The sequence below is a fragment of the Lytechinus pictus genome, chromosome 17 (assembly GCF_037042905.1).
Source record: "Lytechinus pictus isolate F3 Inbred chromosome 17, Lp3.0, whole genome shotgun sequence".
Lineage (NCBI taxonomy): Eukaryota > Metazoa > Echinodermata > Echinoidea > Temnopleuroida > Toxopneustidae > Lytechinus > Lytechinus pictus.
The window spans coordinates 1762976-1835064 of NC_087261.1; the positions used below are offsets into that span (position 1 = coordinate 1762976).

Below are 72089 nucleotides of genomic sequence, written 5' to 3' on the forward strand. Positions count from 1 at the left end.
CCCCCCCTCCCCCCAAAAAATGAGAGAAAACAAAAGTAAGTGAAAGGGAAAGAGTGAAGTATCATATCATTATCTGTATGTTATATCCCAACAGTGGCGTAACTACGGGGGGCCCGAGGGGGGCACATGCCCCCCCCCCCCCCCCCATCGGCTGGCCCAAAAAACCGGGGAAAAGGAGAAAAAGAGGGAGAAAGGAAAAAAAACGTAGTGGGAAAGAAGAAATTATCGTTCATTATAATTATCATTATAATTATGTTGTGTTATATTACATAAGAAACTTTTTTCATAACTTTATGAAACATAATTCGCTCAGGGCCTATGCCTATGCATATTGTTCCGGGGGCTCGCATTGTCTGTTTAACGAGGTTATGATCCTGTTGTACTAAAACCGCCCGTTTTCAGGTCAATATACACCAAATATATTTCCTCGCACTTCGAGTTATTGTTTTATGTAGTGACATATGAGTGAATGCCCCATTTAAGGTCTTAAAATGTCCCTTTTTCTAATCTGAATATCAACAATTTTCAGCTCGCGCGTCGCGCTCGCATCATTCGGTTAGTGAAATACGTAGGGTCTTAGTGAATTCCTACAAACAAGCCTTAGAATGCCCCTCTTCAGTTCTGAATTTCCCAAGTATTCAGCTCACGCTTCGCGCTCGCAATATTTGATTAGTGAGATGCGTATGATAATCATGATTACAATGACTACAAAAAGTGCTTCATGCATGTGTTTAGATGTAATTCTAACAAAATCAGCAAGCGCTTGGCACTCGCATTAGATGACTATGGTGAGATATATATATATACTCTTAATGGATTCCTTGAAAAATATTCCTTAAATATCCCTGTTTGGGGTCAATATATACAAAAATTTCAGCTCACGCTTCGCGCTCGCATTGTTTGTTTAGCGAGACTGGTACGTATCATGATTAGAAAATTTGTTTATAATGTCCCTTTTTAGGTCTGAATATCAAAAATGTTCAGCTCGCGCTTCGCGCTCGCATTATTTGATCAGTGACATACATATCCGTTTAATGGCACTGTCCTTAAAATGTCTGAGGTCAGTATACTTAGCAACTGAGCGCGCCTCGCGCGCTCACTAAGTGACTCAAAATTTTTGCTGGTGCCCCACGGTACGCCACTGTATCCCAACATTTTTCTTTTATTGCTCGCTCGCTCTCTTTTTTACAGAACTATTGCTTCATCCGCCGTATCTCGCCTCTCAAGTTTTCCCCTCATTGCGCCATGGACAAAATATCGGGACAAGATAGATGAATATAGAAAGAATTAGCTTGGTCATGTAACTCGAAATACTCTTTTCTTATTTAATCGATAACAATTGTCAGTTTTAGGCCTTCCTGCACCCCCCCCCCCCCTCCCTCCTTCACCGTAATCCTTTGCTCCAACCGTGCATGGTTTCGAATATATTAGACTCATCATTTGCGGCTTATAAGTGGATTTCTAAGTTTAGTTTTCACCAACATATTTGAACTGTTTCGATTTCGACTTAATTTCACATGTCATTGCATTTAATTAAAAAAACCCAGAGTAATATCGAGAAAAAAAGTCCCAATCAGGAAACTTCAATTTAAAGGTAAAGAATTGTTATAGCTAGGCTATAATCCTTTTTTTATACAGCCCTAGTCGTCATAATTCATCAAAAGCGTTCACTTGTAAATATTTTTTCCTGACAAAAAGTTTTTTGTAAAGATATCAGAAGAAAAATTTGTGAAGGTTTGAGGAATATCCAATAAAGATTAAGAAAGCTATTTTTTTATTATTTGTGATGTTACCGAACAGCTGCCCCATACTTTATGTAATATAACACTCATGCATAAATTTCACATTTTTAATGGTCCGTAATGACTCTTTTATTTATTTTTTTGAACAGGAGGAGTTTTCCCTTTCATGTCATGAAAAAAAAGCCCATGACTGATTGTAAAATGTCTCCCCCCCCCCCCATATTGACTCCACTAACTGTTTCACATTTTGGTATAAGCGAGAGAGCGAAGCGACCATCAAACATTATGCAATTACTAAAATTGACCGGTAGAGATTATTTTTAAAAAAAAGATGTTTTGCTAAAACGGTTATAGATATTGGGAATAAAATCAACGTAATTCTTAACAAAATGCTCAAGCTCGGCTTGACTTTCAGCAACGGTAACAATTGTCTCTGATTGTTTAACCTGTACGTACACTATATGTAAAATCTTCCTGAAATGACGTATTTTTGTGATGGGCCGAATCAACCTAATTTTGGGGACATTTAGGTTCTGTTTGATAAAGATTTCTGATTTTCTTTATATATATTTTGATTTATTTTTGATTTTTTTTTTGTAACTCTTATAGTGGAATTTGATGTAAATGATTTGTATGTTGAAGATTTATCAATAAAAACATTTAAAAAAAAAATATTTCTGATTTTTTCTTCGTCTGTGCATGGGCCTTTCTTTTTTTTTTCTCGCAAGCTTAACAAAATGCCCTTCTCCTAGCTGCAAGTAAGAACATGATGCCCTCACAGTGTGGCACACATCATATTCATGGTTAAATTGAGCATTTGACAGTATGAATCACATCGTCATGTAGCAGTTCCGGATCTACTGGATGGGGGGGGGCTACAGTGTAAAAAATAACCTATTTTGAGTGAACCCCAAAACACCTTCATTTTATAATGAATCCTTACATACATACATAACAGGTACTTATATAGCGATTTACCAAAAATATGATCAAAGCGCTTTACAATGAATAACTAATAATACTAACAATGACATTACATTAAACAGCACTTAAAAAATATCTACGGGGACTGGTGCCTTATTTTAATGCCCTGTTCACCCGCAGTTTAAGAAACTTGCACAGAAGGCAATCCGGCAGGTTCATAACTCACAAGGGCTATAAAAACACCAGGCCTAAGCTAAACCCTAACAAAAAAAACAACTTAAAAAAAGAGAACTAAACGTGAATATTTAAACCAATAGTTACACCAACAAATCATATAAGGAGAAAAAATCAACGAGCCCTTTTCTTCTTTTTTTTACTTGTCAAATTCCTCGGTCAAACCCCCTCCTTGAAAAAAAAAGCCTCTGTAGTCCTCAATGTGTGAGTATGCATATAATTATGTGCGTCAAAGAGATGTATATATAATACATCTCTACGGTGTGTGTTTAGATGGAATGAAATGCCTGAAAAATATACTTTTATACCAAAAAATATAAAATAAAGTGAGCCCCGACACTCTATGTAACGTAATAATATAGTAATTAATATTCACTGAATGGCAGAAAAAAATCAACATATCATTGCATGTTAATTTTATCACTGCATGACATTAAGAGCTCGGGTGCCATTAAGCCCCACCCCTCGCCCTAGCTCTATTACCCACCTCGTGCACCTGATATTTTTTCCCTTCATACATCCACCTGCCTCACACCATCGAATTTTCAACACTTTCTCATCAAGGATTTCATTCAAATGATAAAATCAGGGTAAATAATTACATCAGATGCCCCCCCCCCCCCCACACACACACCCTCACACACTTTTTTAAAACAAATTTTTGGATTTCACACAAAGGATTTGTATAAACTCAAGATAAATACATCAACATTTACAAATCTTCATTCTATATCAATAGGAATATAAAAAAACAACACACCCTCACACGCACACTCCAACCTACCACCCACCTTACACATACACACTCCCATGTTCGCATGCGCTACTCCACCGTAGATGGCGGAAGACTCAAAGCAGATTGGGTTGTGAGTCGCCAGTCTGCTGGGCGTGTTATTTCTTTCGATTTTCGTGTAAGTTGATTAAATTTTACTTTTAAATAGCTGTAGATGACTGAATTAGTTAGTATTAACCACTGCTATCTTATTGTGATTCAAACTGACATAAGTAATGGCATATTTACCGAGAGGATTTAAAAAAAAAGTTGGACTAGGCTAGGGGCGCGCGCTGGGTTGGGAACCGGTTCGGTCAGCTCAGTTTAGCGGACTGGATCACTTCTTGCACGCCGGGCCTTGCCCGGGGCCTTTCCTAGAATGTCCAGCTGGCTCTCGATGCTGTGTGGGCTCGGCTGTGCCTGTGATTCGACTTTATGCGTGAGCCGTGATTGTGATCTCTTGTTCACTGCAAACACCCTGCTGTACTGAATCTAGCAGGGGCTACGGAACCGGGGGGGGGGGGGGCTTCAGCCCACCCCCCCCCCCACTTTTTCCCAAAACCGTGTACAAACTACAAAAACGTAAAATTGACCATATGATTGTGATTTTTAGCATACTAACTTACTCTAAGTAATACTAACCTCGCATGTTGTGTGAGTGAGCATGGTCAGCCCTCCCACTTTTGGCTCGGCCCCCCCACTTTGAAAACCGTTCCGCGGCCCCTGTCTAGTAGTAGTACATGTGTATATGCATCATACGACTAACATTTAAAAAATCATTCAAAATTTTCTGGTAAGGTCTACATGTACCTCGAGGCTCACCTGCACTCAGGCGATGTTCGTGCAGGCTCCACTCTAGTCTCTACTTCACTACCGCTACACTACGCTCCACCTACCCGAACATCGGGACAGTGAACTAGATCGGTTATTCCGAGTCATAAAAGCTGGGATGGCAATCATGGTAATCGTAAAAATTAAAGAAAAAAAATATAACGAGGGATATGAATGACTTAATATCTTACTCTACACCCGTATTTCACTCCTTGTCCATCCTCCGGATCCGGTTATCCTCAAAATTGGTGATTTTTGGCCAGTATCATTTTCCTCACACGTATTATTCACGGACGATTTCAAAACATCGCATGCGATCGGTCGCTGATCGATCGCGTCAAGTTTTTGGTCAACTTGCTGTCATTTCTTTGATTGTGTTCTTGAGTCATCAAGGGGTCCAGTCAGAGCTCATATTGCATATTCTATTGATCGAGAAATCAAGCGAGACTTGTATAACCACCTTGTATTTTTCATTTTAAATTGAACAGTAACAAGACTGGCATTATCACTGAACCCCCTCCCCCCCCCCCCCCCCCACTCCCTGCTCCTCTCCAAATTTAGGGACAGTGATTTTCCGTTTAAAAAAATTGCCTTTTCCGTTTCAGAAAATCTCAAATTCCGTTTCAGCATGTCAGAAAACGGAAATTCCGTTTCCCCATAGACTTTGTACACACGGAAAACTGACAATTCCGTTTACACATTGAATAGCAAAATCACAACACGCACACTCGCACTGGTCAAAATTAGTATCTGCTACTGTGCCAACAACGCAATAAAATCCGTTCTAATCCGATCTATGCGGGTGCATAAAATATTTTTACACACCCATTTTGCATGTATACATCCTCACCTTTCATATTATTAGCATTATTTCACGATGAAATGATATTTCATCGATAATTTGGGGGGTTTTTGGACATCGCTATCATCAGTCAACGGCTTTTGCCAATCCGCCATCTTGGATTTTAAGACCACGATATCGTGCTGTTACATCTTCAAACGTAGAGGGCAGCAACACACGACCGTGTACATGTAGTTGAACGATATGTGTGCATGTGAAGCCCAACCCGGCCGGCCGGGTACGGGTACGGTGCGGGGTACAATCGATTGTGCTGATGTCGAGTGCAGTCACGATGTGTGAATTGTCATGATAGTAGCGAAGTGAGATCATGTTTTCTGGGGTTTTTTGGCCATTTAATATTCTCATTTTGTTGTGATTTTGGAGTAATTTCTGTTGCTATTCTGTGTATTTTGAGGGAAAATACGTTTTCCGTGATTTTCCGTTTGAAATGCCACTTTCCGTTTCAAAAGGCCCTTTCCGTGAATTCCGTCCGTTTTCCGCGATCGCGGAAAATCACTGTCCCTACAAATTCCAGAGTACTTGTGATTGGCATTAAAATGACTTTGACATCATTTCACTTAAATCAGGTAAATTTCATGAGAGTAACAGAGTGCAGTAACTCCCAATGTTTCGGGTGGCAAGGATGTCGTCGGAGCTTCAGTCCGTGCGAAGGCTTCGACAGCTGCACAGCCTTCTACAGGGACACCAACAGCAAGGGGCCCTAGTCATACCTAATCTCCGCTGTAGAGCTGTCTACTCTACTGGTGAGATATTTCATTTCATTTATTTCCACAAAATAAAAATATATACAAAGCAATAAACGAATACATTTTTAAATAATGGTGGACCAAATGAAAGCTCATGAGGCTTGTTTGGATGGCTCAAAAGAACATTCATAAGCGCACATAGTACGCAATACATAATACATGAATAACATACATAATCATAAAAATACATCCATATGGCATAAGACAGGACAGGAAAGAAAGAGGAAAGAAAGAGCACTTGAGGCTATGATTGTTTGTCAAGAGAAAGGTGTTGCTGAGTATAAAGTAAATGTCATTTGTAATTAAAGTTGAAAAGTTTACTCGTCTTTGCTGTTCGCAGTTTAACAGAGAGAATGAATAAAGGAGAAAATCCAGGGAATAAATCTCCCCCCCCCCCCAACTCACATAAACACTTGTTTCTATAAGGGAGCAACAAGACATTTGTATAATGGTATGGCTTCATAGCAATAACACGTTTCAGAAAGTTCTTACATGTGCTGAAATAATCAAACCACATGAACCCTCTAATGTGTTTTTTATTTGCTTCAAAAGAGATATTTAGTGCTGTTTAACAGATAGAATAAATAAACAGTACCCATGTTTACTTTTTCTTTACCTCTTCCAGATGGGGAGTCTGTCCGCCCTTTCACATGGTAAAAAAAAATCGTACTTTGAATGATGATTCCAGTGAAAAATCAGGCTAATGAAAATTTTTTAGCACGTGTGAAACCAAATTAGAATTACGAACGCTAATCACAAATTTAAATTCTACTCCGGAGGTGAATTCCAGTTAAGTTTCACTCAAATTACAGTACGAATTTTCCATGAGAAAGGTCCAATGATTCTAAAGACAAATTGCAATCATTACAATGATGATTCAAGATTCATGTGTGAAAAGGCCATATATCACTTTAAATTTGCTTCAAAATAGGTCGCAGTGATCATTTAGAACAGAAAAAAATATGCCTTTACCTAGTTGATTTTTTCTCTCTATTTCAGATGGAAAATCTGTATCACTAGGAGGGGTGACTAAAACAATCAAGGAGCCAGCAAGAAAAGAATTAGTACCCATCAAATACTGTAAGTATTTCAAGGTTTTCCCCAGACACTTAATTTTGTAGTCTGAGTTTGAGTTGGAGTCCTCCAGTGGCATTGCTATTACAGCTTCTCAAAGTTTTGTCAAACCCCCCAAGAGTGCATGTAACCACTCAAATTCATCTAGGATGTTTTTGCCCTTTTAAGCAGTTATGTTGTGAAGCATGTAAAAATCTAAAAGTCTGTTTTACATTATCACTTTTGCAATTTTACATGACAATTTATTTTGATCCGTTCCAGATGCCTGACTGGTAGAATGTCAATGGAACACAGAAAGAGAGATTTCTGACTTGACTTAATACCGGTAATAGCCCTAATGTATATGAAAAATGAATTGAATATGATATTTAGAGATTATTTTGCATGAACTTGACTTGTTGATCTGCATTGACAGATTAAATATTTAAATCTTCATTTCTTTTTGTTTTCCAGTGCCAGAAAATGTACCTCAGTCCGTCCTTAGGCATTTACGATGGATCATGCAAAAGGTAAAATATCCACAAGAATTATCTCTAGACTTTAAAGCCAAGCTAACTTAGGTAGTTGCAACAGACATTGATGCCACGAGTAATGCTTTCAAATCAAGGCCAACATTTCCTCCATATCATCTTGAGTTGAATTTGAAATTGTAATTTGATCTAGAACTTGTGCATTTACTATTAAACAATCTTTGTTTTATTGTTGAATGTAAGAGAGGGAAAAAGTCACACCGAAGATCACCAACACAGATTAGCACATGTGGGATAGTGAAACACTATTACTTTGAAAAAACATGGCTTGATTACTGAACTTTCATTTCTTCTGCTCGTTTCTCAGCAATTGTACATGTACATTTTCTACAAGGTTATTTGGCACATTGTTTATACATCAGGGAATAATTCTCCTGGTATTGCATCACAATATGTCAAAAAGTAAAATGAAGTAGAAATTGTTGCTGACCAGTAAGGCAGGAAGGATCTGTGAAAATGAAATCATGCATCTTTTTAATTTTTGAAGTTGTATCAGTGTAAGAAATTCATGTGAATATCTGTCTACAAGCTACAGATCTTGTGATCCCCTCTGTATTCATTTTAAACAAACTCAACTTTTTATCTGAAATTTTACCCTAACCTTCCAACCTTTGGTTAAATGAAGAAGTCAATGAATATTAAATTCAAGTATGTTGTGTCTGTGTATTTTTTGTCTTTAATTTTCTTTTACATCCATACACATCTCCAAATGTTTCATATATTTTGGCATATATTTCCTTGTTTCAGGATTCCCTTGGTCAAGATGTGTTTCTAATAGGAGCACCGGGCCCATTAAGGAGAGCTATAGCCATGCAGTATTTGGTAAGCCCATGGCCTTCAATCTCAGTATTTTAGACCAAGCCACCGATTGGCTACCACCGTGGGGTGTTTGGCAGTACAGCCAAAGAAGAATAAAAAGAAAACCACTGACTGATCAACATATGTCACAGTTCTTTATTAGAACAAAAATGGAGGACGTAAAAAGGCCACAACGTATCTCCAAGGCCATTAGGCCAATTACAAGGGCATCCTTAGCAAGGGATGGGTTCAGGATTTTCCAGGGGGGGGGGGACCTTTTGTTAAAAAAATTAACAACCCCCCCTCCCCCCCCCCCAAAAAAAAAAAAAAAAAAAATGACTTCAATCCTAATTAATGGTGATTTTATGTCAAGAAAAATTTGACTAGCAAAAAAAAAGTCCTCACGACAAGTTCCCTTAACAAATATTTGTCATGGTTCTCAAGGGGAGGGGGGATGGGCACGGGCCCGGATGTGCCCCCCACCTGGATCCAACACTGTCCGTGGCCATGTCCTTCAATGGTCGTGCACTAATTTCAACCCTGAATAAAAATGTGAAGGCACTGACTAATCCTTAATTCCAATGAGAGATTATTATTGGGACGAATGATAAGGGCGTCCTTCTATGGCCTTGGATCAATATGAGGCTGTTCTCACTACGTTCCTAAAACTAGTTTACTGGAAACTAGTTTAGTGGAAACTAGTCTTGGAAGCGATCTTCCAAACCAGTTTGGAAAACCACCTCGCGATGTAGATTTCAAGATCGCTTTGCCTCGTTAAAGTGGTTTTAGCGTAAGTGAGGACACAACCGTTCTTCGGGAAATGATCTTCGCACATTTTGAGCGCGCTACTCCACACGACAGGTGTAGAATGCCTATGCTGCGTTTTTGAATTTCGCGCGAAACGTGTCACCCCACTGAGAGCGTTTCCATAGCAACAAGAGCACTTTACGTGAAGTGATTTTGAAAACCACTTTCGTGTGATCAAGTGAGAACGCTAGCAAAGCGATCTTCCAAAGTGGTTTCCTGAATCGGTTTCCAGTAAACTAGTTTTAGAAAGCGTAATGAGAACGGCCTCAAAGAGCCATGCTAAATAAAAAAAAGACCACAACTAATCCAACATGGCAAATCAGAATGTCATCCATGGTCTTGGTCTTCAGTGACCTTGAATTAATGTAAGCCCTTTATGTCGATATCTCTTTCTGATTTTAAACGTCTGAAAATTCTTAGAAGAAATGCTGATTCATCCTGCTACCTTTCCCTCATATTTAAGCAGCATATTTTGGTTATGTTAACCTGTCTAAGAAAAGTTCACCATTTGGCTTTTGAAAGGAATCTCAGTACACTTCAAAGTCCAAAGGTCAATTGTATTCCAATTGATAAAGGAGTACAATCAACAATGCAAGCTATGTTTCTTAAACACAGCAAAGTATGGCAATGCACAGGAAAGAAATTTGTGTAGGTCATTCAAGGAATTGTTTGTGTTTCTAGCATGTACATATATGTTGATGAATGAATTATCTTTATATTGACTTCTAAATATACCCCCACCTTGTTTTAGATCATGTACATGTAATATTGGCATGAATTGAAATCAATAAATGTGTCTGTGTTTTCATGTATGTTATCGATAGCATACATGCACAATAATCAATATACAAGTCTGTACATTTGCTAATTGTTATGAATTTTATTATAAAATGATGATTCACATTGTCGTTATACATTGAAAAAAATTGTAATGTGTAATTTGTGTGTAATCAAACACAGATGCAATTCCATACGATGAGATTTTGGTTGAAGCATGTGAACTGAAGGGGGGTTCACCTTTAAAAAAAAAATAGTAAGTTTTGAGAAGAGCCCCTGTACATGTATGTGTGAAATATTATTTTAATCGCCTGGTAGAGATTGCTCTCTTATTTTCATGTATCAGGGGTGAGAGAGTTCAGATTTTTATCTGATTTCAGATTTTTTTGTTTTGATTTTCAGCTTAATTTTCGCCTTCCTCTGTACAAAAAGTATGGGAGCTCTTTCTATTTCAGACTTTTTCAACACTCTTCAGCTTTTTTCAGATCTTTTTATTTGTGACCACTCACACCCCTGATGTATGTGTGTTTGTGAGAATGTACCACATTTGATGATTGTGATAATAAAGTAATAGATGTATATATAGTGCATGTATTCATTCGTAGACTGAGTGCTCTAGGCAATTTTATCACCTGTTTCATCATTACCCTGATTTTAGCCTAGCTGACTATTCCATAGCACACAAGCAGTTATGCTGTAGGATGAATCATTGGGTGCTAGCAATAAACACATAATTATTATTTCTTTTTTTTCTGGCTTTTAGGAACTAACAAAGCGAGAAGTTGAGTACATGGCTCTGTCCAGAGACACAACAGAATCAGATTTAAAACAAAGAAGAGAAATCAAGTCTAGTACAGCATTTTATATTGATCAGGTTAGGTTCATATATTCATTACTAGGATTGTAGGATTATTCTATTAAACAGTGTTTATTTAATGTTTTAAATTGTTGTAGAAATCTTTAAATCATGTTTTGAAATACATATAAAAACCAAAGATTTATAATATGTCAGGTTTATATTATTTTTTGTCCACAATTACAAAGAGCATGCATGCCCTGTTCACAATAAATTAGTAGCATGTCTGTCTTTTGATATTTTCACCCCCCCCCCCCTCCCACGCACACACAAATATATGCCATATTTTGTTCAAATGTCACAGGATTTTATTAGCACTGTCTTAATTTATTTGTAATTAGTATTTGATGTATAATCTATTAATGTATTCACAAATTAAATATTTCAATCAAACAGGTTTACCCCATAATTGATTTGTATATGTTATAATACAGACCAAAATCTTATTGAATATCCTCAAACATGTGGCTTGACAAACATTCTCACTATCACTTCTCAGTGTGCAGTCAGAGCAGCCACAGAAGGCAGGGTACTTGTTTTAGAAGGTATAGAGAAGGCAGAAAGGAACGTGTTACCAGTCTTAAACAACCTTTTAGAGAACAGAGAAATGCAGCTTGAAGATGGTCGGTTTCTTGTTGCCAGTCAACGATATGACAAATTATTAAAGGTATCTATTTACCCTACTCTGCAGTGGAATGAATATAAAATTTCTGAATTCTTTTTTACTTTATATCAATTTTAATGATTTGTATCGCTTGTTTTAGACAGTGTAACCTGAAAGTTTTTCTAACCTTCATGGAAAGCCACACATTTAACTTTGATTTTTCTTTTTTTTTATTGGTGAGTTTATATGATTTTATATCATCTTGCGAAATATTTTAATTTTAATTAAATTGAATTAAACAAAGCTGCAACAAGTGTATGGGAATTAAAATTATTTAGAATCTGATATAGCACCAAAACGTACATGTATGTTCCTTTCATTTATAATTCAAACCTCTACACCATTTTGTGTACAAGTCAAAGGGATACAAAGCATTAAAAAATATTGTCTGCGAATTACATGTATAATATGTTCATATTATACATTTTCTTCTCTGAGTCGTTTGTAAATTGACCTTTTCAGCTTGTAATGCTGGTCAATCTCCATTTATATATACCAATAAATACCTGCAATTACAATTAATAATTTGGCATCTTTATTTGTATCTCTTGTTGCACAAATTAAATGATAAAACCAAGTTAAAAATAAAATACCTGTAACTTGGTAATACAGTAAAATAATAGAATTACATATTCATTGATTCATCTTGTAATAATTTTCACTCTTTGTTTCAATCTTTAGGACCACACAAAGGAAGAACTAGAAAGATGGAAGTTAGTAAGAGTGAATGAGGATTTCAGAGTTATTGCTTTAGGCTTGCCAGTACCTAAATACAGGGGGAATCCCCTAGACCCGCCCCTTCGATCTCGCTTCCAAGCAAGGGACGTCAATCCATTAGCATTCAGGGTAAGACAATGTTCTCAAATTCATGCTTTTTCTTTCTATATTTGTTTCTAAATAATAATAATAATATAGCTACAGCATTTCCATTTATTTCAGTGAGTTAAGAAGAGGGAGAATTCGAGGTAAGACAGTGTTATCACATTCATATTTCTTTAAATCTTCTTTTTCGAAACTTTCACTTATTGGTACCAATAATGCATACAGTATTTCCATTTATTTCAGTGAAGAATAATAGAGCACTGTTGGTTGATGGCCTTGCTCAAGTGATTAAATATTCCTCAAATGATTCGTGTCCACTCTGCTTTCTGCTTTAGTTTGTATGAATAGTTGTCATGCTTTCAAATTAATCCTGAAATGATTGGTTTCATTTTTTAGTTCATCTGGAATGTCATTAAACTCTGAAATTATCATGTCTTGAGCAGTTCACGAAGTGAAATGATAATGAAAGTGACAGTTTTATGCACGAAAAGGTTGATTTTTTCATGGAATTGCTCTAAAATTGTTTTCCCCCTAGAGTACTTCTCCCTCTTCTTAACTCTCATGTTTGTTGCTATGCATCTCTTTGCTTTTCATCAATCTGGTAATTTTGTACTTTATTACTGGTTTCTGATTGGCTTTCAAAATGAATAATCTCTATTTAACATTACCTGATTATCAAATCACTTCTTACAAGATTCTTTTCATAGGTTTTCTTAATGTAGCACATCGTATATTTCTCAACAGGATCACTTACAAGTATTATCAGAAGAGGGGAGTGCTGTTCCTTCAGAAAGGTAGATATTAATTAAAGGGGAAGAAACATTTGGGATTGTGTGGAAACAGAAAAATCAAAGAATAAGATCAAAGAAAGTTTGAGAAAACTTATTACAATTAATGAGAAAATTATGAGCATTTGAATGTGCGATCACTAATGATATAGTGATCCTGCCATTGGCAATGCAACAAAGATTTGTGATGTCACATGTGAACAACTTTCCCTTTGATGGACTAAAATACCCCTAAAATGTCTCTTTTTGCTCTTTCTTTATTATAGAAACTCTTCATCCATAATGTATTCTTTGAAAATCTACATTACATGTCCTCTTGTAGAAAGAATACATAGTCTACTGATGTAGATGTGATGAAAGAGGCAGATTAAGTGAAATATCTACAGAAGTAATTGGAAAGTTGTTTACATGTGATATCACACATCTTTGTCGCATTGCCAATGGGAGGATCTACATTACAATAATGATCTAAACTTCAAATGCTCATAACTTTCTTATTATCAATTCAATTCTTCTCAAACTGTTGATCTGTTTCTTTGATTTCTCTGTGTTTGCGCAAGCTATTTCGTCCCAAAGGCTTCCTTTTCACTTTACTTTCACTTTAATGTTATGTTCATTCCCAGTGCAGATTTTTTTCCCATCATTTTCAATTCATAATTCAATCATGAATGTATGTTGATAATTTCAATTATGGAGGGTTCAAATCCTAGCCATGGCGTAATATCCTTCTTCAGTATATTGACACACTTTGTTCTAGACGCAGCCTAGTTGAAGTGAATGGGTACCCAGTAGGGTGTATTCCTTGAACGCTAGATAAGAGTATACGATAGGGGTGATATGGAAGAAGGGCAGACAGTATTAACCTGTTGTCTACTGAATTCTGCTGTTCTCATAGGCTTTGTACAGGGATGAATCGGTTGCAGTGTCAAATGGGTTGATCTGGCTAGATCAGAATAAAATATTGGTATGAAAAGCAAGATGTGAGAGTAGAGTGTTGTAAGAAAGGGAAGAGGTGTCGGTTATGACCTTATCCACCTGCGATAATTCTTAATTGCACTTAATATGTTAAGTAAGGGTTAATTTTCAGTAGCAAATGTCTGTTGCCTGATAAGGATTGAAAGACATACAGTACCCTTGTTGCGCATCCATTAACCCTAAATCTCCCGAGGTATTTTGATTCTTGTCATTCCTGGGGGGGGCCATTATGGCCCCCCCTTAAGATCTCAACCGCGGATTGCGTGATCACGACGAAAATTTGCATGATGGTAGAGAATGACGTATTCTACGCAGTTGCATTGGTAAATTTCACTGAATTCATATATATTTCTATTTTATATGAATTAATTATGCCAATTTATTCATGAAATCATACTTTTTGCTCTGATTCACTAAATAAAGCTCCTAGAATGCTTTTTTTTTGGTGGAAATATTCTTTATAGCATTCCTAACAATTGTGAATGAAAAAAATTCTGGTACCAAGACTGATTTCTTATGTATTTTATTGTCTTTTTAATTTCTTATGTATTTCTTTTTTTTTTACTTTTTTTTTCATTGTTTTTTCGATGGAAATCGTTCCAGACTTAATTCTGATCATACACAAGGCAAAATTAATTAAGTTTAATCAGTAAAAGTAGAAATAATGATACATTTATGAATTTTGGCTAAATACACAATTTGCATTGGATTTGTACATGAAATCACGTTTATGAGCAATTTTGGGTCTGACATGCACTTACACAATGTTGCGTTATGTCGTAACCGCGTACCCGGGCGTCACATATTTGGTCTCAAAATTTCCGCGAGACTTGAAAGTAAAAAGTCAATGAGCGGCGAGGTCAAAAAATTTTGCGCAGCAGATATATCGCGAAAATTGTCGAGGGGGGGGGCCATTATGGCCCCCCCCCCCCCCCCGGGAGAATTAGGGTTAACCTGTGAGAGACTGGTATGCTTTTACACCTATTTTATATAGACACCTGCTTGCATACGTAGTCGTGCTTGCAGTATCCGTGTGTATTTGTGCTTGCAGTATATGGGGGCGTTGTGGTCTGGTGGTTAAGATTCTTGTCTTTAAATCTGAAGGATATGGGTTCGATTCCAAGCCATTGCGTGTTTTCCTTCAGCAAGAAATTTATTCACATTGTGCTGCACTCAACCCAGGTGAGGTAAATGGGTACCGGCAGGAAGTAATTCCTCAAAAAGCTGTGCGGCTGGAATCGGTAGCCTAGCAGGGGTCATATAGGAGTGCCTTGAGCACCTAGCAAGGCGGATACGTGCGCTACATGTATACAAGTCCTATATTATTTTATTATCCCAAAGGATTAGCACTATTCTATCTCAGCAATTCGTATTCTTTACATATTGAATTGAATAATGTACTTCCTTTTATTTTGCAGACTTTCTCAGTTATTATCGTTTGCAACAACGTTAAGATCAGAGGAGATATCATCCCTAGGTTTACCAGACTTCCCTCTTGATAATCTATCGAACATTGTCCAAATTCTGGTGAGTCTATTATGATTTTGATGACTGTTAATTTGATCACCCTTACCCGCTCCCCATCTGCTGATTCAGTGTATCCTCAACCCAACCCTCGTACTCTCATCTTTCTCTTGCTTCTTCCATGTCTTCTTTGTCAGTCCCCACCTTGAACCATTAACCATAAACCTACCTGTCATCCCTCCTAAGCACATTCCCCAAAACCAACAACGTTTATTGTACCTTAATCGTCAACACCAATAGTATAAGGACATTGCATTGAGTGAATCTGTAATATGTATGCAACCAGATTGAGATTATTTAAGCTAAATTACTCCAGGAAGAACTACATGTAATACCCATTTTTTAGTTAACTTTCCCTTTATTTTTATCCTCCTTTTTTGTCATTTACCCTACAGAATAAGGTACCTTCCGCATCTGTACATGGTTTGATCCACCAACTCTACCCCTATGAGGTCTTCCTGAACAAAGAGGGCCAGGAATCCGTCCTAGATGCTTTACAGGTAAGTACTTACCAACCGTCAGAGCCACATCTTTCCTGCAAGATTCCGCAAACATCCATTCATCGCTGATATCACGTTCATCATAGACACAACAGTGGGGAAAATGGGAAATCCAAAACAACCAGAGCACTGTAAAAGGGGGATTCCTCTTTAAAGATGCTTAGATGCTTGGTAAAATGTCTTTAAAGATGAATTATATCAGTTGGATGAGAGTGATTTGACAAAGTACATGTATCGCAAATAAAGTATACTCAAGGGAGAAAAAGATGGCTGAAAAGTGCAAGTGGTCTTTATGGACAGATGTCTTCAGTACATTCACCAAAAAGAGGATTCTAATATATTTTCAAGTCGTGTGAGAAAGTTTATTTTTTCATTTTTTGCAATGATAGCTATTTCCTCAGTCCCTGCAACTTTTGGCTAAGTCAAAGTTTGCCCGTTTGATAGAAACTGTAAAATAATTTCATTCATATCCTTTGAATAATTTACAGTGGTTCAAGTAACCCAAGACAAGATGGATATGGTCTTGGCTGCCCTATTAATTTGCTTCAATGCTCCTCCTTTAGACTTTGGATATATCTTGTGATTTTTTTTCCACATTTCCCCATTTAGTGCTGTAGTATAGGAATATGCTCTATAGAAACATGGCTTTGCCCCCCCCCCTAAAAAAATAAAATAAAAGATAAAGAAATAAAGAAATAAATGAATAAATGAATGAATGAATGAATAAATAAATAAAATTTAAAAAATAAGATAATAGTAATGATAATGAATAATAAATGAAAATAAATCAATAAATTTAAAGGATTTTTGTAAAATTCAAACTGTATTTGAATTTTTGACCTTAAGCCCTGAAAATGTCAGAATTGAAGGCCTGTAATAGGAAAATCAAAATTTTACTTGAATTTCTACCAGAAATTTGAGCTAAAGCCGGAGAAGTTTGAGAAGCCGCCAAAGCAGAGGATTTCAGATGTCATCCAACGAACCAATCAGAATGGTGGATTCACTGCAGCTGTTAATGTGGAGGTCGAAGGTCAAATTAGTCAAATACAGGTAAACAATGCCTTCCAGCACACAGGGATTTCAAGAGTGCTGTTTGATTTGAACATGGGGGGGGGTGTTTCACAAAGTTGTGCTCGACAGTCGACGCACGCATGATATAAAATATTCCTTTGAAAACCAATATAGTGACCATGTTACATAACCCACAAAACTGCATATTTAGGAGTGATTTTTATTCACTCCCCTCTTTGCAAAATACCACTTTGTTGTTGATGTTTGGCCAGCACCTACCATGGCTCTTAACTTAAAATCTGGCATTCATCCTTGCATCTGCTTCCAATATAAACATTCCTTTGAAATTCTTTAAAATGTTTGGGGTTTTCAGCAGTCACTAAAGCTTGAAGTGCGTTTGGCTCGTTTTCATGAAATTGGTGTCAAAAGATTTTCCATACGTTCATGGAATAACCTTGTTTAAACATGAATTTCTTGCAGAGGGGTCAAATTGATTTTGTGAAATTTTAGGATGTCAAAACTTTCTTAGTTCATATCCGATTTTGATTAAGATTTCATTGCTATGCTTGTTTGATTTGTGTCTTTTTATTGAAATCAACTCTTTATTTTGGGTGTACTTGATCCTTATGCTATCTCTCCCTGTAGGTTCCAACTGGTGTAAATGCTGAGAAGCAACATGATGTGTTACATAAATACATCTCAACATCAACTCATGATGGTCTATTGGCTGATATGGTGATGTCACATTCTGTTGGAGATTTCTGCTTAGTGGGACCAAAGGTAATTCATCCCATCTATCTGTCTGACTGTCTGTCTGTCTAGCTAGTTAGCTAGCTGGCTATCTACATATCTACAATGTGGGTGCGTCATGGTCTAGTGGTTCTGACTCTCGCCTTTGAAACAGAGGGTCGTGTGTTCGAATCGTAGCCATGGCGTATTTTCCTTCAGCAAGAAATTTATCCACACTGTGCTGCACTCGACCCAGGTGAGGTGAATGGGTACCGGACAGGAGTAATTCCTTGCATGCACTGAGCGCCGGTGATGGTAGCTCGAGCTAAAGCCGGGGTAATAATAGCAGCGCTTTGTATCCTCTGGCAAAAAGCGCTTTATAAATCCAACTATTATTATTATTATTATTATATATCTATCTGTCTATCAATGGTATATTAGTTGATATGATCATGTCACATTCTGTTGGAGATTTCTGCTTAATGGGGCCAAAGCTAATTCTTGGAAGGTTTCATTGATGTATGTGTATCTAGATGTAGCTGTCGATAGACCTTTCGAGCTGTCTATCTATATGTTTGTCAGTTGGTGTATCTGTTCATCAATATATCAGTATGAATCTTTATGTCTGTCTATTCGTCTGTCTATGTATCTATCTGTTTGTCTGTCTATCTGCCCATCTGTCTATGCATCCATTTCTATTTCAATCCTGTACACTTACATGTAGTTAAGTGTTTTTATTGGTGTACCGAGTATGGTATTTGTTTTCATATGTTTATGATGTCATCTGAAATGATAGTAGTTCTGTATTTTTTCCTCAGTGCTAAAATTAACAAATGAATAGCCCTATAACCGTGATAATCTATTGATTAATTGAGCCACAAAGCAATTTTCCATACCTCTATACATGATTGTATGCATTGACTGTCATCTTATTCTTATTTGTATATCTTATACATGTACCTTTGAATTTCACTCTATTGGACAATGCATCAAATCAAATCACTTCCATTTTGTGTAGGGATGCGGGAAGAGTGTTTTAGCAAGAGAGTTTGCAGAGAAGCTTGGTTATAACTCAGAGATTGTCATGCTGTATCAGGTGAAGTCACTATCTATCTCTTACTTCCAGTGTATAGTATTACAATTTGTGCTTGATGTTAACAAAATTTTGCTTGGTGTAATTGAAAGTGAAAGTAGTCACGTTTTCATTAATTTTTTTGCAATTTTTGGTCTCAAGTTTATTACTATAATTAGTATCGGCTAAGTTGGGAATGGCCCTATTTAAACTTGGCTGTGTTTATTATTAATATGCCTTGACATCAAGGGATATTGTATGATTTGATGCATTCTGAATTAGTTTCATCTGATAGGTGATTTCATGTTGAAAGTTTTTTCAACCCCCCCCCCCCCCCAAAAAAAAAAAAATGATAATGTGTACCAGAGTAAAGTACTAAGTCACCTATTTTAAAATATTCATATTTAGTTAGTACTCTCGCATCCAAACATTGGCTTCTTCAGACTGCTGTAGATGGTGGTATGACACTGATTATTACTAGTAAAGGAATGTCATGTCTTTAACATGCCAAGAGTGCTTTATTTTTAAAGTAGAGATTAACAACCATAAAGGACATCACTTAATGAATTTAATAGCTAGTCATTAAAACAAAAAAGTGATTATCCTGCCATTTGAGGAAGAGGCATTATCACTGCAGAAATGCCATATGTGTAAGATGTATTGAAAGCAGTACAGTGCGATCGTAAAGGGCGATTGCTGCAAGTGAGGGGTGAATTTGGCCTCCCCCATTCACGAGGGCAAATTCTGATTTAAAAGTTTTGATTGATGATGATGACATTGCATTATTTTAAAGGTGCTCTTCGTTACTGTAATCTGTTGTTTTTCAGGACATGACTTCACGTGACCTACTCCAGCAGCGAATCACAGAGCTTAACGGTGACACGGCCTGGAGGTTATCACCTCTAGTCAAGGCGGCACTAGAGGGCAGCATTGCTTTGCTTGATGGCTTACACAGAGTGAATCCTAGTACATTAGCTGTTCTCCATAGGTAAGTGTTTTATGGTGTAATTTTTGTCTTGCCTGCATAGCAGAGCGAGACTATAGGCGCCGCTTTTCCGACGGGGATGGCGGCGGTGTCAAAATTGAAATCTTAACCAAGGTTAAGTTTTTGAAATGTCATCATAACTTAAAAAGTATATGGATCTAGTACATGAAACATGGATATGAGAGCAATCAAGTATTCTTGAACATCCTGTGCAAGTTTCAAGTCACATGACCAAGGTCAAAGGTCATTTAGAGTCAACAAACTTTTGTAATGTTCGGGTATTTGTGGTATCGTCATCATACATGTAACTTTAAAAGTTTATGGATCTAGTTCATGAAACTTGGACATAAGAGCAGCAATGTATCCCTGAATACCCTGTGTGCATTTCAGGAACATGGCCAAGATCAAAGGTCATTTAAAGGTTAAAGAACTCTGGCCGTGTTGGGAGTACACTGTATGTGTTGAATTGGCATCATAACTTAGAAAAGTTTCTGGATCTAGCTCATGAAACATCGTCATAAGGGTAATCAAGTATGAATGATTGTTTTGCACATGTCATGATCATGGGAAAAGGTCATTTTGGGTCAATGGACAATGTTTTATTATCGTATTAGTGTTTTCTTCTGTGAAAAATTATACATTAGCTGTTAGCTCAAAGGCAGCACTGCTGCTACATTGAATTGCGTAATGTAGGCGAGACTGTCAGAGGCATTCCCCACTTGTTATCTCGTTCCAGCACCAATTGTTTTGTCTATTATTAAGTGTGAGAATTGGTAATGGAAGGTCGCTTGCAGGAATGTAGCTTATTCAAATCCCTTTATTTCTGTTCTCACAACCAACATTATTGCTAACTTTTATCAAAATTTTCTATCTATATCAATGTAGATTAGTACATGATAGAGAGGTGACCTTGTTTGATGGTACCAGACTGCTCCGTCATGATAGATATGATCAGGTGAAACAGGATACCGGTCTCTCAGATGCTGAGCTGGCAGAAAAGTATGTGATTTATTTAGTATAATAGTTTTGTGAGACATGTAAAGTATTGAAATTTTCTCCTCAATCTTATGTCAAGCAAACTTTGATTCCTCCCTCAACATGTGGAAATGCTGTTGGTGTAAGTTATTGACCACTCTCCCAGAGTAAGTGCATAGGAATGACTTCATGATATGGGCTCAAATCGCATGCATGTTTTATGAAGTGCATGATTTTTTTTTACTGACTAAGTTACGTTTTATTTCATTAAAATTCATTCGGAGAATACTCAACTTCTTTGAGAGTCTTCCAAGTATTCAAGAGTCAGATTTTCTTTGTATTCAGGCAGGTTTGTCATGAAGATAATTGTGTGTTTATCCCTTTTGTTTCATGCAATTACAATTTTGATTGTATTTCTGGGTATAAGAAGTAATGAAACGTGTGTTTCTCTTTCCCTTTTGAGGTCACTGTATTTATAAGAAATTCTGTCAAGTATTTCAGTGTTGAATTGTTCTCTTTTTTTCCCCATAAGGTCTATAATGAAAATACATCCATCATTCCGCATCATTGCCTTAGCCGAGCCCCCGCAGGTTGGGAGCAGTAGTCAGCAGTGGCTTAACCCAGAACTACTCACTCTCTTCATGTATCATCATATTAAGCCTTTGACTATGGCAGAAGAAATGACCGTTATACAAGGAATGGTGAGTCCTGGGTCCCGTAACACAAAGGTTAACGATTGATCGTACGCTTGATTTTCACGATTGATTGTACATTTTAGTCAATGGAATCAATCGTAGAAAAATGTTCTACCATCACTGCTAAGTTTTGTGAAACACCCCCCAGGAGTGTTTCATAAAGACTTAAGTATGACTAAGAGTCATGCTTAAATGCCGAATGCAATAATTACCTATTTGTTATTAGTTGTTTTATTTTCTTTCAATCTCTTCATTGTTTCCCTTCTTTAATGTCCCTCAACTATCTCCTACTGTATTACATCCTTTATTTGTCAAGCATCCTTTCCTTTTCCTTGTCTTACCTACTCACACTTTGCATCTTTCCCCCCATTTTTTCTTCTTACCAGCTCTTTCAAATTGTCTCTTTCCCACCTCTCCACGAGTTTTCATGGCTCAACTTTTTATACATAATCTCTCTCTCTCTCCCTGTCTCCCTCTCTCTTATCCCCTCTCCTGCATTTCTACCTTTCTTTTTCCTCCTACCCTTTCTCTTTATGCGACTCAAGCAACTATTGGATTTAAATTGCGCATGTAATTTGTCTTAAGATGTAGTTATTTCTTATCATTATTTCATTGAATTGTATTAATGAAATGTCATGTAAATGTGTATTAAATCAATTTTAATTCAGCCCTTGGGCTGCCATGTTATGTTTTTAATAAATACCATTTTACTACTTTCTACTTACTACTACACACATGGTATGTAACACACTACATATATCTCGTTGATTAAAAAATACACCGTCGTAAGCGTTCTCTTAGCATAATTTTACCAATGCAGTGATGCCTTGTATACTGCACTCAACTGAGAGTTCAAGTGTAACTTGAAATCACACTTTACTTTTGTAACCTAAGTTCTCATATATGCTTTGATTATTGTATATACTAAGTAGCCTCCAAATTAGCATTTATTATTTTTAGGAGACTTTAATTTACAAGGCCACTATTGGCTTTATTTTAAGTCCTCCTTTTCGTTTCTCATATTATTACTGTACACAGGCCTAATTATACACGAATATCATTGTATTTATTTTAAGTATTTTTTTATGCGTGTTTACATTTTTTTAAATACTGATGTATTTATTCGAAGTGTATTTTTCTATGTATATATCTGTACTCATTGCCTTTTTTAGAAATGAATAAATGAACTGAACTGACTTAAATCTTTCTGAAACACCCCCCCCCCCCCCACTCTAGTCTTGGTATGGTGTTAAGCTGTTAATAATGTGTTTTTGGATTATGCTTCAATATGAACACAACTCCCAGCTGGGATGATAATCTCATGATGATCCATGTTTCTACAGTTGTATTACCATTCCTGTTTTGTTTTTATCTGTATAATAGGTTCCTAATGCTCCTACAGATAGCCTGGACTCCATACTCCAATTGACTCATAGATTGAGGCATGCAGCTGATCCTAATGTAAGTAGCAAAGGCCAACTAGTTTACATCCAACCTACATCATTTTGGAATAAAAAGATAATAATTGAATTGTACATAGGACATGAATATCAAAGTAGACACTGTATTTTAGACTCTCTTCTTGAGTAAAAGAGAGATTTAAAAGAAAATTCTGAATAATTGTTATTCTTCTTCATCGACAATGTTAATGTTGCTTTCATTTTATTTGTGTTCGTATGTTTTTTTTTCTTTGTTTTTCATTTCAGTTGCAGTCTGTGGCTTCTCTATCGACCCGTAATCTTAATCACATTGCTCATCGTCAAGCACACTATCACTAATATCACAATCTAGTTATTCATTTTTTCTCATTTCAGTTGCAGTCTGTAGCGTCTTCTCTATCGACCCGTAATCTTATCCGCATTGCTCATCGTCTTGCTCACTATCAAGACCAAGGTCTCCATGATGCTGTACACAAAGCATGTTTATCAAGGTACAATAGAACACAGGGATGTACATGTAGTCAAGGCCGGCCTTGGCCCGAGTCACGTGTACAAAGTCAATGGGAGAAGGTTTTCTTCAGCGGCCTCGTGACTCGGAACTGCCGTCCTTGACTACGTTCTGTGGTAGAACACTTCCTATTGAATTTCTAATTAATTTCTGTATTCTGGGCTTTATTCTTAGTTTGTATAATCGAGTTTATGTGAAGGCTTTGGACTTCATTCTACATGTATAGTTATGCATAATGTTGTACAGGTTAATTATATTTCAATTCAGAGCCCTTAGAGAAAGCATGAAGGATTTGGGAAATATTATACCACTTTCATACTTGAGCTCCCATATGGTAGTCTAATAATCATTGCCCAAGCTTTATTGATTGAGTAAAGGACTGAATCAATAGATCAATTTTGCAAGTAAATTAATAGATGGATAACTAGATAAGTAAGTGATGTTTATGTTTCAAGTAGATCATCATGTTGTGGTGGACTTGGCCTTTATAAGTCACTCCTCCAAATGATTTTTATTTATTTATTTATTTATTTATTTATTTCAAATATTTAAAAGAAGGGTAGCTCAATCAGCAACAAGCTGGTTTTCGTTGAGGCCCTTCGTGAACAAACACAAATATAAAACATGGTAACATATTCAAATATAAACAAAGAATAGAGCATAAATACTAATATTGAAAAAAAATGAAATGAAATAAGCATAATTAACTATGGAAAATAACAGAACAAATAAAATATGATACTGTACAGATGTTACCTAAAACTAAACGAAAACATTATATACACATGGTTATGGGCATACCATCATTCAATGTTATTCAATTGTGAACTCACATTGTTAGTCTTCATACTGTTTGATGAATATTTTGTAATAAAACGTAATTGAATCTGAATTTGAATTTGAAAATCATTTCACCATCGTTTTCAGATTCCTTCCCTCGCTTGCCAGACAGTCGTTGGAGCAAGCACTGGAGGATGCTGGGATAGTACCTCCTCCGAAAGAATCACAGAGCATTGATGATATAGAGAAAGCTACTTCATGTATGTATAGGATCATGTGACATTCCAGGCCCCATTTCATACAATGATAATAATAATAATAGCAGATTTATACAGTGTAGCAGCTATTGAACTTAAGTATATATTCTAATGTACTATATTAGATCTCTTCAGTTATCGCTTTGGGCTCAATAATCAATGAACTAGTATTATTATACATCACAAAGTGGTTTTAACCAAAACTCTTTATCAATAAACAAAAGGAAATGAGGAAAAACATGATAAAAAACATGACCGTATATCATTACATGCTGGCAATTAAAAGAGGTTAGTTAAGTTTTGTTTATCTGGACATTTTATTTGAACCTATCTGCTAGTTTTATGACATTTCCAAAGTGACATGAAGGATGGGTCAACAAGTATTTTTTAAAGTAAAAAAAGTATGGTAAGGAGTGATGTATACATAACAGTACCTCCCCCCCCCCTCGCTTTCCCAAAGTTCCATCAGTTTAATGTATACTGGCAAAATATGCAGTTACTGCAGAAACAAAGGTGAATATATATTTTTTTAAATTAAGATCATGACATCTTGGCAATCTGTTCTTTTTCTACTGTGCTTTGACAGGTGAAATCAAGGATAACGTACTGCGCATTGGTAGGACAGAGATGGCGCTCTATAACCCAGAGAACCGCATGATGGTTCCAGATACACTCTTTTATGAGAATCCACAGGTACTAGTATGCAATTAACTATTAATAGAAGAGTTCATCTTGGATTACAACGTACCGATCTCGAAGGCAATCAATGAGAGGGGCTCAATTCCTCCCCGCACAGTATTTGTGAATACTGCACAACTACTCTATGTATTTTATGAATCTCAACCATGCCATACAGACAAGCCATTGCTGCATTTTTTTTTATTCATCCAACTTATTTTGTAATCTGTATTTGTACATTGCTTGTTATATATTGTACAAATTAGCCACCAACCAAGATTAGACAGTTGTTTTCTTACAAGTCTCTCACATCAATGGATACCAAGTTTATGTGAATCAGAGAAGTGGATAGGGGTCATTAATATTTTTGTACACCATTTTTAAGGTGATTGGTGTTGGTAAAAAAAATAACTTCTTAGCATACAATATGCAATAAGATATTTAATTTACATATTCATGATAACAAAATACTTGAATGTAAACAAAATATTTATCTTATGAGGCCTTCATCAATTTTATGATGAACCGCTTATGAGGGCGGTCCCCCTATGTTCATTGATTACATATATCTCTCAAGAAGATTTTATGCTTCATATCATTGTTTTGTGTCCCTTATATATTATGACTACATTGTTAATATGATGGATTATATTGTGTATTACACATATATTATTTGAATGCAGAAATAAAGATAAAAGCAAACAAACCAAAATCATTTTTAAAAAACTTGTAAAATGAAATCCAACGTACGTTCTATTTGTTCCTGCAGCATCTATCAATAATGGAGGACATGCTGAAAGACTTTACTCTAGGAGAGCATCTCTTATTGGTTGGTAACCAGGGTGTCGGCAAGAATAAACTAGTAGACAGATTCCTTCATCTTCTTAACAGACCAAGGCAGTATATTCAATTACACAGGTCTGTATTCACTCAACAATTAAAACAATCAATTTTTTGTGAGAACCCCTTTGGCTTGGAACCATCTCCCATTTGAATTAGTGAAAAGTCCATGACTAGAGGTGTCCAAGTCAAAGATTGAAAACAGCCACTGATGATACGATTAGGCATTCATACCAATCGGTCCAGCAGTGTACACATCCATATCCTGATCTAAGCTTAAATGACATTGGTGTGTTTATGCTTAGTAAAGGCAGAGTGAGCATTTTGAAATGCTCATCGTAAATGCAGCTCCACATAGATTTTTTTAAAGTGAATTTTGTGAAGCTGCACTGCTATGCTATTGACCTGGGAGTGAAGGTTTTTTTTTTTGTCAAGGGTTGTGCCACATCCACAGGAAGACACATTATGATGTAGCAAACTACTATTGGGAGTGAGCCTAATACTACTATGGAGAGCTGTCTCAATTTTCTTGATCTTCTCTTTGGAATTGCACATAAAGCAGCACTGGCAAACTTCATCTATAAATTCCTTTGGTTACGATACAAAAATGCAAGATGTGAATAGTTGATTTAGATGATTTTGAGGCCGTGCTGTTTATCTATGAGAGCTTGTTTTAATATGTTGTGTGTTGATGTTTATTTCTTTCAGGGATACAACTGTTCAGACTCTCACACTTCAGCCAAACGTTCAAGATGGTGTTATAGTGTATGAGGATTCTCCTTTGGTAAGGGATCAACTTGTTACATGTTGACATGATATCTGTTACAATATCTCCTAGATGCTATTCCGGGATATGAAAGAGTTTCTGCAATATACATGAACCTGAGAGTACATATATTTAATCAATATTTCTCAGCCGACAACCATCACTGTCTACAATTCAAGATTGGCAAATGTCAGAGAAATGTTTGTTAGTTCTGACAACTTCCATGAAATAGTAATATATATAAATACTCTAGACAATATGAAGCGAATATTTATATTTGGAGTTATAGGCAGTTTGTTCAGGATTGAAAATACAATTCTCTGATTCAGTTGCGAATTCAGTAATTGGAATTTTAGGTCGGTTAGAAATATAAAAAAAAGTTAAATACAATATTTGCAGTGCTACATACATGTACATTTTATCATCTGCAGGTAAAAGCTGTCAAATATGGTCACATTCTGGTCGTAGATGAAGCTGACAAGGCCCCTACCCATGTAACATGTGTTCTTAAAGCATTGGTAGAGAGCGGAGAGATGATGTTAGCTGATGGGAGGCGTATTGTATCTGGTGAGTATGAACTAATAACTTGTGTTCTCAAAGCATTGGTAGAGTGTTGAGAGATGATGTTAGCTGATGGGAAGCGTATCGTATCCGGTGAGTATGAACTGTGTTCTTAAAGCATCGGTAAAGAGTGGAGAGATGATGTTAGCTGATGGGAGGCATATCGTATCAGGTGAGTATGAATTAATAGGTAATGTGTGTTCTTAAAGCATTTATAGAAAGCGGGGAGATGATGTTAGCTGATGGGAGGCATATCATATCGGGTGAGTATGAACTGTGTTCTTAAAGCATTGGTAGAGAGCGGAGAGATGATGTTAGCTGATGGGATGCAGATCGTATCCGGTGAGTATGAACTAATAACCTGCGATCGTAACAAGTGAGTGCGAACTGATGGGCATAGGGGTCATGGTAAATGGGCGGTCGTTCTATTTGTAAAATAATAATTGCATTTTAACTTTTGTTAACTTATGTTCGTATATTGTAAATCCTCTTGTAGGATCGTCTAGGAAATTCAAGATTGTTTTTTACTATTTTCATCTTTACCACAAACTAGTTTATCATTTAAATACTATCATTTCCTTGTAATATCAATATGATTTCTTATATGTGAAGCATGATAGTATTTTTTTTTTCTCTTTCTCTCTGTTTAGCCCAATCTGGAATGCATCCCTCTGATGATATCATCATCACTCATCCTGATTTTAGTATGATGGTTCTAGCAAACAGACCTGGATTCCCATTCCTTGGAAATGATTTCTTTGGCTCATTAGGTAAAATATATATAGCATTATGATAATACCCAATATTTTTAACACGCTTTTCCCAGATGCCCCAAAGCGCTAATAATGTACAGTGAATTTTCATCGTTGGTGTTTGATAATTCTCATCATCTGGGTCCTGTTTTATAAAGACTTGTTATGATATCAAATGCACAATTTCTATAACAAACTTATTATCGGCCAATCAGATTGAAGGGTTTCAGTAGCTTTGAACTGTTAAGATAAATTTTTAGCATTACAAGTTTTATGAATCAGACCTGGAGTAAGATAGAGTTTTCTGTATTTTATAGAAAGTTATCATGGAGTATTTCATAAAGAGTTAAAGCACAACGCTAATGCACAAAGTAGGCAAAACAATTAAAATCAGGGTTTCTAGGCACATTTTTCTGGAGGGAGGGGGTTAGGGGTCAAAGGAATTTGAATAAAAAACTAAATGTCGGCATGTTTGACATAGGTTTTTTTGTCTCACCTGCATAGCAGAGTGAGACTATAGGCGCCGCTTTTCCGACAGCATAACTTAGAAAGTATATGGACCTAGTTCATGAAACTTGGCCATAAGGTTAATCAAGTATTACTGAACATCCTGCCTGAGTTTCATGTCACATGACCAAGGTCAAAGGTCATTTAGGGTCAATGAACTTAGACCATGTTGGGGGAATCAACATCAAAATCTTAACCTAAGGTTAAGTTTTTGAAATGTCATCATAACTTAGAAAATATATGGACCTAGTTCATGAAACTTATACATAAGGTTAATCAAGTATCACTGAACATCCTGCATGAGTTTCACGTCACATGACCAAGGTCAAAGGTCATTTAGGGTCAATGAACTTTGGCCGAATGGGGGTATCTGTTGAATTACCATCATAACTTTGAAAGTTTATGGATCTGATTCATGAAACTTGGACATAATAGTAATCAAGTATTACTGAACATCCTGTGCAAGTTTCAGGTCACATGATCAAGGTCAAAGGTCATTTAGGGTCAATGAACTTTGGCCAAATTGGGGTATTTGTTGAATTACAGCCATAAATTTGAAAGTGTGTTGGTCTAGTTCATAAAACTTGGACATAATAGTAATCAAGTATCACTGAACATCCTGTGCGAGTTTCAGGTCACATGATCAAGGTCAAAGGTCATGTAAGGTCAAAGAACTTTGGCCACGTTGGGGGTATTTGTTGAATTGCCATCATATCTCTATAAGTGTATTGGTCTAGTTCATAAAACGTGGAAATAAGAGTAACCAAGTATCACTGAACATCTTGTGCGAGTTATAGTAGTTTTCAAAATCAGCACTGCTGCTATATTGAATCGCGTGATGCAGGTGAGACGGCCAGAGGCATTCCACTTGTTTTTTTTTATAATCACTCTGTTCAAGAGGTCCCACAAGGATGTACCATAAAACAATACATACTTTCAATTTATTGATATTATGAGGAATTCTAGTTTTGAGATGTTAGTGTTGTATTTCTTCCCCAGAAGAATGTGCCAAGAAACCCTGATTTTAAATGTTTTTCCTGTTTTGTTCTTGGCACCTTTTCCTGGGTGGAAGGGGTTAAGGTGTCAAACGAATTTGAATAAAAAGATTAATGTCAGCAGGTATGACATTGGTCAATAGGGTTATGGCATACAAACACTTGTTGTTCTTTTGCCTAATAATTATTTTGTTCTATAGGCCCCAAAAAGATGTAACATAAAAACAATAAATATTTACAATTAATTGATCTAATTGAGATATATTAAATCAAGATATAATTATGTTGGTGTTGTATTTCTTCCATTGTATACAGGTGATATATTCAGCTGCCATGCGATAGATAACCCTGATATAGAATCAGAGATGGCTATGTTACAGCGCTACGGTCCTGATGTACCTAAATCTATCCTACGTAAGCTAGTCCTAGCCTTCAGTGAGCTCAGGTCCTTAGCAGACCAGGGTCTTATTGCCTATCCTTACTCAACCAGGGAGGTGGTTAACATGGTCAAACATCTACAGGTTTGTTGAAATAAGAAAACAAATTGTGTTTATTATTTGATTCCAGTTCAAATAAACAGTTATTTATTTCCATTTGAAGCCCATGTTAAGATTTGGTAAATCTTAAGAAGATAAGTTTTTCAACTTCAAATTTCATTAGTAGTGAAAATGGAAGATTATATCTTGGAACACATTTTTGTCTCACCTGCATAGCAGAGTGAGACTATAGGCGCCGCTTTTCCGACGGCGGCGGCGGCGTCAACACCAAATCTTAACCTGAGGTTAAGTTTTTGAAATGACAGCATAACTTAGAAAGTATATGGACCTAGTTCATGAAACTTGGCCATAAGGTTAATCAAGTATTACTGAACATCCTGCCTGAGTTTCATGTCACATGACCAAGGTCAAAGGTCATTTAGGGTCAATGAACTTAGACCATGTTGGGGGAATCAACATCAAAATCTTAACCTAAGGTTAAGTTTTTGAAATGTCATCATAAATTAGAAAATATATGGACCTAGTTCATGAAACTTATACATAAGGTTAATCAAGTATCACTGAACATCCTGCATGAGTTTCACGACACATGACCAAGGTCAAAGGTCATTTAGGGTCAATGAACTTTGGCCGAATTGGGGGTATCTGTTGAATTACCATCATAACTTTGAAAGTTTATGGATCTGATTCATGAAACTTGGACATAATAGTAATCAAGTATTACTGAACATCCTGTGCAAGTTTCAGGTCACATGATCAAGGTCAAAGGTCATTAAGGGTCAATGAACTTTGGCCAAATTGGGGTATTTGTTGAATTACAGCCATAAATTTGAAAGTGTGTTGGTCTAGTTCATAAAACTTGGACATAAGAGTAATCAAGTATCACTGAACATCCTGTGCGAGTTTCAGGTCACATGATCAAGGTCAAAGGTCATGTAAGGTCAAAGAACTTTGGCCATGTTGGGGGTATTTGTTGAATTGCCATCATATCTCTATAAGTGTATTGGTCTAATTCATAAAACGTGGAAATACGAGTAACCAAGTATCACTTAACATCTTGTGCGAGTTATAGTAGTTTTCAAAATCAGCACTGCTGCTATATTGAATCGCGTGATGCAGGTGAGACGGCCAGAGGCATTCCACTTGTTAGTGAAAGGTGTTATCTAAAATCTTATTAAAAAAACAGGTAAATTCAAAATCGAAATATGCTAAGATGTTTGGACCCCAATACTTTTTTTCTCTCTCTCTCTCTCTTTGGTATAAAACATATCTTAAAGACCCTGACCGGTGTAAAAACAATCATATATCAAAATAAAGGTAATGATTCATACAATACGAATATACCAAAAATATTACATATATCTCCTTCCAATAGTTAAAAATATTAAATAAAAATCAAAGAAACTGCTCCTCCAAAGTACGCTTCGATTGAGCACCCCCACGTCGCCTGGAAATGATGACGTCACGTTGTGTCAGGAGGGTTGTGATTCCATAGGTTTGTGTACAAAAGCATTGGGTATTTTCTTTCATTTCCATGTTATGAATCCATTTTTTTTTTTCGTTTTCAGATGAAAATGGCACTCAAAATTATTCACTGTTCAAATTGTTGTAAACCTACAACTATTCACTACCTTTTTTGTGATTTCTTTGTTTGGCTCTTATTGGGCCTAAATTGCTATGTCAGGAAAAGTTGTTATACATAATCTAAATGCAGATAGAATTGAAATCTGCGCCAAATAAGCAGGAAATAAAATATGGCAATAACTAGTTCAAAACTGCAGATTTCATAAATTCAAGCTTGTGGGTAAAAATATATGTGATATCCCTCTGTGATAGAAGTGAAGAGAATGAAATGCGTTATCTGGAAAGCAAAAAAATCACCCAGTTTTTCTGTGTACAAACCTATGGAATCACGACGCTTCTTACACAACGTGACGTCACGGTCTCGAGGCAGGTGAAAAGCACAATAAAGCCTATTTTCTAAGCGGGGTTCGAAACCCGATAATTTGAATATTCTTAAGCAAAATACTCAGCTGGGAAGCGGTGAAAATGCATAAAGCATACCTTGGTGTATTTAGTAGCTTATAAGCTTTCGATTGGTATATAATTTATCAATTTCATTTTCGGGTCCGGTCTGGATCTTTAAGTACAGAAAGGGTCAACAAATTCAAGGTGGAATCTTTGTATACAACCTTCTGATTTACATTTGCAATGTTTACATTTATGTAATTGGTGTTTGAATGGCCTGAATATAAACAAAAATATCAAGAAAGTGGATTCAAATTTGTTACCATTTTTTTTTTTTGAAATTAATAAAACAGACACTACACTTTTGTATAGGTAGAATTTTATTTTATCTTATTTACTTTTTAATTCAGAGGTATCCAGATGAAGGGCTCCCTCAGGTGGTGAAGAACGTCTTTGATTTTGATGCATACAATAACGAGATGAGAGAACAGGTTGTTGAGACTCTTCACAAACATGGCATTCCTATAGGAGCAAGTACAGCTAATGTTCAACTAGCCAAAGAGTAAGCAGTCTCTTGTAATAGATCTTATGCATATGACATCATAGCGCCCTCCCTCAGAGGATATAGAAATATGCGTAAATGGAGTTGTCAGAGATGCGCCAGCTGCAGGTCACCAATGCATGCAAGGCAGTGGCACTGAACCCTAAGATGGCGATGACGTCAATGCATAAGGACTATTGTATTGATAAGAATGAAATTGAAAAAAATCCTATTTTATTGTTTGAAATAGACATGAAATGAAATACTCCGAAAATTTGCTTTGCCCAATTGATCCTGGGCCTGGCAGACGCTGTGCAGCACCAGATCGACAAGGCTCTATCTCTTTAATTGTTGAACGCCAAATAGGGTAGCAGCAACTCCCATATTTTAACGTCTTTTGGTCTGACGCGGCCAGGCTTTGAACTCCCGACCTCCCAGTTGTGAGATGGACGCTCTACCAATGATGCATTGAATATTGTGATGATTGTTGTTATTCTTCTATGTAAGATGATACAGAAGAGGAAAAGTTGTAAGAGAGGAATGACTTAAGGAAGCAATTGATACATTAACCGTATTGAGTAATATTGACATTTTATCTAATGTGCTCTTCTTCTTGGCCTAATGCCCAAATGATCATCCTGCAAAAGAGAAATGTGTTTGTCACAAGACATTTGCTTCATAGCATTCTTCTCTAATGTTACATCTCAATTGGTAAAAATAGGGGATTCATTCAAAGGTCTATTAATTGTAAAGGTCAGAGGTATAACTTCACATTTGGCCCGTTCAATTTTTTTTAAAGGGGAATCCAACCCAATTAAAAACTTGTTTATATAAGAAAAAGATAAATTAGACAAGTTGATATGTGAAAGTTTGAACAATATTGAACAAACAACTAGAAAGTTATGAATTTTTAAAAGTTGTAAATATTGATAAACACTATACTCATGGAGACTTCAAATTGGCCACATATGGGATGTCATAGTGATGTAAGGCAAGGACTACTCTTCCATGTACTCCACTACATATTATGGCTAAAATGTCATTTTTCCAAAAAAAAAGTATTTCAAATTACATTTTTCTTTCATGAGGACATTAAACAATATACTACCTGGGTTATATTTAGATTACTGCCCCAGGGGAATGGGTACTTAGGAGAAAACCACAAATCCCTGATAATAAAGTACATGGCCTATGGAAAAGTTGTCCTTGCCCCTTGTCATAATTTACTTACTCGGTTGCCAATTTGAAATCTACATACTATTAGTGATCCCAATTTTAAAGCAGCTATAACTTTCTTATTGCTTGCCCGAGTTCTTTCATATCTAAGCTAAAAAAACGATCACACTGAAGATCGCCAACACAGATAGGCACACGTGGGACAGTGTATTATTATTGCTGGAATAAAGACCCGACGGAAGTGACAGAATCCGCGCTTATTTTGCTTATTTCTCAGCAATTACACAATTTCTTCCAGAATCCTTTGGCAAATATTTTTTATTCATACAAACAGACACTTTGGTGATCATTATATTAAATTCTGTTAAAAGTCATTTTGAGATTGTCCCCAAAACTGGAATTTATCTTTAATTGTAAAGGTCTGAGGTATAACTTCACATTTGGCCTTTTCAATTTTTTTATGCAAAGTTGTATTCCTTTCAGGACTTCAGGAATGTTTGTCTCTAAATTATAGTTAGAACACATTGCTTGATTATTATCTGGGCCCCATCTTACAAAGAGTTGCGATTGATCTGATCAATCACAACTATGGACGGCCAGCAACGTCAACATCTATTATGCATGTTTATTCAAAATATTTTCTAAATATGATGTATATTCATGCATTCATTGTTTTCTTGAAAATTCAGTGTGCTTCTCTTTTTTTACAAAGGACATTGTACAGATTTCCTGTGGAAAAAATTATTACACTGATGGATTTCCATAGAGTTACGATTGATTGGATCAATCATAACTCTTTGTAAGACGGGCCCCTGAAATACATGAATGCTGCATAAATGTAGTACTAAATATTCATTTCTTAGGAGCTATGCAATATAAATTGTATGTATGTGTGTCGAAGGGGGAATATGGAATTGAAAGCTGGTACTTCTTATAAATGTAGGATTTTAACACAGATATCAGCATAGAACTATTCAAACCGTCCGTCAAAAATCACTTATTTCAGCAGATAATTAACTTGTTGGATGAGCCTGCGCCTATGAATGATTTTAACAGAAATATGGCGCAATATAAATGCTGTGGATCACCATATGAATCTGTCAAAATCATTAATCTATCATATATGTAGGAAGGACTTTTCCCATAATTTTGGTGCCTTTGCCCCCACCCTCCCAAAGCTCTACCATGTGTTATATGATTGATAGGCAACATGTACATGTGCAGGATGGTGATGGTATTTCATCATATGTTGCCAAAGAAAAAATATTTTAACTGTTTATTGTCTGTATCTTGTGCAATGAGGTAGCAAACGTCATTTGACGTGTGCATGCATTAGTCAACTATATGGACGTGTGTAATATTCCTTTTAATCAGTTGTCATTTCAGTTTCAATCAGTGCATTTTATAAAGTATAATTGATTATTCTGTCTGTACCTTTGTCTCTGACAGGGTTGTTTTTTTAATCTCAGGACATATTGTAGCCTATCTTGTATGATTATTATATTTTGTAAGCACAAAATTCATGCTAATGTATATTCATAAATTATGTATTATGTACAATAGAAATTTTGACATGATGAGGTGTTTTAGAGTTTGTTGTGTCAGTGCAAGAACGCCCCTAGCAAAACATTTACCTGCACTGACTGCATCGGTGCAAAATTGCCCAAATGCAATGTGTCCTTATGCATGCTGATACACGTTTACGGTTTTTTGTTTTTTTTGCACACTTGTGATGCGCGAAAGTGTGGTGTTAAGGGCATTTTTGCACCGACACAACAAGTTGTACCCTCAAGATGGCCTTGTTCGTGGATAAATATTGAACAGGTTGATATTAGATGGGGCAAGAATATTCTATGGTTTTGTTAGAACAATTGATATCGGATCTTTTTAAAGATACGCTCATTGTATTTAGCTTTATAACAGCATTACATTATGAGCAAAAAAATTCATGACTTTTGTCTGTACTCTTGTGAGGAAATTTGTACTATGATGTGCTGTATTTTTCTTCAGTAAGAAATGTAAAAGGATTATGAATGAATTTAATAATAGTGGAATTATGGAACGAAAAAATATTGTGACATATTGTGAGATAGACAGATAGACCAATATAGATGTAATTTTTTATATTCTTGAAAGAGTATTGTATATACCACTTTGATTTTCATAACTGCCTATGTTTCGAGATAATGTCAAGAAAGTTGTCAAATTAATAAAATTACACTTTTTCAACATTTTTCTGAGTGAAATGTATTTTTTTTTGTTACTATCTGGCTGTACTTCAGAACAAAAGCCAATTTCAGAGAATCAAATCAGCTCAATTCATTTCATTGCCTTGCTTTACAATTCAATTTATTTTCACCTCTTTATAATTGGCAAACATAAAGACATAGAGAAACATTAGCAGTTATGAATAAATTGTTTTTTAAATTTAAATATTATATATCCTAAAGTGAGAAAAAGACTGAAATAGTGAAGCAACTGTGAATGACATGTGTAAAGATCGACAATGAGCTACAAATCAAATAAAATAGAGAAAGGGGGAGAGAAATTATACGGATCAATGCATGGAGAGAGAGAGGAGGAGAATGACTGTTTCATATAGTTCAATTCACAAGGACTGTCAGGTTTACAAGAGAATACATGTAGGATAAAGTGCGAGAGCTGAGTATTATCTTTTGTAAAGGAATGAAATCTTTGTGGGTGTTTCGTAAAGCTGTTCATAAATAAATCTTGACTTTACACATGACTGATAACCCTGTTCTTATGCTGAATAACATGCCCCACCTTCTTCTGTCTGCGTGGGCGTGTCGTGGTCTAGTGGGCAATTCCATCAAATATGTACGTCCGACCCCCTATATGTGGGACCATCATGAAATTTTCTGTCTCTGATTGCTTGTTCTTTTGACAGTCTGTAATGCTATCAAATGACCATGACTTGGTCAGTTTATGAAGTGAAGGAAATCTTGAGAAAAATGGGGGTCGGACGTACAAAATGGTTGATTATTTTATGGAATTGCCCTAGTGGTTCTGACTCTCACCTTTCAAACAGAGGATCGTGGGTTCGAATCCTAGCCATGGCGTGTTTTCCTTTAGCAAGAAATTTATCCACACTGCTGCACTCGACCCAGGTGAGGTAAATGGGTACCGGCAGGAAGTAATTTCTCAAAAAGCTGTGCGCACCAGAATCGGTAGACTAGCTTAGCCGGGGTAATATAGGAGACCTTGAGCACCTCGCAAGGTGGATACGTGCGCTATACAAATCCTATATTATTATTATCATATGAATGAATTTCCTATTTGTCCATGCCTGATCAAGTTTGTGCTGCTGTTTTTGCCTGATTGCTATGAAAGCATCATTGCACTTAAACAAGCAACTAGAGAAACAACAAGTCTTGTTTTATAATTACCTTACCTCTCAAGCAATCCAGTCCAAGGAAAACTTAAAAACTCAAGAGCATTTCTCTAATGCGGGCATTTCATTGGTTGAAAATCAAGTTCTGTTTGATTTTTGGAGTTGCGTGATCGCATCTCTTTCTTCAATTTGTCCCCGGGTTTAAACTTGCTTTGACCTCTGTGATTATTCAGCTTATCCGAGGTCAACTTATGCAAGTTAACCTGTATGATCTAGATTCTATTTTATATGTTTGTTAAAGTTTCCTCTTTAGTTGTTCTTCTAATGATGACCCAACCAAATAAACATTAAGTAATAAGGGCAATTCCATAAAATATGTATGTCTGACCCCATGTACAGTGTAGCCTATGTGACGCCTTCATGAAATCTTCTATCTCTGATTTCTTGTTCTTTTGACAGTCTGTAATGTTCTCAAAGGACCATGACTTGGTCAGTTTATGAAGTGAAGTAAGAATTGAGAAGAATGGGGTCGGACGTACAAAATGGTTGAATAGTTTTATGGAATTGCCCATAAATAAATTAGTAAATTTCTATTTCCATGGTTTACAGGTTTTCCTTGCCACCAGCAAGCCTGTCTGGACGATGGTTGTTTGGTGATAGAGGTGCAAGCAAGAGGAAGATGATGTGTCCTGTGGAAGAAAAGAAGCTCAGAGTCAAGGTAATATCCTACTCTCCATCTCAATTATCATCAGTTTGCTTTTAAAACCTTTTATCCCAAATTTAACATTTGAGGAACGTTCAGAAAAAGCAGTAATATCTATATTATATTGATGATGGGAACTTCATGTGGTCTGAAAACAGTCTCTTATGTACAGTAATTCCTGTAGAGAAATCTTACTTTGTTGTTAAACAAGGGCTAGCACTTAAATTGGCGTAGCCTTTACTCTTTACATCAGGAGGTTTAAAACAATACACTGACAATATGGTTCTCAACCGTCCTTTTTTGTCTGAAAATTCACCCCCCCCCCCCTCCCCTTGTTAAATCCAGGATCTGCCCTGGATATAAGGGGTAACCAAACTGGGGGTTAAACTTTAAGTTAAGACTGATAACATTTGTTGAAAATTTATCATCTTGCTTTTTACGTATCCAAACCTATGCTAATTTCAAATAAGTTCCATCTATAAATCATTTACTCACAACTAATTTTGGGTGACTTAAAAAATCCTCCAAAAAGTGCATGCCTCTTTTCCAATTGAGATTAGGATGTGTAGTATTAATTGTTTATTTATGTTTATCTTCAATTCTCTATTCCTATCAATTTTAGTCAAAATTTATTCTGATTGTACTTTCAGGGGCCAGCACATATCCAGGTTAGGGAGCATAAGCTAGATCGAGTAGATTCCCGAGCTTCGAGCTTCAACGAACAGATGGCATCATGGCAACTACCAATGAATGAGATGAACATACCGACCGATGTTGCTGTTACTAAAGGTATGTCATGTCATGGTATCTGTAATTGACATTTTTCTTGTGATGGTTGTATTTTCTGACCTCTTTGGATGTATCAACGAATGTTAGTAAGAAACTAGACTAACAATTTTATTGTTTTTCATCTTCTTACATCATTAGTTTGGGGGATATCAAAGTCAAAGGTCAAAGTTCACAGGGTGCATTATTATTCAAATACTTCATTCTCAAGAAAACCGAAGAACCACTTGACAGATCAATTACAAACTTGGTTCATATTTAAGGGACAATATTGCATCTGATTGGACTTGGAGGTCAAAGGTCACAAGAGTTGTTATATCTGGGGAGCATTTCATCAATATTTTCATCCGACAAGTTGTCAGATCTGACATCTTTCCATGATTTTGATTGGCAGAGAGGCACTGTTCCTATGGTAACTGTCGGATAAAATGGGACTTGTCGGATAAAACGTCTGACAAGTCCTTTCATGAAACGCCCCCCTGAAAAACTTTCTCCTGTGATGACTTCAAACCATTTCAAGGATCATCCTTAAGCTTGCCTCATGTAACCTAGGAGTCGTTATTAAAGGAGAATGAAACCCTTGAAACCAGCTGAATCCATATCAAAGAGAAAAATCAAAGAAACATATTGTTGAAAGTTTGAGGAAGATTGAATGAATAATAATAAAGTTATAAGCATTTGAATATTGAGATCACTAATGCCATGTAGATCCTCCCATTGGCAATGCGACCAAGATCTGTGATGTCACACACGTACAACTCCCTCATTACTTAAGTACTTATTTCACTTATATTCTCACTTTTATAGAGTCTATCACAAGGTGAGGTGTTCTCTTTATGAGAGGACAAGTACAGAGGTTTCACAACATTATATCATTGATGAATCGTTTGTCATATGATTAGAATGAGCAAAAAGAGATGTTTTGGGGTATATTTTCAGTGTCCAAAAGGGGAGAGTTGTTCATCAGTGACATCATAGATCTTGGTCGCATTGCCAATGGGAGGATCTCCATAGCATTAGTGATCTTGACATTCAAAAGCTCATAACTCTTCTATTGCTAGTCCTATTTTACTCAAACTTTTGTTGATCTTATTCTTTGATTTTTCTGCTTTCACAAAAGCTAACTTGCTCCAAGAGTTTCATTCTCCTTTAACATTTTAACATGCTACATGTAGGTGTGTATTACTGATCTGGCAATGATAGGGGCATAATTTATTATCATGAGCACATTTGAGAATCTATTCAGTTTTATGAGAAATCAATAAAGAACCATTTTTGTTGGGTATGTGCTTTTGAACAAGACTTCTCATGGCTTTTTAGTGCATGCCCCATTTCCATACATTTGCTTTATTATTGGCATAGATATGCACCAACTCTTATTTTATCTCATGTTTGTATTGCTGATGTTCTAGTCATATATTTTTATTTTTTCTTTGTTTTCCTAATTTTACTCTTATGTTCTTTTTAATCAGAGATGAATGTCTATAGGCTTTTGCCTGATTTCAGGCCCTGACAACTTGTCTTTTCAGGCATTTTAAGGCTTTATTTCATAGAACACATGTGGTCTGGCTTCTTTTGAACCCTAGCCGCGCGAGTGAAATTGACCGGAATCCTTGTTTAATGATATTGGAAATACTGATTTGTTTTTTCTTTAATTCAAATGACATGTAATAATTCTTGTGTATCTATAGAGAAGTCATCCGAGATGGTCCATGTCTGTGTCGGGAACCCAATCAGTCTGTATAGCATGAAACCCTTGGGTCAGTCTATTCAGTTCCTGGACCTGTACGATGTATTCCCCTATCTAGGCTACAGACCAGCCCAGCTTGCAGCCCTAGGTGGTCCACTCCAGGGACAGGTCGTTCTCAATGATCCAAAGGTATGTTTAACTCCAATGAGTTGGGATATGTCAGTGAACAGTTCAAGAGAGCCATAGACCCATTGAGATAAATGTCAGCTGATCTTTTTTATTGCACTAGGACAAAGACATTAACAATGCACTGCTTGACCAGTTGGTATAAATGCTTGAAAACAAACAGGCTTTTTTAATAGAGTTTGCTGATTTCATATTCTACAGTCCTGTACATGGTAGAAAATTGTCTCCTTCCCGCACAAAGGCCGTTAGCGCGCACTGTGCGTGGCCCTCTTGCACAAAGGCCGTTAGCACACGCTGCACGTCGCCTTCCCCCAGAAGGGCTGTTTTCGTGCAGTGAACAGTACGCGCTATCGGCTTTTGTGCGGGAAGGTGACGCGCAGTCCGCGCTAACGGCCCTTTCGCGGGAAGGTGACACGTAGTGCGCGCTAACGGCCTTTGTGCGGGAAGGCGACGAAATGCTGTGATTACGGTTGTGCTCAAAAGTTTGTGAACTCCTTCATGCTGAGTGTTGAATGTAGACAACACTACAATGTTTGGCAAGCCCAGAGAAACATACTTTATTGAATGTTATATTGTATCACCTGACTTTTCAATTAAATAACTAAAATTTGGCTGAACTCAAACACTTTAAATATATTCTTTTTCTGGTGTGGCTCATTTTGTGAGCACCAATGTACAAACTCAGTTTGTCCCCTTGTGCCTCTTTCAAGTTTGAATCAAGGTGGGGTATTCACAGAATAACCAGGTACAGACATGATCATGATTCTTCTTTGAAAGGATGTATCATTGGGCCTGTCCTGGGCCTATACTGTAGATCTAAATCTATTTATTTTGAGCAAATGCCCATGTCTAATCATCTGGATTTCACATTTTATAGGACTTTGGGGCTTCAAGGTATTCAATAAGGGTACTGTATACAACTTTTTAATGTAAGAAAGGGCCCTTGAACAGATCTGAAATACAAAACCTAATGTATCAATGATAGTGCAAGATTCTTCTCTCTATTCCTTGATAGTCCCACACCAGTCTCCTCATTGACCCGTCCAATGGCTCCGTCTGGAGACTCTACACCTCAGGGCTCCTGGAGGAGACTGTTACCAACATCAGACGTACCGTAACCAGCGGCAACCAGCAGGACCAATACAAGATGTGCTCCGAGTTTGCCCATGAGAACTGGCTGGTCTTCTATGTTGATGGAGGGTGAGTCGTGACTTTGTTCCTTAAAGGCCACCGCACACCTTACGACTGTTTGCGATCCGATTTTGGAACAAATCGCATTTTGCTCATTTTCTGAAGATATGAATGGAACATATCATTTTATTTGAGGTTAAAATTAATTGAAATAATAATATTATAACCATTTTGAAAGATTGCAAGCCCTTATTGTGGAGTAAAGTCCAAATTAGTTTCAAATCGTAGCCAATCGTAAGACTACTATGACGTCATTACGACTAGATATTAAATTCGCTTTTATTCTAAGAAGGATGATAGCATAGTCACAAATTTGATCATAGGTATTTGTACGATGATTTAGAACATTACACAGTAAGATATTCCTAGTCTCAATATTAGCATCAAATTCTACTACATTATAACCTGAAATCGGGTCGCAGACCAGTCGTAAGGTGTGCGGTCGCCTTAACACCACCGCACACCTTACAACCAGACTGGTTTACGATTGGTCTGCAACTGAGTGAAGGGAGATGAATCGCAAGGTAGTCATAGGCCTCGACATCGCACACCTTGCGATCCAACTATGCTAGTCTGCGACTCACGCATGCACTTTTTGCCATAGCAACAGAGATAATGATGCTTAGTACTGTGTATGCACCTTGCATGTCATGTCCGCGTCCGTATTTAAGTGTGACTCTGCTGTCTGATTGGCTGGAAGTTGGATTGAGCTTGCGATGCAGTTGTAAGGATTCGACATGTCTTTATGATTTTCCTTGCGACTTGTCTCTGACCGGTCAGCGTCTCTCAAGCTGACAAGTGCTGTGACGTCACATTTCACCTCACTCAGTCGCCAATCAGTTGGGTTGTAAGGTGTGTGGTGGCCTTTAGATAGGCCTTATGCATATGATGTCATAATCTAGGGAGAAGAAAACCAGTCCTCCCAATTAAGTTGACGTTGAAAAACATTTACATTACGAAAGAGAAGATCAAGATGAGCAGAATGATGTTTATGACAAAGAGGAAGAAAAGGCAAGAGAGGGGATCAAAGATGAGTGTTCTATGTTTCAATGTTTAATTAAATCTATTGAAGCATATGAAGCAATATGTAATAAGTTATTTCATTGGAAATTAAATGGGAACAGTTACAACAATAGTGGTCTTGGTCATTATTCTAATTACAATAAGTTTGATCTTTGATGATATTGCTTTTTTTTAGTATTGTATATGAATTATTAATCTTGTGGATTCTGCACCAATTGTTAAATTACCGGTAATATGAAATTGTAATCCCATGCTGTTATTCTTCAGTATTTTTGTTGGGTATGTTTGATAAAACTGAATGGAATTTTAAGTTGAATGAATGATTGTTTTTTTTCACTCTCTCTCTCTCTCTCTTGTTTGATAGATCCAAAGTTGAATGGATGGATGTGTTGAATGGCGAAGCATATACAGTTAATCTCCCAATGAACATCAAGTCTCTCAAGCTTGCCTCTCCTGATGCTTGGCTACTGGTAGAAGCCAAGACAGACAGGTTGGTATACTTTTTTAAAAGATAAATACCAGTTGTAACGATCTCTAAATGAGTTCAAACAGAATCCAATAAAATTACCGCTCAAGAAATTGTATGTATAAATGAAAAAATATGTGCCAAATTGCTTTGGAAGAAAATGTGTAATTGATGAGAAATGAGTGAAATCAGCACAGAATTCCATCAAATGTCGGGTACTTTTCCAAGCAATATTTATACACTGTCCCACATATGCTTTTCTGTGTAAGTGATCATGAGGATTATTGGCTTTGAGCTAAGATTTCATGATTTTAAAAAGACAAGTTTACATTAATGTACCAGATCTGGATATATGATAATATGGTGACAATTAACCTTGACTTAAAACACTTTCTGATAAAATGATTTTTTGCTGCAACTACTTTCTTTTACCTATTGATATGATTATTCAGTATGTTTTATATTTTTGTATTTATGTTGATTATGTATGTTTTTATAATGTCTTTAGTGACTCCAAACAATATGAATATCCAATATGGACAATCAATCCACCAATATAATTTTCTATTTTATGCTGTGATATAGGAAATACTTAATGACCCGTCCTTCCCATGATGCACCAGTCAGTCAGCTACATGCCATCTTTGATGCCAGCCCAGGTGACACGGGTATGTATTCTACTATTTTTCAGTATTAAGTCACCTTAACTTTGATGAAAACGTGAGATGTGGTTTACAACAACAAAGTATTCTATTCTTTTTTCATAGTTGCAGACAGCGAAAGCTCTGTGTCATCAGGCAGCCTACCTCTTGCGGTATCACATAAAGGTTTGTCTAAAGACGATCTGAGTTCCGTCATTGGTGAGAATATGGATGCACCAAACAGACTTATGGCTGATCCTAACAGCTATGGCTCTGTAGCTGTCGGCTTTCCCGATTTGCAGGTGAGCGTCTGTTTTTTGTTTGTTTTTAGAGTGTTCCTAAAACATATCTTTTATTTGAAGCAGTCATATAATCTCTAATACCTCATTCCCACATGTATGCTATCTGTTACGATTGGCCTTTTGTAGCTGATCGCCAAAATTTTTTGAGCCGTTCAAAGTTTTTCTTCAGACAAAACGATTGCTGCAACTGACATCAAGATCTGATGAGATCTGGCACGATCACTATGGTTACTCCATGATTAAGACCACGGTCTTAATTTAGGCGCAAAACGTGACAGTGGAACTAGATATAAGCAATGTCAATTTGAAGTTATGATATAGTACCTTTCCAAATGTTTTGGCATATTTTTCTATGTATTGTACATGTATTGTAAATGCTGAAAATAATAACTCTTTAGACAGCTTACAACTGTATGAAATGTATTTTTTTCATTTTGCCAGTCTTCTGTAGATGTGTACAGTGCACCACGTCCTGCCCCACCTTCAGCCCAGCCTTCAGGACGTGACCCCCTAGCATCTCTCATGAAGAAGACTGGTACAACAGCCCCCACCGGTAGCCCTGTGGTACTCCCAGACTCTGCTCAGGTCGTCAGGGTCCTCAACAGCAAACAGGTTCCGAAGGAAGTCTTCCCAGATGGTAAGAGATTTAAGACCCCATTCTCAACTACTTGCCAGTTTAACATGTAATGGGAATACCAGTACTCTAAACGATCTTACGTGGCCGGCCAAACCAGATTGGAACCATCTCGCTATTTTCAAGACAGCTTTGCTTCGTTAAATTGGTTTAATTTAAGCATAGGTGAGGATACGGCCATTCTTCAGGAAGCAATTTTTCACAAAGAAGTATCATGTTGGGCCTGCTTCTCAATACAAACTGTGTGTAGAATGCATACGCTGTGGTTTCATATCTAATGGGAAACATGTGACCCTACTAAAATCATCCCAATTGCAACAAGATCGCATTACGGGAAGTGGCTTTGGAAACCCTTTCAAGAGATGGTGATGAGAACAGGGTGTATTATTCCTTACCCTTGTTCAGGCACTCCTTATAGTTTTCAGACATCATGGGTCGTTGTAAGAAGCAAACATTCAATTCCAAAGTATAAGTCTAAAAAAATCTAGCATAGGTCCTTTGATTAAACACAAATTTGTAGTTAATTTGTTTTCACTTGCGTCGCAACTTTCTTGCAATTCCTTGTTATGCTAGATTTCGGGCCTAAACTTGGTTTAAAATTGAACATGAGTTTCTAGCAACAACAAACCTTCTATTTTCTTTTTTTTTTAATGTCTTTGAATTCTGTCCCTGACCTTGTCAGATTAGCCGGGCAAGGGGAGGTGATCTCCTGTGAGCGTTCAGATCTACTGAGGTACACAGGGTTCTTCTCTCAAATTTGAAAGCAGAGTATATCAAAGTGTCCTAAAAATCATTTTTCATTTAATATTCTAACTTTGCATTTCTTATCTCCATTGTACCATGCAGAGAAAGTTCCTGTGTCCGGTGAATTCCTGGAAATAGCTGACATGTCTTCACTAACTCTCAAATACATCCCCATTCCAAGGTATGTAAATCCATCTCTTTAAAGTTTTTATTCACAAATCTACAAAGCCACTGGGAGATACAGGCTTTTGCACATCCTCTCTCTGAAATGATCTCCCTCTTATTTTTTTTCAAGACTGCACTTCTTTTGACACATTTACCAGTTACCTATTCCATGCTTCCTACTCTTACTTTCCCTCAAGTCTCTCTTTAATTTTTCACCATACGTTCTTCTTCCATTGCACCTTGAGCGCTCTGCAGAGTGGACTTGACACACCATATGTATTATTATGAGGTATTTTAATTTGAAAATAGGCTCATGACTCTCTGATGTTTAAAGATGCTTGTCCTATTGGTTTGACCAAAATGTGTGTCATCATTCATCAATCTTCCTTTTTGTGCAAATGCATGATAGGTAGATCTTATTGTGATAATAATATGGTCCTTATATAGTACATAATATTCATAATAATCTATGAGCTTTATAAAAGTTTTCTATGAACTTTGTATGGTTTGCATGTTGGTGAAGCTGAAATAGAGGAGGTTTACTGTTCACCGTCTTAGTCATGAAAAAGACTGTTGGTGAATTGAGAAGTGAAAAACAAAGAGATTGAGTGGGAAAAGAAAGGCGAGAAAAGAGATAGATGGCAGAGGAGAATAAGCTTTCATGAGATAAGTTGTAAGATATTGTACTTCCTATTATTTGTGTATGACCAAATTTCGCTTTTTCCTGATGAAAATAAATGAAACATGCAAATGTCAAGAACCATAATATTATGTCTTTCTGCAGTCCTACAGTACATCGTAACTACACCCCATGGGTGTCTGATAGTAAGATTCTTACAGCTCCTACACCAAGCGAGGGCGTTGTCACTGTCGACTCGGGTGGTCATGTGAGGCTGTGGGAGACAGGGCGCCCTCAGTTGTCCAAGTCGCTCACCGACTGGTATAAAATGATTGGAACCGCAGAAGACGCCAAACTGCAAGTAAGTGAAAATATGTTGCTTTTTATTATATATTTTCAAATTCTTTTAATCATTACTGTGTACCCTTTTCTGATATTGATTTTTTACTATCTTATCCTTAAGGGCTAGGGTTCTAAAGTTTGTTTTGTTGAAGTGCCAAGTTTGTTATCGGAAATCTGTACTGCTCCACTGTCTGAAACTTGTAGCGAGCAAAATGTTACAGTGTGGGTTCAAAGCATTTAAATGAAAACTTTAAATTGTATTACTTAAAAAAGACTTGTATACAAATTCAACGCAATAGATAAGGAAAAACTCATAATTTACTTTTTTTAAGCAGCTTGCATATGCCACTCAACTTGGGCAAATGCGCACAATTAGGGCTTTATTTATCATGTATTCATACTTGTGATTCTGTTCCGATAAAATTCTATAATATGTCCAGTGTTAAGAGGGAGCTCACCTAGAGCTGAATGAGATAATTTTCTCAATCTTTTACTGTCTTTATTCCCATCAGATCACGTATGATAAGGATGAAGTAGGTGATATATCAGAGCCTAAGTTTGGAGAGATTGATCAGTCTAATAACCCTCATGTTGGCGGCAACCGTTGGGCAGGAGGAACGGGTAAGATTGATTCTATTATACCTTTTAGAAAGTAAAATATCAAGACCTAAACTACTTCATATACTCCCTGCATTCTTATCCAGGATGCAGTACTTTTATATGAAGTCTTATGATGCATCATTACTATCAAGATGAATATTAGCATTCTGTTATATTACTCAAACCACAACATTTGCCAAAATAATATGTGATAAGTATGCTTCCATTCATTGACCTTATACATATGAGAGGATATAAGAATAAGCGTAGAGTTGTCTGGCATGTGCCAGCTGCAGATCACCAATGCATGCAAGGCAATGGCTTCAGCCTCTAAGATGGCGATGCGATGATGTCAATACATAAGTGTTATTCCTATTTTTTCAATCATTGCCAAATAACAATCTTAAAGTTGAAATACAGAGGATGGCAATGGGAGAAAATAGAATTTACATAATGTATGAATTACTTGTAAATGTACTTAAGTAAAGCAAATATGTAGTTCTTTTAATGAATTGTTTATTTTATAGGAGGTCGAGATACCGCTGGTTAAGGTGGTATACGAGGTCCATTCAGATTAGATGCTGGTCATGATGTTCATCATTTTGATATTTTTTTTATTTATTAGGAGGTCTAGATACCACTAGTTTAGGTGGTTTAGGTAGGTGGAGGACCATTTAGATGCTGGTCATGATGCACATCATTTTAATATTTTGATGTCTTGTTTATTTTGTAGGAGGTCAAGATACTAAATTAGATTAGACATTCATCATTTTGATATCTTGTTTATTTTGTAGGAGGTCGAGATACCGCTGGTTTAGGGGGTGTCGGAGCAACATTCATATTAGATACATGTACAGGTCATGATTTTTATCATTTTGATATTATGTTTATTTTGTAGAAGGTCGAGATACTAAATTAGGTTAGATGTTCATCGTTTTGATATCTTGTTTATTTTGTAGGAGGTCGAGATACTGCTGGTCTGGTGGTATTGGAGGGCCATTCATATTTGATGCTGGTTTTGATGTTCATTTTGATATTATTTTCTTTAGGTGGTCGAGATACTAAATTAGATTAGATGTTCATCGTTTGATATCTTGTTTATTTTGTAGGAGGCCGAGATACCGCTGGTATGGGTGGTATAGGAGGTCCATTCAGATTAGATGCTGGTCATGATGTTCATCAAGTCTCACAGGCTATGAAGGATGCTGTACCAGAAGAGGTAAGAATTTATTCATATTAAAAATCTGTTTGATAATGATAATATTGATATTATCATCATCATCATCATAATAATGATATAATAATAATGATAATAACAATGATAATAATAGGTACATTTATATAGCACGTAATAATTAATGTTTCTGAGTGCTTTACATTGTAATTATTATTACTCCGGTCATCGGATCCTTGCATGCCTGCAAACAATGTATGCACTCTCTCCACTCCCTGGGGAGCATTCCAACAAGAGTTCCAAGACTCCATTGCTAGGCATACTACATAGGCTTTGTCAACCTGGCCTGTGCATTACAACATTGTAATGAGAAGAATAAATCATGTTACCTATTGCTAATGGGGATAACGTGATTTACTGATTACCACGTGTGGTTGTGCATTATTCATTGTAAGTGGTGACAACTTCTGAAATGCCCTAAATGAAGAAGTGCCCATAAATAAATGAATCAGTGATAGATATTTGCAAGTAGATAGGGATTATGATACATTTTCATAAAGATAATATCGATTAGTCCGAAATTGCATTATTCCAAAGGTTCAGTAGTTGCAAAATAACTACTAATAACTTCATTTGGGATCATCGAACCTCCAGATTTAAGAAACATATGTAGTTTTCAGATCAACAGACATGAACTGATTTTTGTAATAATGCCTCAGATTTAATGAAACTTGGGAATTATGAACCTTAAGAATAATGAACATTTGGAATAGCAAGTTGTAACTATTTATCCACCTAGGTGAGGAAAGCTGCAAGAGAGATGGCTCAGAAGGCTTACAAGGCAAGACTCAAGGAAATTGATATGTCTGAGTATGATGCAGAGACCTATGACAGATTCTCAGACGGTGTCAAGAGACAGGTCACTTCCCTTAGGGTTATTCTAGATAGTCTACAGGTAGGTTAACATGCAATCAAGTATGAGTAGTTTGCAATCAATTATGATAGGTTAGGCAATCAAGTATGGATTAGGCAATCATGTATGGATTTGGCAATCAAGTATGGATTTGGCAATCAAGTATGGAATTTGCAAGTGTCGTTTTTCAAATCATGTACGGTGGTTTTGCAATATTAGATAATGGCTATGTTCTCAAATATGGTGGATTGCAAATCAAACATGAATTTTCATTCAAATATGAATGTGTGATCAAATTTAAATTGCGTTCATTGTGTCAGATTGCATTTTAATGTGTTGAATTTTTCAATCAATTATCGTGGATTCACAATCAAATACAGCAGATTTCCAATCAGATATGCTGGATGCTCAACAAATAATTCTGTTTCCAATCATTTTCTTGGTAATTGGTTTGTTTTTGTATTTTTTTTAGGCAAAAGCCAAAGAAAGGCAGTGGATCAAACACCAATCGTCTGGAGATCTTGATGAAGTGAAATTAATTGAAGGACTGACCGGAGAGAAGGCTATCTACAAAAGGAGGGGCGAACAAGATCCAGAAGTAAGAAATGGAATAAAGAGACAAAGAGAGATGTAGTGAGAAAGAAAGAGAGGAAGAGACAAGGGTAGAAACCCAGAAAAAAAAGCATGGAAAGACTCAGAGAGGGGGGAAAAGAAGGAAATAAATGAGAAAGAGATCATACTTGAAGTGTTAGGAATATGGAGTGCTGTGGCCCAGTGGATTAGTCTCCAAACTTTGAAACAGAGGGTCATGGGTCCAAATCCAAACTACATGTATTGTGTAATTTCCTCCAACAAGAAATTGATCCACAATGTGCTGCACTCGACCTAGGTGAAGTAAATCAACTGAATTTTATTAATTTCTTCTTTCACTCTTACTCTCTTTCAGATGGGAAGCCCACAGGAGCATCCAAAGAGATTAAGGCTTGTAGTTGATGTGAGTGGTAGCATGTATCGGTTCAATGGACATGATGGACGTCTAGACAGAACTCTACAGGCTATATGCATGGCTATGGAAGCGTTTGAAGGCTATGAAGAAAAGTTTGCTGTAAGTGTGCCCTCTTCTTATTCTTCTTAATATGTTTGAAATTTTCTTGATCTTCAAATATCAATGCACATATTTATACCATTGGTACAAGCCTGCTGAGCTTTTGATTGCCCCCCCCCCCCCCACTATCTGTATTCATATATTACTTTGTATATATTTTTATTGTGGAAATGAATGGAAAATTAAAAAATTGGGTTCATTTGAAATCTTATCTGAAGTTGTGGTATAACTACGTGTATGGATAGCCAATAGTGACACAAATCTCGAACAGTACAGTTTCAATTTTTTACCATTAAAGCATGAGGAAATGGCACAGTAAAGATAAGAAACATACAATTGTAACATCGTTTTTTATATATATATATATATATATATTTATATATTGCTTCCCATAATTTCAACATGTAGTTATAACATGGCCTAACTTAAACTCAGTTTCAGAATACAGGTGTAAAAGTTCATAGATATTGCAAGTCAGATGTGATTTGGGTAAATATTAAGTTTGTACCAGGTAATTTCATTTTGCCCTATTTTCTCATCTCATTCTTTTTCCTAATTACCTTAAATGTGTTCAGCAGAAACTACATGAAAATAATGTGTCATCTCTTTTTTGTGTGTGTTTTTAGTATGATATTGTAGGCCACTCTGGAGAGACATGTGATGAAGTCTTCCTCAAATCTGACAAGGTTCCAAAGAACAACAATGAAAGACTCAAAGTCCTGAGGGTAAGTTATTTCCTATGCAACCCTCAAGATTGTCCATCCTTATAATTCTTGACTAAGCTACTCTTGATAATATTCAAATTCAACGTCTTACTAATCACATCATTACGACTTCTCTAAGCATTTTATATTGTTACCCTAGTCATTTGATTCTGGATTACCCATAAATGTATATGCATAATCTCCAGTCACTGGTGATAATTCCAGAAAAGCTGTCAAGGCGCTATTATAGCTAAGCCAATGACATTGATGTTTGCATTCCAACAGGTACCTATTTAAGACCTTGATAGAAAGAAATGCCTAGGTTGCATTTGTAAACAAGACCTTCTGGTTAAAATGCAAGAGTTGGAACCACTACATCATGACACTTCCACTTGAATATATTCAATTTATTTCTCAATACTTTCATGACTTAAATCTTCAGTATCCATACATTCCTATAAGATTAGGAACCATGTTGAGTTCTGCCTTGGATACAAAGTCTGAGGCACCTTCAAGTCTTGTTTAGATATGAATGATTTGATTTGATTTGATTTTGATTTTATTTTATTTACCAATATAAAATCAATACATATATATAAAATTACAACATAATATTATACATGATAAAATAACATTGGATGGATCGCCCTACTCAGCTGAGCCATTACAGCACAACGGTTCTGCCGAGGGGTCCAGCTATATCAAATAAAAAATATGAAATTCATATTACAAAAATAAATTCTTTAACAAATTTGTGTAACATAAAAGCAACATCAGTTAAAGGGAGAAACAGCAATCCCACCCCATCCTACAGTAGAAACTGAGTACCCAACCGCACCCACCACCCATCCCAAAAGTGCCCCCAAGTTATATGTTTGAACTTTGGTTTAAAGGGAAATAGTTTTCAGGATTTGGTCATTAAGTGTCCATGATGTCCATGATAAAGCACAGCAATGATTTTCATGGGTTCTAGATATTGTGAGACAAAATGCACCATGCTAGAAATTTAGCAAAATAATGACATCTTCCATCAAGGATATTTAAGAGACTAATTAGTGGTGCGCTAGCAACTTGTAGTCTTCCTAATTCTGAGATTACTTCTCTTTCTTATCTATCCTAAATTGTAGAACCTCCACACTAACACTCTATCTTGCTTAAGCGGTGGCAACACTTGTAGTCTTCCTAATTCTGAGATTACTTCTCTTTCTTATCTATCCTAAATTGAAGAACCTCCACACTAACACTCTATCTTGCTTAAGCGGTGGCAACACTGTTGAAGCAGCTACAACGTCCATCCAAGATATCCCCAACAAGACTGAAGATTAGTATTTTATCAACTTAATAATCCTTCAATTTCTTCTCATTCTTATCTTTCTCACATCTCAGAACCTCCATGCTCATGCTCAATTCTGCCTCAGCGGTGACAACACCGTTGAAGCAGCAAAGACAGCCATCCAGGACATCGTCAAGGAGGAAGCCGATGAGTACTTTGTCATCATCCTGAGTGATGCTAACCTAGATCGGTATGGTATCAGTCCTAAGGTTCTATCACGCGTCATGCAGCAGGATGAAGATGTTAATGCCTATGCCATCTTCATAGGATCTATAGGAGATCAGGCAGGAAGGTAAGGAGGGGATCTACTGCATTTTGGGTGATTGACAGGAGAGTAAAGACAAGGCATTGGTAGAGATGCCAACCATTACCTGTTTTAATAATAATAGCTAGATTTATAAAGCGCTTTTTGCCTGAGGATACAAAGCGCTGCTATTATTACCCCGGGTTTAGCTCGAGCTACATGTACCATCACCGTTACTCAGTGCATGCAAGGAATTACTCCTGCTGGGTACCCATTCACTCACCTCACCTGGGTCGAGTGCAGCACAGTGTGGATAAATTTCTTGCTGAAGGAAAACACGCCATGGCTTGGATTCGAACCCACGACCCTCTGTTTCAAAGGCGAGAGTCAGAACCACTAGACCATGACGTAATTATTACCCTTTTGCAACCAAATTACGGCATTATGTTTTTCCTTCATTAAATATGAATTTCTTTATTATTATTTTTTTTTTTAATTGTATCCTATCGATGGAAATTTTCTCTATAGTTCTCTATTTCATAAAACTTACACAAGTTAGATAATTGGATGGATGTCGTTTTAGGTACTAGATCAAAGGTCACGAGTTGGTCTATATTAAAAAATACAGATTTAAGGATCACTGAATTCAGTTTCTCATTCCCAGAGTTTGGCAGGTCTGGTTGTAATTGCCCTATTTAGAAATTATTTTTTTGTTGGAAATTCCTATTCTTTTGCTATTCCTTTTTTTTTGGGGGGGGGGGTAACACAAGGTTGGGAGCTCTGCATTGGTAAGTGCATGTCAGTCTAGGACAGCATTTCTTTAAAATTTGTCAGATAAACAGTCGTTTGTCGGATAAAGCTACAGACAAGTTCATTCATGAAACGTTCCCAGTGCCTCTCAGCCAATCAAAATCATGGAAATTGTATCGTCTGACAATAAATGTTGATGAAATGCTCTCCTGTTCTCAAGAGATGATGTCTATCCAATTTCATTAGGATCAACTTGAATTTTGTTTGCCCTCCTTAACAAGGTTTCTCATTCTGTTTTCTTTCATTTCAGATTGGTTCGTAATCTTCCCGCTGGACATGGGTTCGTCTGTATGGACACCAAAACTATCCCTCAGATCATGCAACAGATATTCACTTCTACTATGCTCAAATAGATTCTCTCTCTTTTATTGAGCAGCAATGTGTGTTAATGTATATTATTGGGGAATAAAACTTAACCTTATACTCCCCATTGTGTCCCCCCTCAACGTTTTTCACGATTTGTCCTCCACGCGAATTTTGTTTACTGCACCACTCGTTTACTTTTAAGTCTTGTTTTTGAGACCAAATTTGCGACTCCCATGTATAATTCAGGGGATGTTTCACAAAGAGTTAAGTATGACTTACAGTCATGTGTAGTGCTGATGCACATGTTATGTTAGGCTCAATCTTATTGATTGAGATGCAGTCGTACGCGTCCTCTTGGTATGATTTGACCAATGCGGTGATGCCTTTTATACCACCCGTATTGGAAATTTAACCCTATCTAGGCCGGGGTATTTTGGGAGTTCATATGGCCGGGGGGGGGCCTCCCAGGCCCCCCTTGAGATCTTGGCCGTCGACCGCGCGATCGCGTCGAAAATTGGAAGGGGGGTTGTCTCGGACATAATCTACAAAATTGTATAGTAATTTTTTTCATGCGAATTGCTATTGAGTGATTATGGTAATTTAGGCGTAATTAGTATGCGAAATCATACTTTTTCCTCTAACTCCCAAAATAAAGCTCAAAATATTCTAATTTGTGGTATAGAAACTCTTTGTGGTGTTCTTAGCAAGTGTACATGAACAAAATTGTGATATCAAATCATTTTCTTATGTATTATATTGTTTTTTGCAATTTCTTATGTATTTCTTTGTTTTTTTTTACCTTTTGTTTTTCGTCGTTTTTTCAATGAAATTTGTTGGGGACTCTTCTCAGATCATAAAAAGCATGAAATTAATACATTTAGACCACAAAACTAAAAATAATCATACATTTATGATTTTTGGTTGAAAACACAATTTGCATTGACTTTGTACACAAAATCACGTTTTTGAGCAATTTTTGGTCTGACATGCACTTACATAATGTTGCGTAATTTTGGAACCACATACCTGGGCGACGCAAAAATTGGTCTCAAAACTTGCGCAAGACTTGAAAGTAAAAAGTCAATGAGCGGCGCGGTCAAAAAATTTTGCGCGAATCGTTGAGGGGGGGGGCCTCCAAGGCCCCCCCCCCCGGCCTAGATAGGGTTAAGTGTGACTCTAGTCACAATTAACTTTTTTTTTTAACACCCCCAGGTCTTAAACTGGTGCTGTTGAAATTCACTGCTTAGAAGCCTTATTGCCAAGAGAATAATATATTTACAATATTAGCCTACATCTTCTAGAACTGGAAAGTAACATTTTATTTTCTATGGTTGCAAATTTTCTATTAATTGCAGATTTGCAACATAAATTTTGTATTGATTTTGAATGTATGTCTTGTACCACTCCAAGGCAGATTTGACTGAATTTTATGACATAGTGTAATTTTTTAAATATGATATATTATGTACATACATGTACATGATGTAAATGAGAAAATATTGTATATAATGAAACTATTTTCTTAATCATTGTTTTTTTTCATTGGAGTTTTAATATCATTGGATTTGACAAACTTATGATAATTTCAAGAGTAGCCCAGCAGTATTAGAATCATGTATTTCAGATATAGCAGGGTTTACAAGACATTCATGAGTATAACCCTTAGGAAACTATTGACTTATATAAAGGTTTCCAGTTTTCAGTTTCCTATGCAGGAATTTCTTGGTTCTTCAGTGACACAAGCGAACCATGGTGAAGCAATTGAAAATATGTAGTGAAAATCTTAGCAAAATATCTATTTCCATAAAAATCTTAGAATTTATGTGTTGTTATAGCCCCCTCTAGGGCCAATCAATACAGAAAGAGTTGTAATGAAGCACAACTCTAAACAAAATAATATGAAATCTTGTTTTCAACCAGTCCAAATAATATGGGTACTTTGCTAGGCTACTATATTTTTAGTTTTTGAACCTTTGAAAGTTTCAGATTTTTTTCAGGATGGTAAGCCACTTGTTTTATCAAAAGAGAAAAAAAAACATGCTGTGATGATTCAATGACTTTTGCTCTGGTGAGAATTGCTCCACTTTAAATTCCATGCACTAATCAAATGATTAATTCAACCCTTTATTTGATACTCTACCCTACCTTAACCCTAAACCTAACAGAAAACCCAATGGCAACCCTAATCCTACAGCTTAGATGAAATAAATCACAGAGCAATTTTTGCAAGAGCAAGTGTCATGTCACCGCTGTGATATTTATATTTGAATTTTTCTTCATTTGTTTTTTTTTGGGGGGGAGGATCTTTGTATTTGTTATAAAATGTTTTTTTAATGAGAATATATGCTGCATACAGATTTATTATATGGCTTTGTTCTTATATTAGAGAATGTTGCTTACTTGAAATGTGTATGAGATTAATTATGTTCCTTTAAGAAGCTCACTTAAATTGTTGTGATTGATTTGATAATATTTGTATTCTTCTTTTGCTCCTTGAATTCTGAGGAGTTTTGGAGACTTTCTTTGAAAATTAATATTTCTTAAAGTCCATGCTATATAGTCAGGGACGGTTGGATTGCTTTGATATTATTTCTTTACTGTTAAATCAGACTCTGACAAAAATTTAGTCTTGAACTTAAATAGTGATTCATTCAGGGATAGGTGGATTTTAATGGATTCATCTTTGGTGCATTATGTGTACAGGTGTATGTCATAAAGAATATTTGTCTTAATAATTGTATTTATTGAGTTTGATTGCAAATTGTATATGTAATGATGAAATGATGAACTGATATGAATATATAAAAAGATATATGTAATATTTGAATGTATGTGTCAAATCTCTTCGTAGAAGTTGATAATATAATCCCTTCTCTTTTGGGGCATCCTTTTCCCCTTCCTGTTTCCTATTCTCTTGTAATTAACCCCCCCCCCCCCCTTCCCAGAGAAAAAGAGAGAGAAGGAGTGGAATAGAAGAAATAAAGACAGATCAGGGCCCCGTCTTACAAAGAGTTGTGATTGATCCGATCAATCACAGGTATTGTTAGTCAAAAACTCCAACATCAAATGCATTGTTTGTTCAAACTGTTTTTGATACGATGTATATTCATCATTGTGTCGACAATCACTATGTTCCTCTTTGTATCCAAAGGATATTTTCCGAATTTCCTGTATGAAAATTAATGACATTGCATGATTTCCATAGTTGTTTGATTGGATCTATAATAACTTTGTAAGACTGGGCTGGATTTGTTTGAGAAGATAGAAACATAGAGGGTGTAAGAGGAGATACATTGAAATATAATCAGAAAGAAGAAGAGGGAGGGGGGCCAGGGAAGGTTATGATGGAAGAAGTAATAAAGAGTGATGCTAAGAGGGGTAAGCTTGGTAATAGAAGGAGAAATAAAGTTCAAGACCGGGAAGTAAGAGAGAGAAAAGATGAAGACAAAGGAACAAGGTAGTGTGTAAGGAGAAGAGAGAGGTATGAGAGATGAAAACAGAGACAAGAAATGGATGTAAGAGAAGAAGAGATTGAGGGATGAACAGAGAGGGTATAAGAAGTGAAGAGATAGAGAGGTGTGGGAGAAAAAGAACTAGAGGGGTGTGATAGAAGAAGAGATTGTGAGAGGGGTGTAAGGGATGGATTAGAGGTAGAGACAGGAGTGGATGTAAGAGAGAGGGGTGTATAGGCGACCGCACACCTTACGTTTGGTCTGCGACCCGATTTTGGAATAAAACCTAGTAGAATTTGATGCTAATATTGAGAATGTTCGAAATCATCCTGCGAATACCTATTTTCAAATCTGTGACTACGCTATCATCCTTCTTAGAATAAAAGCAAATTTAATATCTAGTCGTAATGACGTCATAGCAGTCGTACGATTTTGCATTTACTAAAAAATAAAGGCTTGCAATCTTTCAAAATGGTTATATTAGTATTCTTTCAATTAATTTTAACCTCTAATAAAATGATATGTTCCATTCACATTTTCAGAAAATGTGCAAAATGCGATTTGTTCCAAAATCGGATCGCGAACAGTCGTAAGGTGTGCGGTGGCCTTATGAGATAATATTGAGAAAGAGAGGTGTATGAGATGAGATTGAGAAAGAGATTGATAGATAGAGGGGCGTGAGAGAAAATAAAGATAGGGCGAGGGATGTAAGTATGTAATACTAATAGGAGAGATGGGTTGAAGGCAGGGGTGTCGGAGAGAGGAGAGTGAAAAGAGAGATACGGGGGGAGGTGACGGGAGAAGTAAAGATGGAGAGGGGGTGTGAGATGGATGGAGAGACAGAGATGACGTACGAGAAGTAAATACGAAAAAGAGGGATGCACGCGGGAAGAACAGGTGAAGATGGAAAAGCGTATAAAAAAGGGAGTGCTGTGCGTGAGGAACGGAGAGGGTAAGGTTTTTAAAAAGCAGATGATTTTTATCAAAAGAAATGGAAAGTGAGACAGAGAGCGATGTTAAGAAAGAACATATAAAAAAGTAAAAATGGAGAAAGAGACAACTATAGATCAGCCTATGCGGGGGTTCATATAGTGGAGCAATAAACGAAAGAAAATATTCATAAAAAAATGAAATAAATCGGTAGCGTCTGGATTAAAACAAACTCCTAACCTTGGCTTTGAATTTCCATGGCATGTTTCGGAGATGTCCAAATTATCATTTGCTGTGTGCGTGTATTGTTGTTTATTATTTCTGGATACACTATATAGAATCAATAATGCATATATTTCTTTGTTTTACCGCAACCCGTTCGGTTTACCAAAAAGCGATGTTAATGTCAATGAAACATTTCACTTCGAACAAAGCAAACACCAGGATGCCTATCAAAGTTGGGATTCATTACATAACAAGTGTGCGCTTAAACAAAACCCACCTGGACTCCCAAGTACCGTTTAACTTTACATGTGGGCACCCGGCGGATTAATTAATCATACATTACAATTCAAAAATAAAGAAACAAGATTGTATCAAATTGTACGATATGTTTTTAGCTTGATTGCCTGTGAAAAACAACTTTCAGAACAACACTTGAAAGGATCACCAAGCAGGATTTGCCACATCTCTTGTTGGTGTTGATAACGATGTGAGCGGTGAGTTACACTCCGTGCAAGGACACCCTATCCGGGTCATATCTCACTCTGGATGATAAAGGTAAATATGGTAATGTTACAGTTAGACCACACGGTGGTCAGCGAGTTACATCATTGTTTTGGGGACGAAAATGAAAATATACAAAGAAAAGATCATACCCGGACTTAGATTTTGTTTATTTTTAGAAGATGACGAAACTGTGAAGTGGACATTTGTTAATAAATGAAAACAAGAGTTTGGGTCATCGCTTGAAGTGATCGAAGGATAGAGGGGAAAACAAGATCGTGGATATGTGATCATGGGGGATTTGACCCCTGGTTGAACCGCGACTAGTGAAACTCCCCTAAGCACTTTTATGTCCACTAACAACTGTATACCATCACCACTGGCTACTATCAACAACAACATCACACTCACAACTTTATCATGACAATACTAAGCATCAGTGCACCATTACTACTACCATATACCAGATTACAACCATCATCACCACCACCATCATTACCATCACCACAACCAACACCATCACAATCATCATCACAAACATAACCATCACACCATTGTATCCTTTACCACTACCATACATCACAATGCCCATTGGCGGCGGAAGCCAAAAAAATTTAGGGGGGGTCCACCTGAAATTTTGGGATGGACACAGGTAAAAATTTGACAAGCAAAAAAAAAAAAAAAAAGTTATCGACCTAAATTTTAGGGGGGGAACAAACAAAATTTTTGAAAACGAAAAAAAAAAAAAAGGTTTTCAACCAAAATTTTAGGGGGGACCACAAACATTTTAGGGGGGACGCAGGAAACAAAATTGACAAGCAAAAAAAAAAAGTTATCAACCAAAATTTTAGGGGGGGACAGGTCCCTCCCGTCCAACCCCCCCCCCCCCCCCCGCTTCCGCCGTCCATGCCATCACCACCATTTTACCACGACCATCAATACCATCATTACTGCCACTACCATCACCACCATCATTACTATCATCACTATCATTAGCTGCCCCAAGACCATCATCATCACTACCATTACCATTACAACAATAAACACCATAATCAATCATCTTCATCATTGAAACAATTTTTCATTATCATCTCAAGCAAGAATCAATTTTCTGACATCTCGTATACTCGTGAGAAATTTTCAAAACACAATGCAAACACACACAAAAAATATTTCATGCATATTTTTTCACATTTTTATTCAAGTTATTTCACTGCTTAACAGCACAGTCCAATTGGCAAAATATGTCAAACATAGAAGCATCCATGAGAATTTACTATTTTCTGCTTTATATGTTTACAAAAAATGATTGATGAAGCAATATATACAAAATCATCAAAGTTGCATAACCTATTTACAATATTGTTGGAAAGGCAATATAATGGACGGAATTTTAAAAATATGATGACTAACAGGATATCAAAAAATTATGAATACTCTCATGTTAATCAAATTCGCCTGATGTCCTCTTTGGGGACAGTAAAATGGACGGAATGAATGGAATACATGTATAATGGTATTGATGATTTCAGAGGTTTTAATGAACCTTTTTTGTGTACACCTTGGTGATTGTAAATGATTTTAAAGTTGTGGAATAAATTCAATTCAATTCAATTCAATTCAATGCAAATCAATTCAATACCAATTCAATTAAACTTAGGAATAATATCCTCATACATGTACATGTATCTGACTTTTAACATAATGATGTACATTTTTCCTACATTAATACTTTCCATACAGTGTATATATACTTTTGAAGCACATCTAATATAAATTGTGACAGCATAAGACATATATGGTTAACTGGATTTAGATGAGGATTGACGATGTACAGTGTACATAAAATATATAGCACAAGGCTTTTTACATGTAAATTCAAACTTGAATTTTACAAATTTCAGTCCCCATTTCATAGGCCTGTTCTAAACATTATACATATATACATCATCGTTTTCGATCCAAATTCATTCTGTTCTGCTATCAATGAACCTATATCAATTCTAAACTCATCACTGAATGATGTACTGTATGAAGATTGACAATAAATTTAAAACAAATTTGCGATATATTCTGAAATATCATTTGCATATCAAAACAGTTGTGTTGCATAGTTAACATTTAGCTGCCCATGACATTATCATTATTCACAAATACAAAATAGCACAAACTGCAAATAAAACATGCACATGTATTATCTACCTAACATGTTAACGACATAGACCAGTTAATAAAATAAAGCTTGCAGTTTTACTTAAAAAACACAAATATTAAACTGTTAATTCCTTTTTTGTTAATTAAAATGATAAATCTTAAGCACAATTAGTATTGTTATTGATAAATTTGTTAATAGTATGAAATTTATGCCCAAACAAGTTATATCTTAAATTCTGATATATCTTCACTGTAATAATAAAAAAAAGATATTCATATAATTATGATGTACATGTAAATGAAACAAAGGAGAACCTAAATATATATAGCTCTTCAATAGTCATTTATCAATACTCATGTTTACATGTACATGTACATTATTTAATAAACTAATACACTGATAACACAGTAGGCCTAATCTAAATACATTCCGATGTATATGAAATACATTTTCTGTTATTACTTATTTAGTCTTTTCTCATTATCCAGCAAAAATGAGGAGTGATCTGTCATTTCACCTCTGAAAATACTTATTATAAAAAAAAAACAGCTTGAATTTGCAGTGCATATGGCAACTCACACAAAGAAGTCTTTAAATTTCTTGCCAGTTTAGACGGTCCATAGTCCATACCATATTTTTTTATTAATCACACATAAAAAACAAAAACAAATAAAAACAATACTCAGTTGAAAACTTTCTCAACAGTCCTGCTCCTAATATATGTATATGCATATTTGTATGCCCTAACTATCAGGTACAATGTACAGCACACTTTAATTTAAAACAAAGCACAACCCACTTAATTGCACAATTATCAACACATTCACTGAAATGATTCTCTTTTAATTGCATAAAACCAGATATTCTTTTATGTATTCTGTGCACAAAAGTGTATCAAACAAACAAGTACAAAATCACCATTATATGAACTGTGTGCTTTACAATTATGACCAAAAATTGACAATGAGCTTATATTTGTAATTTACATGTAATTGATTCAAACTAAAGTTTGCTTAGATAAAAAAAAGTTTTACATTATCCAATTCTTTATAAACAAGAATTCAGATAAAATTGCATCACCTGCTGCTGCTGTGTAAAATCAATTGCCCTACCTCACAGCACATATAAAAAGTTATATCCTGACTCCTGAAATAATATGAAGTTAATGTCACTGTACAAGTTCTACAGTGATCAGCTATTTCCAAAACACCAAACTTTATGCATTCTAAAAATTGAATCATTTGTTGAAGCATAAACCTCAAATCCATGCACTTGTTCATAAAATTATTTAATTCCATAAACTCTAGACATAAAAAAGCTCTGTGGTGATTCTAAATTAAGTAGAAACTGATCAGAACTTTTTTTAAACTTGATTGTCCAAGCAATAAGCGATTATCTCGTGAACATTTCATGAATGGAATCCTATCCAAAAAGAAAAGTTGTTTTTTAAAGAATGGAAAATCAGAGAAATAGATAGATGAAGTGTGAACAAAATTTTAAAAAAGGAGAGTTATGAACAAAGGTTGGTTTCCCCTTTAACAAGTCATGTAGTGTAATATATTTCTTACATTCTAAGATTTTGCAAGTGTTTTCTTACCCTTTCAAGTAAGAGATGAAAATTCTGCTTGTAGAGTTTCTCATTGCTGAAGTCCACTGGGCTCGTTCGGGCAAGAATCTTCTTCACTGCCGACATCCCACAATCAGGCGGCCATGGAACAAACCGTAGCATGACCGGAATGATCAGACGACGCAACGAGTCAGCCAGAATCAGATCCTTCACGCAGTTATCCGACTGGAGGTACCGCGACGTGACGCAGGAGACGATGATCGCGGACGATCGCATGTTGCGGTGGATGTGGTCTTGCGCCGTCTCGTGGGCGGAGGCGGGGATCTGGGAACCAGAGGATTGCTGGCCGGACCCAACGGTGCGGTGGCTGCCCCCACTAGAGCCCCGAGTGTCTTGGGACATTGTCGGGATGGACTCCGCCCAGCAAGGGATGCCGTTGCTTTCTAAAAGTCTTTTAATGTCCTGAACCTTATTATGAGCATCCCATTGATATGATATGAACACCCTTGGTTCAACTATGTTACTATTCCCACTCCAAGAAGCATCTGATGTGGAAAAATAATAGATAAAAGAAAAATTGTTTACAATAAACATCCCTAATTAAAATCAATACGCATTTAACTCCCTAGAAAAGGGCTGAAAAGGACTACACATGATGCTATTGGCCTATATACACATGTCCTCTTCCTCTCTACCGATCCTTTATTAATTTTTCAATCTCTCTTTTATTTCTTTCTTGTATGTACAGTGTATGATGATTAATACTGTTTCTTTATCAAAGGGTACTGGCTAAGTTTACTAGTTCTAGTGGCTACATGTAGTTCTAAATTCATATTTGTATCTGACCAAACCACAAACAGGTTAATTAGGTATCTTTAAACATTAGAAATGCCATGACTGATTCATCACTGTTGCTAGTACATGTACATACTGAACAGTAGCACTTCAAACTACACCTTCTAATCAAGATAACAAGAGAACAATGCAATCAATTACAATATCTTATAACAACTATTCAATAAATCAAAACAGTTTATCATATGTGAATACAAACACTTGAGTGATAACAAATATTTGTGACATTCATCAATACATCATTTGTTTTAACCTACAAAATGAGTTTTCCAGTCTCATTGCTTGGACTTTGGTGCACATCGTTTCATTGTAAAATGATAATCATGTTGATATTCACACCTAAATAACTGCTTATCAACAGCAGATGACGTTTGTTTAATAATGTTCTTGTAAGATTAAAAATAATTTGTACTATGAATGAAGACAACATGGATAAGAATGTAAATGAGAATGAGAGTCGTGCAAGTATTTTCATGGTATTTTTAACAGGGTTGAACTTAAATTTGGAAATTGGATATCGTTGCTGGGATGTTAAATCCTTGTATCTCAAAATAATAAAAGTTTGATGACAGCTCAGAATACATTGTATTTTAGAAATGTGGCAATCTCTTATTGTCAGAAAACAGTCTCTAAATAATCCTGTCATGAAATTTTCTAGGCAAAAAAAAAGCTGTAATTTACAATTTTAATGGTGGCAACTTAATTAATATATTTTGTCTGATAATGCCTACAGAGAATATTTCTTGGGAAACATAGTTCCTTCTCATGTCAAAGGTGTCTAAAATCTAGCTTTCTCTGAGCTTTCCTAATATTTTGCTATTTTGGTAATTGACATACAAGGTATTAAAACCCATTAAGTAGTAGGTTTCACGGTACACCAGGTATCTTTCTTGGAAAAATGTTGGTCCTTAAAGGATAATGAAACCCTTGAAACCAGCTGAATCCATATCAAAGAGAAAAATCAAAGAAACATATTGTTGAAAGTTTGAGGAAGATTGAATGAATAATAAGAAAGTTATGAGCATTTGAATATTGAGATCACTAATGCCATGTAGTTCCTCCTATTGGCAATGCGACCAAGATCTGTGATGTCACACACGTACAACTCCCTCATTACTTTAGTACTTATTTCACTTATATATCTCACTTTTATAGAGTCTATCACAAGGTAAAGTGTTCTCTTTATGAGAGGACAAGTACAGAGGTTTCACAACATTATATCATTGATGAATCGTTTGTCATATGATTAGAATGAGCAAAAAGAGATGTTTTGGGGTATATTTTCAGTGTCCAAAAGGGGAGAGTTGTTCATCTGTGACATCATAGATCTTGGTCGCATTGCCAATGGGAGGATCTCCATAGCATTAGTGATCTCGACATTCAAATGCTCATAACTCTTCTATTGCTAGTCCTATTTTACTCAAACTTTTGTTGATCTTATTCTTTGATTTTTCTGCTTTCACAAAAGCTAACTTGCTCCAAGAGTTTCATTCTTCTTTAAAAGGACGAACATTTGCCCAAGAAAGATACATGATGTACCGTGAAACCTACTACACTATTCTTGTTCTCCATGGAAACCTTCAGAAGTTAAAACCCCATATCAAGGAACAGGTTACTACAGATCACCTGCTCATACGGACCACTTTGTTTCCCTGGGATAGTCTTTATATACAAGTATGACTTGTAACTTACGAGATGTTGTCCCAAGGACTTGGAGAGGTTTCAGTCCATCCATCATACGGTTAAGATAACTCTGTTCCAGGACCACACCTGGTACTCTCTTCAATGGCTTAATCTGATGTTCCAGGACATCCATAGCCTCAGTATACATCTTAGTCTCAAAGTCTATAGCACTGCATTCTCCTGTAAAGTGAATGGTAAAGTCATCCATTAGGAATCAAGAGAACGCCCAAGATAATTCTGTTTTCCAGGGGGGGGGGAAATAAGATGGGGGCTTGGGTGAATTTGCCCCTGAAACACCCTACAGACTACAGAGCTCTGGAAAACTAATAAAGAACCCTTGAAATCCCAGAGGTTTTAATAGAAACTTTAATACAATGCAACAAATCGGGCTGGTGAGAGAAAAAAGTAGCCACAGAAGAAAAAGTACTGATTTTTTTCCCCTGCAGTTTTCTTACTCTGACCTGGATAAAGTTGGGTAGGCCTGGGAGGAAGTAAGTACTGCAGCTAATTTGTCAACCTTTTCTAAGCCAAAGCAGCCTCTCCAATTCTCGTCAAGGTGTTATATCCTTTATCTGTAATTGTTTTTTTTCTCTCTCTTCGATTCTTTTTTTAATGAATGCATATAACCATTTTCATTCTGTGTTTTGAATGCCAAATAAAATCAATAACAATAATGATATACATACTGTACAAAAAATATCATGATGGAGCACTTACTGCAATTATAATTACACAAAAGGAACGAATGGAATACTACCAACCAAATTCATGATTTTCATATTTCCATATGAATAAACAGAGTTCTTCTTTCAGGTATGAAATATTCAACAAATATTGTCATCCTGTATTATGTATGGTTTATTTATAAATTTACATTTTAGTGTGCATGGTCATGGCAAGTCCCCCCACCCCCTCCAATCAAAGTGTCAGAAGATAACAATGTCAAGTATCAATTGGGCATTCCATAGGTTGGTGGACATGAGTGTCTTTGTACATATAGCCCATCTGAACCGTAACGTGAGTAACCACTTTATCTGCACCCCTAGTAAAAACCATGTGTTCTTTATTTTTTGAATTATATACAAATTTGTCTCCCTAATATACTTCTTTGAAATGGATATAATCAACTTTCATAAAAGCCTTGCATGAGGACACTTTTCACTTATGTCCACTTTTCATTTTATGCATGTCCAAATCATGTAACATGAGTAACCGTCACATTTCAAAGATTTGCCAGGAGCATAATGAAATTTCCCAAGTTTTGTTTTTATACAAAGGATAATCAGACTTCGTACTATGTTGTGATAAAGAGATGTTTAGTTCCTTTCAATAATAATGGAGTTACAGCTCCAAGTATGAGTCAAGGTGTCTCCAAATGTAACGTGGGTAACCGTGGAATAGCCCAATTGCTGTTCATGCCTGCAACAGCCCTTATGACCAGCCACCCCAAAACCATCAAGATGCCACCCAAAATGGTTTGAGTTTCATTGGACCGTATTCTGAACTCGGGTTTAAATCAAACCCTGGTTTAAAGTTGTGGTTTAACTATGGAGAGCCGATTGGGGCACAAATCCCTAACAGTACACATTCAATTTAAACTCATATGACGTCCAAATTGTCAGGGAATGACAACTGAGGTATTTTAAAGTATTTTTCATCATTATGAAAGCAAAAGGAAACAAAATAGTGAACATAAGAAATATACAATATAAACAGAATGTTAGAATTTTTGGCTCCCCATAACTTTAGCACAGACTTAGACCATGGTCTAACTTAAAGCTGACTTCAGAATACGGGCCAATTGAGTTTAAAAGAGCATATCCTGAGCTGTACGATATCCTAAGCTTCTAATGATGTAAAACTTGTCAAAATTCCATCAACAATAAGCCACACACTTATTTGATTGAATGCAGAAGAATCAAAGCGAGACCTTCAAAAATAAAAAATAAAACATTTGAAGCCACTCCAGCATCCACATTGTGCAATCTCAGTGAAACTTCCAAGATGTCCAAAAAATGGTGTCAAAGAAACTCTTGTATCTTGCTTTCTATTCATCTTAAAATCTTGAAATTTTGACAGTACAGAGAAGAAGAACTACTCTTTCAGCTCATCTGTTTCAGTTTTTGCTTTATGAAGGCCAAGTTTACTATTTTGGCTATTTACAGAAAACCTTCCCTGGCGCCCATTGCAGAAAGAGTTGCAATCAATCGCAACTCTAAAAATCACGTGCAACTTGATTTTCAACCAATCAACAGCGCGCATTTGGGACTTGCGATTAATTTTTTTTACTTGCATTTAAACGCAACTCTTTCTACAACGGACCCCAGGCGACTTATTGTTTGTTTTGGGGTGGATGGTGACAGTTAATATTCAAAGAAATGTTAACAAACCTAAGACTGCTTTGAGCGAAGGTCTGAGTTTCTCCCAGGAGTTCTTGAACATGGCCGTCACCAGGTTTTTACCGAGCCAGTCAGCAAAGAGGACTTCATGGAAGACAAACGGCGAGACACTGGAAGCATCCGTCATGATTACTAAGAGGTGTTTGGCTGCGGCTAGGCTGGGGCCATTGATCTGGAGGAACTCGTCTCGTGAGCTTCCCAACTTCTCATGGCTCGTTACCTAAATTGGCATCGAGACAAAAGATTTTGCTGCTGTGACACGGGTTCATTAGAAGAGCAAATTCACCACTACACAGTACACATAAATCCAATAGAGCTGAAATGTCCCTGACATGCAAAGATTTAAACTATCAGAGAATATATCATAAGATGATAAAGTGGATCCTATTCAAATGATTAGATGCCCAGGCACCTCACCAGGAATTTATTCAGAATAACACGTAAATTTCATTCATGACTAGTGATAAACAGTCATTAAGCATTATGAGCAGTTATGGTTTTGATACGAGGATTATCTTTCAAATAACAAGGATCCATACTTCCATATAAGATCAATATAACAAACATAATTTTACTAGGAATATGGCAAACCACATTATTGTCTGTATTTAAGTTGTTAATACAAATTTCAAGGGGGAAAAGTAAATTTTATCACAATATCAAAAATATTGTATGATTGGAAAAAAAATGATTTAAAATCAATCTATAGGGAAAACATAAGTAATTTCAGTTTGTTTAGCCTTTTGGTTTTTAGTACATTTTGGCACTTCATCCATGTATACCAGCCATTTGTAAGTTGATTACTCTAAATTAAAGACTTCCAACCTCTTCCCTTAGGTTACCTTATCTTTTGACTTACTGTTAGGCCTTTTCTCTTGAGATCCTGCTTCAGATTATGGGCCAGCTTGACATCAGCTGGGTCATAGATGATATAGATGGTGTCTGTTTTGGGGCGTTGCGTCCGAGCCCTCAGGTGCCAGTTATCTGCCAGCTTGTGTTCCTTCTCCAGGATGGCCACTATGTGCTGTAGGATCTTCCTGCGAACCACCCTGCTATCCACCCCGAGTCGTTCCTGCATATCTTGATCCATGAGGGACATGAGCAGGAAACCGTCAATGTCCATCTCCGCAAAACTCTGACAGTAGAACTCCTTGATTCCGAGATCATGGAGCCAGCTTTGGAGGTCATTCCTGCTCCACCGACAAAGCTTCTTGTCTTTGTATTCCTTGGTGAACTCTTCAGTGTTTATCACAGGAGCATAAGGAGCGTTGATGCTGATGTACGGCTCCAACTTGAGCATGAGAGAACCTATAACTCTTGATGCTCTTTCGGCGATACTGGTATTATTGTGATTCGATATGTTAACGAGATCACGCAACAAGGAATTGTATTGCTTCGGAATTTCCACACTCTCACAGAGTACTGCAAACACCTTAGGGGAATTGCTTGAGTTCTGCCTCTCCAGCAAGCAACGTAATTCATAGATAGACACCGGGCACTGAAAATAACATTCTGTTAAGAAACACACAGCAGCCCTGCACTTTTCAACAGCTTCCATGCGATGTGCGAACCAAGCCGGACTGTCCGTGTTGTGTTCATCCTTATCAAACCAAATATCCTCTTCAAGGTTATTTTCCTTGAATTGTCTTACAGCAGTGCACACAAACAAGCGTTCTAGGAATCCTCCATCGGGCGAGTATGAGATGAAAATGCCCTTCTTGACTTTCTTGACTGAATTCTTTTGCTCTCCTTTACTCTTCTTTGGACTCTTTTTGGCAACTTTATTTTCAACTGGGGCTCCATGATCACCACCGCTGTGAACATTAGATTGGTCCATCGTGACGTCTTTGCTTCCTGATCCGGTACACTCCTCACCTTCAGCGCACCCTTCCTTGTTGGAAACAGGGGTATCGTCCACTTCCATTTTTTTCTCTTCTCCACTCATCTTGGATTTATCAAGTCCGTGTCCTTTAATCACTTAAAGCCAGGTGATCAATCACAAAAGATTCAATCCGCTCCATTCCACTAAGTGTAGCTTACAACCTAAAAGTATAAAGTAAAAATTAAAATCATAAGGGATCTTTGATTTCATGGAGTAACTTTACAATCCAAAGTCATATTCATAATCGATTGATATCATTCATTAATTTCTCTGGAATTTGCTACTACTAGCACTAGGCCTAGTCTCTACTGAAGTTGATGGAGATATTGATTTGGCCTTCACCCTTCTCTCAATATGCTATTTATTGGCCAAAGTCAATGGCATTGGCAATTGAATGTGGCCAATAATAAAATAGCAATGCCAAATTATAAAGTGACAAAGACAAGCATGACGAGACTCGTCAAGGGTTAACAGTGACAGTGTTACCATATAATTTCATGATCATCACTCACTTCTTAATTCTTCTCCAACTGACCAACAAATCAGATCACTCTCTCCCTCTAGTATCATTTCTTTTATCAATTCCCGTCGCATTGATTAGGCCTAACTTATGTCCTAATAATAATACGGAGGCAGTGTAGCTCAGTCGGTTAGGGCGCCTGTTCCGGAAAAGATCGTAGATCTCAACGTGCGTGGGTTCGAGTCCCGCAGCATGCCGGAAGACGTCTAACAATAAAACTGATGCTAGCATTGTGTGTTAGCGTGCCTCACCGCTGTGTTCAGTGCGGGTGTGAATGCAGTTGGAAAACAAATGTTGGTCCCGTGTATAGGAGAGTCACAACCTATGCACGTTAAAACCAATACACTCTTCGTCAAAGAGTAGGGTGTTCACCCGGTGTATTGCACCTGCCGGTCCCCGGTACTACAATACTGCAAGAATCTTCAGGATTGAAGGAGGCAGTGTAGCTTGAAGAAGAAGAAGAAGAATAATAAAGACGCCTGACGGCACTGATCCACACACAGTGAGTGACAACTGAGACTGAGTCTGAGTGAGTGACACTACTCACCAGACATCAAATTCATTGATTTAAACTTAATTCTTCCGAATTCATGATCAGAATAACTTGTTTCAATCAAATAATCCCTCTAATAATTTGTTAGATATCGAAAATTAATGCTAGGTAAAAAGAAGACTGACCTGAAGTTAAAAACATCGCGTCGATCAATCGATAGAAGCGCCACCATACATGATTTCCAATGAGTGGTACAACACAATACACATGTTTTCATTCCACACCGCCTCAGCCGCGGGGAACCGCCAGTCAGAGGTTCTCGTAAAACTGTGCTGTCTGATTATGCAAGCATGGCAACGAACAAAGCGTTGTGTTGTTAACGTTAGCGAAGCCCCAGACAGGTGTATGAGTAAGTTCGGTAAATTTACTCCCTTCGGAAAAAGAAATATTCATAAAAATGTACAGATTTCATGATTAATTTTGTAATTTTTCACCAATTAATCATTTTACTAAATCGCAATATTTAAGCAAAATGAAAAAATCTGTCTTGATATGCTGTATTGACGTTATTTAGGTTTGATTTTTCTCTGCAGTTATCCAATGTGGGGAGGGGGTAAACTTCAAGAGAGAGCGTCCCAATCGATTTCTTCCCCTTCTCCGATACTATACTTCATTCATACCACTCATCTCTTTACCCCCTTTAGGGTGTAAACAAGTTTGGCTTATGAATAAAAACAAGAAAATTATTACAAGGCTTAAATAAACGTTTGAGTGTTGGCGTTTCTTCATACTCTTGCCTTTTGAAAATATTGACAGAATACAAAAATTATTTCTTTCTTTTTTTTTCCTTTTTTTTTAACGCAGGCGGAGCGGATGTAAGCTTCCTTTTGACATGGAACAGGACTACTGAGATCGAATATCAATCTGAGAATCAATGAGAAGGGGACTAGGCCGGCGTAGGCCTACTCAGATTTTTATTAGATGCCAGGCGCGTAGACAGGGGGCAGTGGGGCGCCCCCCCCCCCCAAAAAAAAAAAAAAAAAGTCCCCAAAAAGTAGGGAGAAATTAAGGAGAAAAAGAAAAAGCGAAGGGGAAAAGGTAAGAAGGTATAGCCTTATTGTTTTTCTTTCATATTTTTTGTCAAAAGAATAAGAACCTAAACGGGACGCTCCTCTCTCTCTTCGATAATTTTTTTTTTACAAAAAGTATACGATGAAACTGTATTACACATCACTGCACATCCATCTACTGTCTTTTTTGTGCCATTAATTTGGAATGTCGAATATCACTCAAGTTTCTTATTCATTCATGGAGCGTTGTGGCCCAGTGTATTAGTCTTCGGACTTTGAAACAGAGGGTCGTGGGTTCGAATCCCAGCCATGGCGTAATTTCCTTCGGCAAGAAGCTGATCCACAATGTGCTGCACTCAACCCAGG

The 72089-nt window shown here is 36.5% G+C and overlaps 2 protein-coding genes across 3 annotated transcripts; one reads left to right on the forward strand and one right to left on the reverse strand.

The window, feature by feature from the left end:
- The first annotated feature begins 3726 nt into the window (after window positions 1-3726).
- Window positions 3727-56818, forward strand: LOC129280488 (von Willebrand factor A domain-containing protein 8-like). The gene is made up of 45 exons (XM_064112501.1): window positions 3727-3811; window positions 5932-6108; window positions 7111-7191; window positions 7639-7694; window positions 8463-8537; window positions 10861-10971; window positions 11453-11620; window positions 12299-12463; window positions 13184-13233; window positions 15621-15729; window positions 16122-16226; window positions 17139-17276; window positions 17883-18017; window positions 18985-19062; window positions 19866-20026; window positions 20909-21022; window positions 21531-21699; window positions 23077-23154; window positions 23508-23623; window positions 24568-24680; window positions 25264-25370; window positions 26125-26273; window positions 26904-26979; window positions 27393-27528; window positions 28173-28292; window positions 30092-30297; window positions 32652-32803; window positions 37920-38028; window positions 38664-38802; window positions 40491-40678; window positions 41691-41875; window positions 43254-43379; window positions 43941-44023; window positions 44123-44298; window positions 44740-44935; window positions 45779-45857; window positions 46626-46821; window positions 47315-47423; window positions 48512-48621; window positions 49376-49531; window positions 49962-50087; window positions 50436-50594; window positions 51221-51319; window positions 52685-52923; window positions 53936-56818. Exons 2-45 carry the CDS (start codon window positions 5970-5972, stop codon window positions 54036-54038), a joined length of 5685 nt encoding a protein of 1894 aa, XP_063968571.1. The 5' UTR covers window positions 3727-3811; window positions 5932-5969; the 3' UTR covers window positions 54039-56818.
- A 3453-nt stretch (window positions 56819-60271) lies between these two features.
- On the reverse strand, window positions 60272-71257 carry LOC129280636 (uncharacterized). Of its 2 annotated transcripts, none has more exons than XM_054916660.2 (5): window positions 70839-71257; window positions 68618-69801; window positions 67750-67978; window positions 65369-65539; window positions 60272-63366 (listed from the first exon to the last, which is right to left on the reverse strand). In XM_054916660.2, the coding sequence occupies exons 2-5, from the start codon at window positions 69701-69703 to the stop codon at window positions 62819-62821; spliced, it is 2034 nt and encodes a 677-aa protein (XP_054772635.2). In that variant the 5' UTR covers window positions 69704-69801; window positions 70839-71257; the 3' UTR covers window positions 60272-62818. The 2 variants fall into 2 exon arrangements, with proteins under 2 accessions (XP_054772635.2, XP_063968044.1); XM_064111974.1 differs by having other exon boundaries at window positions 70153-70889.
- Window positions 71258-72089: the final 832 nt, after the last annotated feature.

Bases quoted from the DNA above. Each gene is read 5' to 3' on its own strand.
- LOC129280636 (XM_054916660.2), bottom strand. From the start codon at position 69,703: ATGAGTGGAGAAGAGAAAAAAATGGAAGTGGACGATACCCCTGTTTCC. The intron at 67,979-68,617 runs GTAAGTCAAAAG...ATGCCAATTTAG, and splicing joins TCAAGAGAAAAGGCCTAACA to GTAACGAGCCATGAGAAGTT. The intron at 65,540-67,749 runs GTTTGTTAACAT...TTCACTTTACAG, and splicing joins TTCGCTCAAAGCAGTCTTAG to GAGAATGCAGTGCTATAGAC.
- LOC129280488 (XM_064112501.1), top strand. From the start codon at position 5,970: ATGTTTCGGGTGGCAAGGATGTCGTCGGAGCTTCAGTCCGTGCGAAGG. The intron at 23,624-24,567 runs GTACAATAGAAC...CATCGTTTTCAG, and splicing joins CACAAAGCATGTTTATCAAG to ATTCCTTCCCTCGCTTGCCA. The intron at 40,679-41,690 runs GTATGTTTAACT...ATTCCTTGATAG, and splicing joins TCGTTCTCAATGATCCAAAG to TCCCACACCAGTCTCCTCAT.